Here is a 58,876-nt window from a genome sequence, read left to right on the forward strand (position 1 = left end):
ATTGAAGGATATACAAGCTTGAGGATTGTAAGTTCCAGAAAGGTAAGGACAGCAATTTGCAGATCTGGCAATTCTTTTGGGATTGGAACACGATACCGGTTCTGACCCATTCCTGTTATAAAATTTTTTTTAAAAATCCTGTTTGGGTGACTCAGTTCTCCGAAATCGACTGCTGTGGCCTTGTCTAGCATTCTAATACAACCGTAAACAAATGACTCACAAGCTCATTGGTTTGAATCTTTATTCATCTTTGTTCCAACGACTACATCCTTCGTAAGAATATCCTTCCGTGTAAAGATCCCAGTGCTACTATCTCACAGTGGAAAATGCTGACTTGACCCTCCGTGGCATCCATTAACAGGAAACTGTACAAGAACATCCAAAAGTCAGTCAACCTACGACCTCTAACCCCTCCTGATACAAAACTAAACTTTTGTGTTTTTCGCTACAATCGCAAAAACAAGATTGAAAACAGAAGGAAACCGATACATTGAGTACATCATTTCCAAATCAACACTTAGCAGGATATACGGTTGTCTTTGTTACAAGATATGAGGCCGACGTACAAGTCCAAGTGAGTTGTACAGTACAACGCAGAGTTAAGACCGTTTTCTTGAGGTTTGTCATTCAAAGCTGTATACGAGGTGCTCCGAGAATACACAAGAGTTTCAGAACTTCTGCCAGGCATGCATGATTTTATATTCGCCATGCACGAGTTTTCAGTGTCTTCAGAAAAAAAAGCCCTAAAATGGCAACCCAACGACGAGAAAAAAAAAGTCCATGAGGAGGAAAAAAAAGAAAAAAGTTTCCGATACAGAAGAGTTTGGCACACACAACAACTCACAATGCAATAAAAATAGATCCGGGTGTATCAACCCGTCCAGGTGGGGGCGCTCACACAAAAAAATAACACTTTCAATAATTCATTGCTAAAAAAAAAACCAAAAACCAAAAAAACACTGGCCTCAAGTTGCAGCAAAAACATCTGAAAATCATGAATGTTACGTATCCCACTTGTGCGGCAAAATATTTACAAACTGCCAATCAAACTGAAGAGCAGGATTGCTCAACGGCGTTGATTCAGAAGTGAATGAGTGTGTGCTTTATAGATTAGATTTATGTCTGTTTCCTTCCCTGAATTCTGCATTTCGACAGCGTTGCCCCCCCAACCCCACTCAACCCCCCCCCCCCATCCTCCTCCAGCTGAACTTGGGTTTTGGTTTTTATGGCGAAGGCCCGGGAATGCGGCCGTTTGTTACTGGGTTGGCGTATATGTCGCAAAGGATTCAGAGGCGAGGAGGGGCGAGGGGGGGGGGTCCACCCGAGGGTCTCCCTTTTTACCATCTCCCGCCGGGGTGTGCGCCACTCCGTGGAGAGGAGGGTGTGGAAGAGCTGCTCGCTGCCACGTGAGACAAAGTGCTTATATACAGTGTCTTTGGATTGGTAAATATCGCCATTTGGGAAGAAATAGTCTTTTCAAGAGGGGGGGGGGGGTTAGGAGGGGTGGGATGTCCGCCTTGGCGCTCTAAGCCTCCGCCGGGGTCTTCTCTGTTCCATTCTTCTGCGCCTCGTCCTCGCCATTCTCATCCTCGATCACAACTGTGGACGAGGAGAGAGTTAATGAGGAGACTCCATGTGGTGGCTTTTTTTTGGGGGGGTGGAGAGGTAGTTGGAGAAGGGGATCCGGGGTTTGGGGGGGGGGGGGTATTTCCAGCTGACAAGTGAGGAGCGTTTGTGCTGCAGATGTGCAGGGAGCATGCTGGAGAGTTGGAATGTAGCATGTATAGATGATCAGATCATCATGTGTGCGTGTGTGTGCGTGCGTGTGCAGAAACACACGCAGCCTCCTCTTCTTCATCATCATCATCATGATAAACATCTAAACTACTCAAATGTTGTGTTGAAACACTCTAAATAAAGGAGGGGTAGGGGTTATTGCGCATGCAATGATGAGGAGGTAGAAGATGAAATCTCACCCCGTTTGCTTCTGCCTATCTGGCCCAGCTTCGGCGGACGTTTGTTCTGCGAGCCATTGAAGAAGTTGTTGGTGTCTTGAAGACGACAGGTGAAGGAAAGGTGTCCCTCGTCGCCCTCGTAGTGACTCATGGTGTCCTCGCTGAAAGGCAGAACCTCCGACATCTCCACGCGCGTCGAAAAAAAAAAGATCTGGACGGTGGAGCCTGAAGCCAAGATGGTTCTCGTTGGAACAAAATAAAAAAATGAAACAAAAGGAACAAATAAACAACAACAACGGCGGCGGCGAGGCTGCTGTCGGTGACAGGGACGCAGACCTTTTTGTGTGTGTGTGTGTGTTTACCCCCAAGACACGTGTCCCCCGGAGGATCTCAGACCTCCAGAAGCTTCGGCAACATTATGTTAGAATCCAGCAGTTGTTGTGAAAATGGAGGCTCGCGTCCTGCCTCTGCTCTGAAGACACGCGCGGCAACAACAAAAAAAATTTGAGGAATGAATGCAAATGCAGGCGCGATGCAAAACACGGATCCCACGGAGAACTGCGAGGAGCTGCACGGGGTTTTCTGGTGCAGCCCAGAGAAGAGTCGAGTCGTGATGTTCCGAAGCTCAACACTCTGGCTCCTGCAACCTAGTCACACTGACACACAACTCGTTTTATTTAAAATATGAAATCTAGTTTATTTGACGTGCGAACCGCCAAATATTACTGATGAACCCGTTTTAATCATTTTAAAATGCATATATTTTAGGTTTATATTTCCTAATATAGTAACAGATCTTCACCAGATGGGGGCAGTCATCGCTCATAATGGGATTTTTGACTTGTGGCCCTTTGGCTTCACCTGCACCTAAATCTGATGAAGGATTAAAAAGGTGAAAACAATAAAGTTAGTCTCGGGTTTTATTTTATCAGTGATGTAAACCTTCTTCAGAGAAGGGGACCAGATAAAAATGAAATAATAGGAATGAAATAATAAGATATTCATCTAATAGAACACAATGAATAAAAATAAAGTACCAAGAAAATGGTATTTATAAATTACTCATAATTAATATAAAACAAAATAAATACATTTTAATTAAACAACATTCTATATTACCCTATTTGTGTGTTTTTCCCCTGCTTTTTTAAATGTATTTTTATTTTTGTTAACACGTCAAACCCAATAAATCAATGTTAATGTAAAATGGTAAAAGTAAGGTCCAGGGAAAAAGTGTGAAACAATTTTTTTGTCCTCTTAAAGGTGAAAATGTTCTGTTGAAACGTTTTATTCCACTGAATTGTCTTGTTTTACGTTCACTATTTATTTCTTAGTTAGAATTTAAAAAAGATCTTAAGAAATACCATGTTTATAAGGTCTTCACATCACATTTTTTATCTTTTTTATTTTTTATTTTCTGCTCATCTAATTCTAATTAAAATTTAAATAAATGACTTTTCTTCCTTTTTTATATTTGCAAATGTCCACATGAATATATTTATATCCATATATTTATTCATTCAATTAAGGTTCGTTTTAAGATCATATTTATAGACATGTAGTCTAACATTAATTATTGGTTATACTAATTATTGTCATTTTATTTTATATTTGAAAAGAAAAAAAACGCTTTTATAATTTATTATTTTATGAAATAAATATATTGAAATTGTTCCTACATTAGTAGCATTGCTATGTTTTAATACATGCAAATCCTAGTAAATAATTTAAAATTGTACATTATTTTAGCATATATACGTGAGGTGTGAGGTTTCAGGATCACAATAAGGTGTGGAAAACGTGCTATTCAAGTCAGATTTGTCTTATATCGGCTGGTTTAGTGTTTTTTTCTCTCGACTTAAAGCATCTAAAGACACGTCAGCTGCCGCCATAAGGAATAAACGCTGTGAGATTGTGTCCCAACAAAGGCGTTAAAGATGGTGAAAGAGGATCCGGGGCCCTCGCACTCTGATGTGGCCTACACTTTCAGAGTCCAGGTCTAGTTGTGACACACACCCACTCCCCCAGGACGCACGGAGGACCCAGCTGTGTCACAATATCACCGTTCTACATTTTCTCATAACTCACTGGCTGCAAAGTGCCTTGGTCAAGTCAAGGTCTATCATAAAGATTGTTGTTGTAACTGCACCTGATGAATGACTTTTTCACTTTCATTGAACCATTTTATTGAATTTTAATGATAATTCAAGGAATCACTGAGTTATATCATGAACCTATGTGATCTAGGAACTTTTTTTATTATGTTCTATAGTTCTTTGACTGCTTATATTTCAGACAATTGGTAGATAAATAACAATTAAGCATCCATTCTCTGTAAGTTTGGACACAAACTCTGAATTGAATTGCTTGATGGGGTGAATACACTTTAAGTACATCAACTCAACCTGATAAACCATCAACATTATCAAGGTCAGGGGTGATCAATATGTCGTCAATACGGAAAATATCTCCCATCACTGCAGCCATCTTTGCTCATTTACTCATAGCTACTGTATATACTAAAAAAATACATACTTTTTTACATTAAAAGAGGATTTAAAATACACGTTTTCTATAACTGATCAGAATAAATAATATTTAGACCTTCTTGGTTCAGATTTCCTTGCTAAGATAAAAGCACTCTCTGTACCTTACATGGAAAACCAAACATCGTCCCTTAGACTCTTAAGGACTGTCCAAAACAATCACACGGTGTCCACTCGTCTGGATGGTGACTTTGTGACGACAGTAATTTAATATAATGCAACCTTTTGGTGTCAAAAACCCTGAATTCTGAGGGTGGGGGATTCCCAACTGGCCTTATTTAACAAAGGCAATTACTGGACAATAGCTTCAGGTACACAATGGGAAGAGAAGACGCCAGTTCCTCTAAATCATAAGTTCCTTCTAAAGCCTTATGCTTACATGTTCTTGTTATCCAACAGGGTCTTCCCAACCGTCAACATAGAGTCGCTGAAGGCGATGGAAAACGATGTCGCTCTGAATAGAGTCATGAATTGTTTTGTCCAAAAACATTTCAATGAACTCAACACGGACATGACAGTGTTGCCAATTTGCTCTGAAGCTACCACTTTTGGGTAATGGTGGGTATCGTCAAGAATCTGACGATATGATACGTTTCACAATACATACGATACCATATTCAAATACATTAGTATATATTTGTAGTATTGTCGAGTACTTGACTCGAGTAGAATTTACAGACCACATGACTCTTGAGGAAGTCGTAACTGCTTACATTTGTTTTGAAACAAAAATATGTCCAAACATCTGCTTTAAAAGCTGCTAAAGTTAACTGTATCCTCTCATCCTCAGTCCTCGCAGAGATCTCTGTTCCTTTGCTTGCGGAGGACATAATGACTGCTGCCATCTAGCAGCCGGAAGTTTAATTGCAACACAAAAATGCAACAAATGCTGGTAAGGTTAATTATTTAAAAATAAATACATTTTATGTATTTAATACACTAATTAAAATATAAACCATAAGGAACTACGATAAATATACAATAACATTTGAAAGACAAAAAAAAACCTGATGAATAATGAAAATAAATAAAAATATCATGATAAACATGAAGTCATCGTTTTCCAAAAGTTTCCGTTCAGCCTAATGGATGGAGACGAGGAGCCAATGCTTTCAAACCTCCAGATAATGTTGCACTTTCAATGAACCCACAACCTTGTACGAGTAAAAAAAAAAACGCTCGAGAAAACTTGCCAACGAATCCTCGGGCCTCAGCCCGGCACACTGGACTCTCCGACGCCCACTTCTGTTCCGGACATTCGGTCGCTACAGTTGAACTTTGTCGAGAAAAAACCTCTCTGTGGACTAAACCGAGCAATAAAGTTCACCTTCAGTGAGCACACACACAAAAACACACGCGAGCTGGAAACCCTCCTAACAAGCCAGTGGGCCCTCGGCTGTTGCCATGGTAACCGTGGGTTCCGTGTGCTGCAGGTTCATCTATACTGTATCAGTATGCTCGGTGTCATCATCCCAGCCTGTGCTGAAATTTCTCAATGGACCTCCGCGAGAGTCTGTGTAGACGTTTCCCGTCTGACGAGGAAAACAGTGATTGTACTCCAGCTCCTCCAGACGGAATCATCAATCACGGCGGGATCTGTGTCTGCCATGATAATCATGACTCATTATCATCAGCCGCCTTCTGGCAAGTCAGCATCATCCCCAGCATGGGAGGGCAAACTCGCCCGACCTCCTCGTGTCCCACATTCACAGGCGGCTGAATAATTGATGCTGCTCACAGCGGCGGAGGAGAGCGAGCCAGTGCGTGACCTCCGACCGTCCGGTGTCTCCCGGATCCACTCGGCCGACCCTGCAGGCCACCTTCATTAAAACCTTATTAATATGGTCCAACCTGAGCTGGGAAATCAGCAACTTTTTTTTACACGGGAAATACTTCAAAAGCATTAGTTTGACTTATTAAAAACTATATTTTAATGAGAACTGTTTGTCATTAACCCTGTCTGTCTGTCCCTCTGTCAGTCAATCATTCCATCTCTCTGTCCGTCTTTCTGTCTGTCTGTTTTTTCCTCAGTCCATCACTCTGTCGGTCTGTCCATCATGCCATCTGTCCGTGACTTCATTATTTTGTCTGACTGTCTGTCTGTCTATCTGTCGGTCTGTCAATCATTCCATTTGTCTGTCCATCTTTCTGTCTGTCTGTCTTTCTATCAGTCCATCATTCTGTTTGGTCTGTCTGTCTGTCTGTCTGTCTGTCTTTTCCTCAGTCCATCATTTCCGTCTGTCAGTTTTTCATCACTCTTTCAGTCCATTATTCTGTCTGTCTAGCTCTCTGTCTGTCTGTCTTCCTTTCCCTAAGTCCATCATTCGGTCTGGTCCGCTCAGTCAGTATGTCCGTCTGTCCGTCTGTCCGTCTGTCCGTCTGTCCGTCTGTCCGTCTGTCCGTCTGTCCGTCTGTCCGTCTGTCCGTCTGTCCGTCTGTCCGTCTGTCCGTCTGTCCGTCTGTCCATCTGTCCGTCCGTATGTATATCGTTCCCTTCCTCTCTCAGTTCCTCATTTTGTAACTCTCTGTCTGTCACTTTTGCTGTCTTTCTGTACATCTGTCTATCTGTCTGTTCGTTCAATCGTCTGTTTTTCTGTCTTTCTGTCCGTCTGCCATATCCGTCCCTCTTTCTAATGTAAAGGCATGATAACACTTTTCAACATTTTCATCCTTTCTTTTCCTTCTGTGCGTCTGAAACTTGACTTCCCCTCACAACAGTTTGGAACTGGCCCCATTAAACGTACCAGACCTTCTGGTTTACTGTCTTACATGACCCAGGTATGTCAGGGACACATGACAAACACATTGACGTCTGCCATGAGACTCGGGACCTTATAGCTCTTCTCCCCCGTGTGGTGAGGGTGACACCTCCGGGGGTGAGACAGTATGGCAACTATAGCTGAAGAAGAAAGACTTTGGTCTGAGGCAGGAAAGAATGGAAAACAAACGACACAATGAGAGGATACACATGGGAGAAGAGGTGAATGTGAGAGGAACACAAGAGCTTCAGTTTAAAAATCATAAAAGTTGATGGTTTAAGTGACGACTGACTTTAACCTGCTCGAATATCTTAGTATTACATTTAAACGTTTCCTACTTGGTCCCATCATGCCTTTGATGTTTACATTTTTTAATAATTTACATTAAATGTATTATTGTTATGTACTTTTATTTTTATTTTGAGCTGATTCAAGCTGCTATTTGAAGACTTGCCGGGCAGATGTGAACATGAGTTTGTATCTTGACATCACAGCGGTCATTGTTCAGCCACTGGACCGTCACTGGGTTCCCAAACGATCACATCTCTGGCTTGTTGGGTTTCATCTCTTGGCCTCACTTTGTCTGCACTTCAGGACAAAAGGCCGAACCCTGGAACAAAAGGCCTGAGAAAGTAAGGCTTCTGTCCATCGTTGAAAGACAGAACGTGACACTTGGATGCATCGGCGACAATAGCGGAGACAATGAAAAGAGCCCGTCACAATATAAAATGGGACACAGTGTTCTCCAGGTGGACCATATAGCAAACTTGCATGAGAGACTGGACTGTTTACACACTTGACAAATTAAAACGGTGAGTCGCTCTAACTTGGAAATGTTTATGCCTTTAAATATCAAGAAGGATTATGATTGAACTCCATGTTGCTATTCTTTAAAGAGGAGCGACACGAAAGTGTCGACCTATCGTGTATGAATTACATGGCGATGTACTTTCCTTCCCTGTTCGCTAGCATATAGTCATGTATAGCTATGACTATTATTTTCATATTTTCTTAATGTCTTGTAATGTATGATTTATTTTTCTAAATGTTATTTGCATTAGGAGGGATGTTAGGTGATGTTATTTTAAAAGTATTTTTTTGGTGAGCGATATTGATCCTGTATTTTGAGTTTGGATTAAGAGCAGTTGGTTATTGTCCATCTATCCAGCAGGAGGGGGGCCAGTACCTTTTCGACGAGGAACACTTTTGCTTAACCCTTGTGTTATCTCAGGGTCAAGGTGACCCAGAGGTCCGAAAACAAATGTGTTTGTGGTATCCCTTGTGTTGTCTCTGAGTCAAGGCTGGCTTCAATAAATACATATACAATGGTGGTGGTCGTTCACCTTGACCCAGCGACAACACAAGGGATACCACAAACACATTTGTTTTTTTTTTACCTCCAGGTCACCTTGACCCTAAGATAACACAACGGTTAAGTAGAAAGATTAAAGTTACCAAGTTTTAAATAGTCAAGTGTGATTATGTTTTGACTTTATAGACATCAAACACAACACACGATTTTTTGTGGGTGCATTACAAAATGAAATAATGAAATAATATGAATGAAATAAATGTAAATAAAAAAACAATACATCTGCTGGACATGTAAACTGTGTTAGAACTTTGGATCGAATCTGTAAACTTTTTAAATATTGTTTCATAATTGTGCATTTTATTTGAATATACATCACGAAGGAACCGTGGAATGAACACTTAAATATACATTTATAACTGAGACAAATACTATTTAGAAATAATAAACCATTTTAAAAAGATGTCAGAAAGATTTTTGCTAGTTTAACTCTGACCTCATTGAATTCATTTAACACACTAAAAAAATAATGGCTCACCTTTGCCTGTAAATCAATGACGATTTCAAAGTGAACAAAAGTATTCTTGGATCGAAAGCCACAGTAAAAAAATAGATACATGTTGAGTTCGGAAATATAATTTTCTCTCAAACCTGATTCATTATAAACAGTTTTTTCTTCTTTTTGTTTGTAGTAACATCCTATCTTTTTCGCCCCTCGACAGGAGTTAAGATGAATTTAGCCCCTTCTTCTCATCTGCTGTCTGTGTTTGTAATATATTTAATAAATCCTGCAGGTAAGATCCTGACATTTTATTTTTCTGGAATTGTGCAGGAAGTGTTTTAATCCGTTTTTTCTGTGGCAGCTGGGGACTCTGACATAAGAATTATTGGTGGTAATGAAGTTCAACGCTACTCGTACAAGTTCCAGGCTTCACTTCAGTACCGCAGGCAGCACTTCTGTGCGGCGACCCTCGTCCACACTCAGTGGGTGGTGTCTGCTGCCCACTGCTGGAGACCGTAAGTACTGCACGCATCACCTCAAACAATGTTTTTAGTTTAGGTACACGTGATGACATTTTTTGGCGTTTGAAATAAATGTTGGACAGTGTTAATTTTCTTGAATTTTAATGTCTTGAGAAAAAATTATAATATAAAATATTTCTCAAGAAACTGTTTTTAGGCTTGAGAATGTTTTGTGAATAAAGCAAGTATTAATAAAAATAATTAACAACAATATAACTTTCATGATTAAAAAAACATGTCAAAATTTTTGCCGGCCAGTGACTTGATATTCTGTGGCCCATCATTTTCTTTGTCTAACTTACATTCTGTCTGATGTTTAAGAAATAAAGATCATTATCTAAATTTCTTATCAATTGTATAACTTTAAAATGTTTTAAAAGTACATTTTGAATCATTAAATTAACTACAAATAAAACAAGTTGGCACTTACTGGTGTTGGTTATTACAAAGACACAGTTTCTTTCATGAATCATTGGAGGCCGATCAATAATCCAATCCTCGTTGATTGGTTGAAGGGCACAATTTATTGAAGTGGTCCTCGGAGAGCACAACTTCTTGAAGGTTGAGGGTCCCGAGCAGCGCTACAGCGTCATCGGCATCATCAGACACGGTCACTACAAGTACTGGACGTTCGACAACGACATCATGATGCTGAAGGTACTTTGATGTTTCTTTGTCCGTGGCTTCCATAGAACACACAACACACACAAAAGCTCACAACATTAACTCTTACTTAACAAGTTACCAAACAAGTTACTAAACACAACCTCTTAAATTTGCAGGTGTGAGTCACGGATTTGTTTTGCACCTCAATCACTGCTAAAATAGGTCGTGTTTAGTAACTTGAACTTGTACACAAAGTATAGTCAGCACTTGTTTTTTGTTAGCCTTCTGGATTATGAGTATGAATATGTAGTTACGTCAATGCAACTTAATAGTACGAGTACATATCTCATGTTATGCGTATGTGGGACTTATGCACCCGTTCTGACTTCGTACATCTGAAGCATCCAAGTGTTGAACATCTGAACTTCGCCGACAAGTTGAGGCATTTTGACTAATCAGAGAAGAAGAAAACACTCAACGACCTCCACTAGAGTACTGCCGTATATTCACAGAGCTATCTTTCAATAAAAACAATACAAAATAAATTGTACAAAATTAGTTTTTTTCTTCTCCTTTTCACTAGTTTACAAGTTTATTTTTTGAGTGAACTTTATTGAAACGAGCATCTTGACGTGTCATGCTAATGCTACTCCACAGAAAACAAAACAACCTTCAGACAGTGATAGACAATATAACCTACAAATATATATATATACTGTATATACATATATATATATATATACTGTATATACAGTATATATATTTATATATATATATATTTTTTCTGTTGGGCCTGGTAACTAAAGCATCTAATTAAGATATATTTCTGCCTCTCAAGTAATTTTGAAATTCCACTAACTTTAGACCCACTTAGAAGTTAATTCAAAAGAGTCACCAAATCGCAGTAAACACAAGTTTAATGTACTAAAGTACAAACTTGAATAATGAATGTCTGAATTAAACATTTAAAATATTGAAACTTTCAATGTATGGATTGAATTGTATTAAGAAATTATTTGTGTAATTATAATTGCCAAATAATTGTTAAATCAGAATGATTTTAGTCAATTTATCAAAAATTAATTTAGTACTTAAAAGAACAACAACCCTTCAATAAAAAACATTTGAAAAACATTTCAACATTTGTTAGATTCAACCATTGTGATATATGTTCGGTGTCACATTCACACTCTCAGGGGATCTGAAATAGAAAAGTGTTGCTCTAACTGTCAGGGATTTTCTCCCGGACGATCGGACTGAGAACAGAGACAAGTGTTAGGATAACAAACAGAGTCAGAATCCAGATTTAGCGTCAGCAACAAGGAGTGGAGGCGCTTCTCACGGCTCGTCCCAAATGATACACCTTTCTCCTTGCTGGCTTTTTATTCCACTGCTCAGAAGATAACAAACTTCAGACACAAACAGTTTGTTCTTTTTGCTGACCAGCTCGCATATCTTGCGGTCACTGTATCTTTATGAACAAACTAATTTCTTGAGAAACGAGAACTCTAACTGGGCACATTCTAAGACTTTAGACAACATCAATTCTTGAACACTAACGCACATGTCGACACTTCTAAATGTGTTCCCTGTCACAGCTGCACAAGCCGGTGTCCATCAATTCCGAGGTGGATGTCGCGCGTCTGCCAGACGGTGGCGCTCCACCGCTGAGCGACCTGACCATGTGCAGCGTGAGCGGCTGGGGTGTGACCAGCCTGTACAGCTCCAGCGTCTCGCCCGTCCTAAGGGAGGTCAACGTGCAGGTCTTCAGCGAGTGCTGGCGCTACTATTACTTCAGGATCACCAGGAACATGGTGTGCGCCGGCTCTCGCTTTGGAGGGAAAGATTCCTGTCAGGTGAGTGTTGGATACTGAGGTACTGGAGTAGGAAAGACGGGGATCTCACGCTTGGAAGCTGTGACGCGGGTAGCTACCAAGGCACTGAAGTTGTGTCGCCAATTCGAATCTCATTGGTTAACACAATCCTTCGGCTGACGTTGATTTCAATGGGCCGCCCCTGAAACGACTGAAGGCCTCGGGTAAGACATGACCGGCTGCTCAAATGTGATTGGATGAAAGCTTTCACATGAACGTACAATACTGGAAGCAGTGCGCAAGCAAGAGTAAATAAATTAAATGAAGAGAAAAGACTATGAGAAATAATTGAATACATATTTATGAAAAATAAACAATAATAAAAAATAAAAAAAATATTATTTCTTTTATTTTTTTTAATAAATCAATGTATTTTCTGATTATGTTAAGGCCAGCAAAGCCCTGACAGCTGCCACTGATTCCTCCATTTAACTTTCAGCCAATCATAGTGGACTTATCGTGCCAACATTTTAATATTGAATTTAAAAGGCTATGAATTAAAAACGATTTAATGTAGAATATAATTTTTTTATTTTCTGGAATAAGAATACCAAACTCTATGTCAAATTAAATTATATATAAATGAAATCAACTCTTCAATATGAATTCAAATACCAAAAAAAAGTAATGTAATGCTTAAAAAAACATTTAAACATTAAATTTAATTATTTCTTAAAAGAATGCTGTTAAAAAGCATTAAACATTTTAGACTTTAGACTTTCTTTATTGTCATTGCACATCATGTTAAATTCAGCTCATTCACTCACTTTATTCAGTCACATTATTCCTATAAAATATTTAAAAAAAACTGTTAACCTTCAACTCTGGTGTTTTATTCTGTTCCCATAATTAAATTTACAACTTTATTTACACTATACGGGCATGTCTCAGATGTCATTGGATCAGCCAGATAGAAAACAATTCTATCTCAGAATCATGCCTCCGCTTTTCGTGTGAGTCCTCTGGTGGATTTGCATTAGTTCTATATCTCCCAGGAAGAAAAAATAAAAAGGCTGCTAAAATACAAAAAAAAGAAAAAGAAAAAGTGCTCTAGTTTAAGGTGCAAAAGGAAATAGATTTTTCCCTGATAACCCGTTCCTTTAATTAACTTTAAAAGAAACATGTTTTTGTTTTCCTCCTCAGGGTGACTCGGGCGGGCCGCTGGTGTGCGGTGGACAGTTTGAGGGTATCGTGTCCTGGGGCATCGGCTGTGCGCACCCATACTTCCCTGGCGTGTACACCAAAGTCAGGAACTACCTGGACTGGATTAAACTGGTCATCAAGAGTCGATAACACGACCTCGACCCTTACTCCCCTGAGAGGAGTGTGTTTGAGGACTTTTCTTGTCGAAAAGGAAGGCTTGTTGATGACGACACAACAAACGTTGCTCGAGTTTTGTAAATATTTACTAAATATATATATTTAATAAGAAACTGAATTTCTCTGTCATTTCTCATTAGGTTAGAAAAACGATAATATTTTCTTTGCAAATCGCTTTTCTTTTTGTTGGTTTTCACAACCTGGTCGAGTTTAATCATCATTAAACGTTGACCTTTTCTATGGAAGTATTGATTGTGACATTTTAATATATTTTATTGAATCTTGTAGTTTTTTTTAAAGCATTTAAGTATTTATTTTTAATAATTTCGTTGGCATATTTCTATTTTATTTTTTATTATATATTCTTTGTTAAAAAAATTCTAAATCCCTAAGGTCACTTAAAGAAGTAAATTCTGTGTATAGTGTCAGGCATACTTGGTATTCTGATTGGTAAGTTGGAGAGTTGGATATAGAATCTCTTGTATTTATTGTCTGTTGCCATTATTGTGTCGTTATATGAAATTTCTATATTTAATTTAAAAAGCTGTGAATTAAAAATAATAGATTTTGTTGGAGTTATTGGAATAAGAATATCAAACTATTTATGTACAAAAGTTTCTGAAATTATTTGATTAAATTAAATAAATTAATAGGAAAAAATGAAACCTGTCAATATACACAATATTGAATGCAATTGTTAAAAAAAAAACACAGTCTTTCCATTTATAAATGTTTTTAATTTTGTTATTTAACTTTTTAAGGTTGATTCACTGAAGGGAGCAGCCCGAAAGGAAAAAGAAGAAGAAGAAGAAATATTAAATGCTTAAAATTCAACAATTAAATATTCTGATGGCACTGATATAACTTCCAGACTCTTCTGATAAGGTCACGATCTTCACACGTTTGAAAATATGTTTGGATGTTGTCCACATAACTTGGAACTGCGCTCAGGCCAAAGGTCAAGCAAACAGATTGTGCGGTAATAAGACAGAAGCAGTTAAAAGTTTTACCATAAAACAATACAACACAGGATTTTTATAAGTGACATAACATCATAGTGGGATTGTATAATTAAATTAAATTAAATTAAATTAAATTATCCAGGACACCGGATGTTCTGGTTGGCTTGATATCACTTGGTAAACGTATCATTAACTATAATTTTAACTTCTATTTAATAGGAGAATTACTTACTTACTTACCAAAGGTGCATTTAAGCATCTTGTTAGCATGTGTATTAGGAAGAAGTAACAAACAGTTAAAGGAGGGGCAGGTGCTTCTCAAAGCAGCGTGAACAAGTTCCACAAGTTTCTAAAAAGTCCATGAGAAGCGTGGGTGCTGTTAACTCCGCCCCTTGTCAAAGGACAACATGGTTGAGAGTGAATGATTGGCCGTCACAACAACTCTCCCTCCACACTCACACATCAAGGCGACCAGGAAGAGCGGCTCTAGTCTAGAAGCCGATCAGTTCAACGGTGACGGGATGGAGCCAGAATTGTCTCAGGAAATGGTGAGGAAGCTGATCGAAGAGGCCAAGCGGGTGAAAAAACAAGCCTACAGTCGCTACAGCAACTTCAGAGTCGGAGCTGCTCTGCTGACCTCGGATGACTGTGTGTTCACAGGTCAGTAGCATTTATCGGTCACTGCAGTGAAGACACAGAAAAAAGGTAGACACGGAAATATGGGGCAGAATTTCTCAAGTTATTTGACTAAGTGACAGTACCAAAGTTTATTTTTCCAAAGTGTGCAAAAGGTAGATTGATTCACATGAACCAGCAGCAGCACTTAAACTTGCGTCACACCGTCAAAATAGAAAAACAAACAAATCCTGATGATGGCTTTGGGTCAGTGGTCCAATGGTCATCTGGCGCTGCAGAGGGTGGGGGTGGACTTGTGGAATTTAAGAAGAATTTACATTTCTACTCACCCCTGAAGTCGACTTAAGGATATATCCAGATTAATCTGTGTCTTTTTGGACTTGTAGGCAAAAGATGTATATTCATCCTAATGTAGCACTGACACTTCTCGTCCTAAAGGACACCCTTAATGACATCTAAATACTTTCATACTGGTCATCAAAAATACAAAGATTGCTCGGCAGTAAAACAATGAGTTTTCACCAAATTTGCACTCGGACTCTCACATGTTCTCCCGCAGGCTGCAACGTGGAAAACGCATGCTTTAACCTCGGCACGTGTGCGGAGAGGAATGCCATCACTAAAGCCGTCTCCGAGGGCCACAGACACTTCAAGGCCATCGCCATCTCCAGGTGAGATTCCACTGCTCTCGATGATGGTGTCGGCATCTGTAGAGGCTCGAGTCTGGTCTCCTCATGAGTTGCATGTGGAAGTATGTCAGTGCCAGGGGAAATAGTCAAAGGTTTAATTTAATACTTCAAAACTTGAACGTCACAAGATTGTGTGCGAGTCAAATGATTTGCTGAAAATTCAAGTAGTTGCGTACCGTTTTGTATTGTCCGGAGGCACAATAAAATAAAATTGAATTAATATAATAATATTAATTCAATTTTATTTTCATTTAAAAGGCTGAGAATAAAAAAAAATTGAATTTGGAACGTTCATTTTTTAAAATATTGGAATTAGAAAATATAACTCCATGTGTAAAAAAAACACTATATATATTTTTATTTATATTCAAATATTAAAAGTAAAAAATGGAATGCCTGAAATACAACGACATTTCAATAATAAAAAATATGTTTGAAATGTTAAAAATCTACTACTACTACAACTAATACTTGCAAAGTTTGAACGCAACATTGTACCTTGTTTTTCACGATGAAGGAACTGAAATCTTTTCTGCGATCATCTCTGCAGTGACATGAAGGACCAGTTCATTGTTCCGTGCGGCGGCTGCAGACAGTTCATGAGTGAGGTAGTAAAAAAGTATTTTGTCCGTTTTTATGGTTATTATTCAATCATAAACTAAGTTGCTCTAACCAAAAACAAATGTGTTTGATTACTTTTTAATTGAAACAGTTTTTTTTAAATCAAAGGAATATTTTCGTGTTATTGTGCTACAATATGCATACAATATCTTTTCTTTGGTCAGTTCGGATTGAGTTGGGAGATTTTCATGTCCAAACCTGACGGATCGTTCAAAAGGATGTCAATGAAGGAGTTGCTGCCGCTTTCCTTCGGTCCGAACGATCTGAACAGGAGCAAAGAGACCGACCACTGAGCCTGGTCGCTCCACGTGCTGATGTTCCAGGTACATCTCAAGACACAATGATTGAACAAGCCACAACAATAACTTCATTCTTTGAATACATTAAAGCCTTCTTTGGTATGTGAAAGAAAAAATCAGCTGGATCCAGAAAAAACAGCCATAATTACAACTGATATAAAGCTGTCAACACAAATAATCTCGTGGTAATTTAAAAACACTTTCAAGTAAAGCTAAAGAAAAATCCTGAAATCCTTTTGCTCACCGACACGCAATTTTACCACATGATAATACTGACGGAACACAGCCGTAACACATTGAAAGTACAATTGTACAGAAACATTGCTCTTGTATTGATATTCTTATATATATACAAGTGGAAACCAAGCTTAGCTAAATGCTAATGTTAGCTACGCGCTAATGTTAGCTACACGCTAAACTTTAGGAGGGTTTCCATAACAGCAAATTGTAAATAGAGCAAAAACTTTGTGTGGAAAAGTTTGAACAATTATTTTTAACAATTTTTAAAACTAACAAATTCTGTAATGATCTACACAAACTAAAGGTGCAATATACGTACATACATATCACTTACATATTGAGAAAAATCGCAACAGAATCGCAACAGAATTTGTAGCTAATGTTGCTAGATGCTAATGCTATTTAGTTTTTTTTCAACGAGCCATTTTCTCCATTTGAAACCTGCTGAAGATCTTTCGTTTTTGTCTACATTTCTTTTTGTAATAGAACAGTGCAGTTAAACATGCTTTTGTTGAATGTAATGATCGTTTGCTTCCAAATGTATATGCTGTAATAAATAAATAAAAACACTTGGCAGACTTAATCAGACACTTTAATAAATAAACATTTTCAAAGGAGCTTTTTTCTGGAAACATTAACTCATTTGTTTTTACAGTGTCACAGTTCCAGGTAAAAAGGCAAACGAGAGCTAGAAAAAAGTCAGTGCATGTTCATCATTAATACGCTTAATATTTGAAATCTCTCTGAAGTCCATGCATTTATCATCCAGGATCCTGAATAAACTTTTATCTTCAACCTAAAAAAGCTGCTGTAATGTGATGTCTTTCTTAAAACGTGCTTTAATTATGTAATTTGTGTTAAGAACTGTTATAATATTAGAGATGTGTATCTTACTAGATTCTATTTTACTATGTAAGCAGCAGTACCGGAACAAACTTGTGGACAGAGGTTTACGGTTTCAATCTCCCTTCGGGCAGCAAATCATTCTCATAAGCAAACATGTCAATTATTGAGCAGCAGGGAAAAGGCAAATGATTCATAGAGTTCTGGAGGCTCTTGAGTTCAGCTCTCTCTGTTAGCATCCAGCGAGGGCCAGAAGGGGACCTGGAGTCTGGGCAGCGACCCCTCCGCCAGCCTCTCCATCCACACCCCCAGCTTGTCCAGCTTGTGGTGGACTTCTATGCTGGTGGTCCGACCCGACCCTCTCTTGGTCCCGTCCTCTCTGGAGTGGGAGCGGGACCGCGAATGAGAACTGGACCTGGATCTAGAACGTGAGCTCCGCCTGCACTCGGAGGAGAAGGAGGCCTCGCCGGGATCTTCTCCGGTGAAGACCGGTCTGAAGACGGAAAAGTACTTCTTGTTGCCATTGAGGGCCAAAACGTAACCGGTGTGGTCAGAGGACTCCTCGTCTTCGGCGGAGTGATCGTTGGAGTGGCAGGAGGCGGAGCGCAGGAGTGCAGGCATCCAGCCGGGATGCTTGTCGGCGTTGAGGAAGGAGAAGTGGAGGGTCTGCGTCCTGTCACGCCACAGAGAAGGAAACTTTACTGACTCGCGATGATTTGAACGACGCATCGGATCAACTAACAAAACAGGAATTTACTTACGAACATATTGATTCAGATAAACATAAATCAACTGTTGCAAACACTCAGTTTCTAAAACTCCTCAGAGTGTTTGGATAAGAACCACAGGAGGATCATAATAACTTCATTTACCTAATCCTGCCAACACAACCTCATCTTTCAAATCAACATACACATGTTGCCAGAAGAGCAACAAACACATATTGACAAAAAGATCAACATTTAATGACATGGATGAAACACAATCTTTTCATGTGTAAAAAAAAGAATGCTTAAACTTTGTATGCTTCATATCAGGAGTATGGAATTATATCAGTGCCAGAATACTGAGTGTTTTTACATTTCTGATGTTGAAACTTGAAATGTTGAAATGTTGATTTGGGTTTTTCGGCCTCATTTTAATTTTAATAACTGAATTTAGTTATTTGTATATTAAAAAGTTGAACTTGTCTCTTTTTTTGGATAGTTGAATTTAAAAATGTAATCCTAATGTAATCTTACATTTTTAATTCATAGCCTCTTCAATTTAAAAATGTTGATATAATAGTGCAACCTTTTTGTATTTATTTAAAAGGCTATACATTAAAAAATATAGAATTTAAAAAAGTATTCGTATTAAAATATGACACAGTTTTAAAATAATATATATAAACAAATGTAATAAAATAAAATAAAATTATATTCAATCTACCCTTCTTTATAGAAATTATTAAATTAAATGATACAAAAAAAAAAGTTTAATGCTTAACAAACATCTCAAATTTGAAATGTTTGATTTAACTATTCAATATTCCGATATACTTTTATAGCAGATACATTTGAAATATTTATTTCAGTTAACTTTATAAATTGCCTTAAATTCTTAATTGAAAGCAGGAAAAAAAATGAGCATTAGTTTATCTCTACCAGATTTAGTGGCTCAGTCTCTGATTGATATACTTTCAAAGAAGACAAAGATCCTTTACAAAAATAAAAAAATAATAACTTGCCCAGAGAAAGAAAACACCTCTTTCGCAAACTTCCTGAGCAGCGCGTTCTTGGAGGAATTGGTCAACACCAGCACCACGTTGATGTGTCCAGGTCTTAACTTGACCAGGTTACTGATGTAGGTGATGTCGGTCAGCTCCGTCACCTCAACAAAGTCCTTCCTGGGTGGACGACTTGAGGGGGATGTTCAGAGAAAAACAATCATCACAAGACCTCTGTAAATGTTGAACCATTAAGACTGTCCTGCTTATTTGCGTAAATAAATGTATGCAGCTGCTTGTGCTGCGAACACAACATACGGCTAAAAGATCGTTTAACAATTTTGATCAGTTAAAAGTGCTTTTGAATTGTATTGAAAAATTCTCAAGGTATTGTGGTAAGAACTCTTTCTTGCCAGGATAGTGATTAAAATGGTTTGGTTTTAGTTTACAGTTATTTGAAAATTGTTTGATTATAGATGACAATGGTTTGATAACGGTTTAAAATTATTTGATTATAGATAAAAAGAGTTTGATAACAGTTTAAAATTATTTGCTTATAGATGAAAAGGGTTTGATAACAGTTTAAAATTATTTGATTATAGATGAAAATAAGTTTGATTATAGCTTAAATTTTTTTGATTATAGATTACATTTTTTTTATTACATTTGAAAATTGTTTGATTTTAGTTGAAAAGGGTTTGATTATAGTTGAAAATGGTTTGATTATAGTTTAAAATGTTTTAATTACAGATGAAAATGATAATCTACTCTTGTATACAAAACAACTGAAGCTAAAGGACAAGAAGAGATTAAAATAAATGAGACACAAAAAGAAATCCCAGAAACATGAGGACATTTACCTCGAGGTCCCGGCTCTGCTTGAAGACTCCTCCTCAGTCTGCGGCTGCTCCTTGGATGTGGAGCGCTGAGGTTTGCTCTCTGCAGGCTCACTGGAGGCACAAGCAGAGACTGTGTTGTCAGTCAGGCAGTAAAAAACTGATGAATGCATGAAGGTTTTTTTTCCCTCACCTGAATGCTTGGATTATGACCGTGCCGAAGAGTATGAAGAGCGCCGAGAAAATCAACGACAGGATGGGCATCATCTCTCGTCTAAATGAGAAGAGAAAACTGAAAGTCACTTTATAATTCTAAAAGTTCTAATAAAAACTGCATTTATCTATTTAGTGTTGAATATTAAATATTTCCACATTAGCACCATTCTTAATTTAAGAGTCACTTATTTGATTGTATTTATTTTCTAAGAAAAACATTCCTGTATTATTGAAATATACATGTTTGTATTACTCATTAATATAGAACATTGTTACACTTTAATTGTTGTTTTTTTTTGTTTAATATTTAACGTCGTTCAAACCCATAAACCCATGCAGTTTAATTCTCTACAGTTCTGCCGATGTCTGGATGTGATGTCCGGAGGTGTCTGTGAGATCTTACCCGCTGGAGTTAAGAAGGTCCTCGTACGACTGGAGAACGTAATCGTACACAGCGTTCATCCAGCGGATGATGAAGATCTGATCACAGAAATACAAGTCAGAGAGTTTCACACACAAACACACACACACACGTCACAGTGAGGAATCTACCGGAGCCATTTCATTGTTGAGTTCAGGCAGCGTGGCGTCCGAGCTGAGGTAGGAAGGATCCTTCTGAAGGAGCTCCAGTTGCTCGTGGAGACGGTAACCCTCTTCCTCGCTGCCGTTCCAGCCGCCGGACACGGAGTGGAAGAGAACCTTTCCAGCCTGACTGCGTCTCTCAAGAATGACGACCTATGCAGTTTTGAGTTTGTAAGCCCAAGTGAATATTGTTTCGTCTGAGAGGGAGCCACTGACCTGTGGCGAGAGAATGGCCTGGTTCTGGAGAAGAGCTTGACAGAGCGGCTGTTGTAGATGCTGGTAGACGTACGCAAACCGAAGCACGTCCTTGAGGTTAGCTCTGGCAAAGTCAAGGAAGGCTCGATTCCCCGGCAGGAAGCTCTGATCCTCGCTGGTGATGAGCAGCACACAGTACCTGCGGAACAACGTTGATATTTCACGTCAGTGTTTTGCCGATGACGTGACTATCTGGACGACGGATCTCGTACTTTCTCCGTCGGTGGAACTGCTTGACGGGACAGAGCTCGTCGAACAGCTGCTGGTTCACCAGCCGCGGCACATGCAGGAACTTGTTGTTGGAGACAAACTCATCCATGATCTGTCGCTTCATCCCTCTGGCCTGAGAGAGGGTTTATTTAAGGACCTGTTCACACTGGTGCTGGTGGAAGTCTTCCGGGAGGAACTCACCTGGATGATATCGACAGGGTTGACCGTGTCTTCTTTGAACAGCAGCATTGTGGGTGCGTAAGTGTTTATGTTGAACTGCCGGAGAAGTCGCGTGTTGCGAGTCGCTCCCTGGTCGACGTATCCGAAGCGGACATAATCTCGGAAGGAAAAGGCTGTCAGCTGAGAAAACAAAAGACTTGTTACTATTACTTCCTAGTACAGTTGTGTGGCGTCGTTTGGCATCGTGTGGTGTCGTGTGGTGTCGTGTGGTGTCGTGTGGTGTCGTGTGGTGTGGTGTCGTGTGGAGTCGTGTGGTGTCGTGTGGTGTCGTGTGGTGTCGTGTGGAGTCGTGTGGAGTCGTGTGGTGTGGTGTGGTGTGGTGAGGTGTGGTGTGGTGTGGTATCGTGTGGAGTCGTGTGGTGTGGTGTGGTGTGGTGTGGTGTGGTGTGGTGTGGTGTGGTGTGGTGTGGTGTGGTGTGGTGTGGTATCGTGTGGAGTCGTGTGGAGTCGTGTGGAGTCGTGTGGAGTCGTGTGGAGTCGTGTGGTGTGGTGTGGTATCGTGTGGAGTCGTGTGGAGTCGTGTGGTGTCGTGTGGTGTCGTGTGGTGTGGTGTCGTGTGCAGGTGTATGCAGGTGTGTGGTGGTGTGTGGAGGTGTGTGGCGTGGCATCGTGTTGTGTCGTGTCGTGTGACGGGGTGTGCCGGTGTGTGCAGGTGTGTGCAGGTGTATGCAGGTGTGTGCAGGTCTGTGCAGGTCTGTGCAGGTGTGTTGCGTGGTGTGGCGTGGTGTGGCGTGGTGTGGCGTGGTGTGGCGTGGTGTGGCGTGGTGTGGCGTGGTGTGGCGTGGTGTGGCGTGGTGTGGCGTGGTGTGGTGTCGTGTGACAGGGTGTGCAGGTGTGTGGTGTCATGTGGTGTCATGTGGTGTCGTGTGGTGTGGTGTGGGGGTGTGTGCAGGTGTGTGCAGGTGTGTGGCATTGTGTGGCGTCGTGTGGCGTCGTGTGACGGGGTGTGACGGGGTGTTAGGAGGTGTGTGGGGGTCTGTGGGGGTAGTGTGAAGGTGTGTGGAGGTGTGTGTCTGCCAGGTACCTTGTACATCAGCGGCACAGAAGGCACTTGATCGAACAACAGGACGCTTGGTTTATTTTCACGTTGCCAACCCTCCAGAAAGTCCAGATAATTGTCATCAGAGATCTGAAACCAAACAACATCTTCTAAGATCAAAATACTTTTTTTTTTTTTACAAGATTTAAGGTTCCAGGGGTATAGGGTAGTAAACATGGTTAAAGCTGGAGAAGTTCAAGAATCTTGTGGTTTTGTTGAAGAGTGAGAGAAAGATGGAGAGAGACGGACAGAAGGATTGATGGTGAATTAAGAACAAAGCAAAAAGACAAAGATCTTAATTTATATTATTCCCCATGAACATTGAATTAATTATTAACTTTTATTCTGTTGACAAGAGTACATTTAGAACTTTATTGACACTACACGGACACAGAAAAGCATGTTTGTGAAGATAGAAAAGTTACCATTTGGCCACTTTCTTTGTCATAAGGTCGGCCCATTGAGTCACTAAACTATTTCATTGGATCAGCCGGGTGTCAATCAAAACAGCTGATTGTTTGGAAGATGACTGAATTAAATGAATGAAATGTTGTGAAGAAGCGAAGTGAGACCGTCAAATATGGAATACCAGTTATGAAGTAATGTTATAAATTAAGAGTGATTTAACTTCTTTAAATGTCATTTTATTTTGTAAATTTGTCGGACGTTACTTTGTCACTCATTTCCTGCCTAAAAAACACCACTTAGAACTTTGGCTACACTACATTTAAAATGACTTATAATTGTACAATATTCCAACCCAATTAAATAATTTAAAATGATTATAAATATCTTTTGATTTTAAAAAGTATCTCATCATAACACTATGTTTCAGCTGTGGTTTTGTTAAATAACTTCAGACTACAAGCAATAGTTTACTGACCTTTTCCACCCGTTTCTGAGGCAGAAGGTCTTCAATAAACTGTCGCAGGTGCTCTCGGACCACGGCCTGGTGGAAGAAAGTCACTCTACCGTTGACCAGACCAATGATGGAGGGGGCTCTGTGAACGCCCAACTGGTTAGACAGACGACGCTCCAAACCCAAGTCCACAATGCCGATCCCAACACCTGCGTTTCAAAAGAAAATCTTGATTGATCGTTCACGTTTCACTTTAGAAATGTATACATAGGAATAAGATCAGCAGCTAAATGGATAAACTTTATATACACTTGGATAATTAGACCTGACCCCGTTGTTAAAAATCAACGCTATAACTGGACTTTAGATACAAGATGGATGATGAGCAGGGATGTACCGAGAGGCTCCAGCTCCTGCACCGTCTCCTTCCAAACAGGTTCGATGTGGACGCAGGCAAAGCACCACTCAGAGGTGACTTTGATGAGGTACGGCCTCCTGTGGCTCTCAGGAAGAACGTCGCTGTTAAACTGAGCATGGTGGAGAAGGTACTTGCTGTCCGCAAAGTCTCTAGTCCTGAAAGAGGGAGCAGGAAGTTGTGGTTATGACAAAATTTACTTTTGAATCGTTGATCATGCTTTTAGGAAAAAAAGGTTGGAACAAAAACAACAATTAAATAGGGTTTAAAATCCAACCTTTTATTTTTTTTACATTTATTTTTGTAATTGATTGGTTTCAAATCCATCTTGTCGTTTACATCAGTTCAAGTGAATGAATTTTTGAAAATACATTTATTCAATCTTACACTTAAAATCAAACGCATTTTTGCTTCGCACACATTTTAGAGGAAGAATCGTAGTTTAAAAAAAAAATCTACAATTAAAACTATTCAGTGTAATCAAACAAATTTTAACTTTATTAAAAAATTATTGAAAAGAAACCGAGAGAAGAATAGTTATATTTATTTCTTTCCCTTGCACATAGTATTCCATTTCACTAAACAAAATATGTACTTAAAATGGAATATTTGTGTGTGTTATTGCAATGGTAAACATTATGGTGCCCTCATGAGAAAAGAGTAACAGCTTACTAACCATTTTATTTGTGCTTAACTATATCACTTCTATTCAGTTAACTTTCAGATATTACATTTTTAATTTTAAAAATTTACTTGATTTTGGAATATTTAGTGTTACAATTCAATTAATCAAACACAGGATCATATTTTTACTTACACTTACATTTTAATACAATTGATATCAATTAAATATATATATTTTTTGTTATTCTAATTAACCTGAACAAATAAACCATGTAAAATCCTTAGGTAACAATCTTTTTATGTTTTCTTTTGTTAATTCAGTATTTTTGTTCACCTTTCCCCCATATTTACATCATTTTTGTGTTGTTTTTTTTGCTTGGTACCTGAAAACCATCACAGTTTATAAAGCACTCCCCTTGAGAAATTTGCCTTAATTGATTCTTTTTCATTCTCCAAGTCTCAAAATAGAGGGACGTGATCCGCTAGTGCCCTCAGTTAATAACAGAACACAAAATAACAATCAGTATTAACAAAAACAAGTCGTTTTATCGCTGAATTTCTCATGTAGTACCTGGAAAAGTGGAAGAAAGACTCATCGAAGTAGAAGTTGTTGTGGAAGTTGCGGAACCCTTGATGCTGTGACTGTCCGAACGGCTGGTTATCTTCTGTCTGACCGTAGCGGTCAAAGTTTGCTCTTCTTTCTTCATTGGACAGGATCTGAAGAGGAGGAAACAGGTGAGATGTTTGTGCAAACAAAACAAAAATATGATGGTGAAAGTGAAAAATTGACAGAGACAATGACCCAGAATGTCTTTTCTGAAATTCACCCACTTCATATGACTTGGAGATCCTGATGAAGGTGTCTTCAGCGTTAGGGTTTTTGTTTTTGTCTGGATGCCTAAAGAAGGATGAGAACACAGCAGTGGTGAGTGTGTCCATCATACATGTGTCACACTTCACTCACCATTCTTTGGCCAGGCTCTTGTACGCCTTCTTGATCTCAGCCTGACTGGCTCTCCGACTGACCCCGAGGATCTTGTAGGGGTCAGTCTCCGTCGCCGTCTTCACCAGATGCTCGCTACAAATGACCATAAAGATGGCGAGGAGCACCGGACAGACCCGGAGCAGCCGGTTGTTGCCATTTACCGTCATTTCTACCAGAGCCCTGGAATATGTCAAGTTGCCGCTGAAAAACGACGATTAACGACGATTTAATACTCGATCACTGGTTCGAAGTGAGAGAAAACATGACTGTACCTGCTAACGGTTGAGAGGGATCAAGAAAGAGACATAACGACATTAAAGACGACAGTTTACAAGCTAACGCTGGACACCGACAGTTGACAGGATGACGCCCGTGATGAATGTTCCGGGCAAAACATTCAAAATAAAATAACCTCCTTTAAAAATAATAAGAACAATAATAACAACATATACAGTTAATGTAATACATAAAATTGTATAATTCTGACATTGTATTTTTTTAACGGGTTTCAATTTTCCTTGAGTATGTTGATTTAATTTGACCAAACCATGTCACAATAATGTAGCTAAGTAATAATGAAAACATATTTAAGAATCCGGTAGATCAAACTTAAATCATAAACTTATTTTGCCCAGAGATCATTTTCAGTGTGGAATCTGACGCTGATCTGAGTAGCATTATTCTGAAGCCAGTGTTTTACGTTGGGTTTCCGGTTGTACGTTTTCAGAGCTTGACACTAAGGCTGTTTTTATTTTCAAGTATTAAACATTGGATTACTTTTAAAATTAATTAAAAGGAAATAATTGATACAGAAACGCATGATTCGTGCATTTATTTGGTTGCAAATGTACTATATATGGACGGGGAAATATGTGTCGGTATTTCCGCTTCCGGTGAGTCGCAGCTTCTATTGCTGGAGTCTGCAACATGGACACTTGGAGCTGAAACGACTCTTTCATATCATATTCTCGACATATGCTGATCTGTTGCGTGTGTTTGTCGTCGTACTCGGCAGCATGAGTTGCCTGTGGGTGTTTGATGTTTGGAGTCTACGAAGTACGAGACTTGTTTCATCTGCATAGCTGACGTTGTGTTGTTGTCAGACACGCGCCTTCATCCAGGTAAATACAAACATGATCATCTGTTCCTAATGTCATCCTGAATATTGTTTGTTTTCAGGTTTGCTTTACTGTAAAGCGCGTTGCATCAACACATATTATCATTATATTCTGTAATGTTTAACAAGTAAGATTGTATTGATATATATTTATTATAGATATAAGTATTTCGATATGTATTGGTCCCGATGTGGTGTGGGTTATGATCCAATCGCAATATTATTTTATTAGTTCGTCTTAGACTTTTAACAGAAGAAAACTAAACGAATAATTATATGACGTACAGTTTTTTAAAGTAAATATCAATTGAGTCAAATTTAATCCAATATTTTCTTAATTGAAACATTGAAGTTATATTGAAAGGTTGTATTTAATATACAGTGCATGTATAAATAATTCAGTATAAAAAGTGTATTTTTTCTATGTCATGTTTAATTCCATTAATTAAAGAATACATTTTCTAAATTTACCTTTATACCAACGTGGCTACGGTTGGAATTAGAACGAAAAACTCTGGATATATCTATGTATAAGAAGTTCATGGTGAATTTTAAAGGCTATGAGACGAAAAATATTGAATTCATAAAATCTATTTTTTAACAATAGAAATCTAAATGACGTGTAAAAAACTAAAAAACATTCATTTTAACAATGTTCTGATTATCAAAATAAACCTATAGAACATTTTAATAAAAAAAAAAGTTAAATTGAATTATTCAATAAAAAACGAATTCAACCTTTCAATATAGACATAATTTAATTCAATTATTAAAAAATAAAAATGAAATACTTAAAAAACATTCCAATTAATAAATGAATGGTTACAACATTTGAAATGTTCTTTCAACAATTCAATATTCTTAAATATATATAATGCTTTCTTAATTAATGTGGTGCATGACATGATTAAAAATGATTCGCTTCTTTTAAGGTTGGTTTTGATTACATTTTTTTGCTTGCGAAAACAGATCTGGTTATTTGTACAATGCATATAAAATTATTTTGTGTGTTTTATTCCTCTGCATCAGTGTCATGAATCTGCTCCGGCTCCTCTGCCGCCACAAGACGGCGCTGGTCATCGGCATCGTCTGTGTTTTCGCAGTGGTTTTGGTCTTCTTGGCCAGATGCGCCCCTGAGACCCTGAAACAGATCCATCCGGACCCTCCAGGATTGGCCCCTCGCGTGGATTCCCTTCAGCGCCACCCGGACCAGCATAAACCTGGAACCACCACCAAAGACCTGTCGGCGTTCCTGGTCGTCCTGATCACCACGGGACCCAAGTACACTGAGCGCAGAAGCATCATTCGCAGCACGTGGCTCGCCAAACGGGACTCCGACGTTCTGGCCAAGTTTGTTGTGGGAACTCAAGGACTCGCTAGCGAGGATCTTCAGAACTTGAATACGGAACAAGGACGGCACAAGGATCTCATCCTCCTCCCCGACTTGAAAGACTCGTACGACAACCTCACTCTTAAGCTGATCCATATGTACTCCTGGCTGGACGAGAACGTCCATTTCAAGTACGTCCTGAAAGCAGACGATGACACGTTCGCTCGTCTGGACCTCATTAAAGACGAGCTCAAGGGCAAGGAGTCGCATCGACTGTACTGGGGCTTCTTCTCTGGCAGAGGTCGTGTCAAAACAGCCGGGAAGTGGCGGGAAGGCTCCTGGGAGCTCTGTGACTACTACCTGCCGTACGCGCTGGGCGGCGGCTACATCCTGTCTGCGGACCTGGTGCGGTACGTGCGTCTGAACGCCGGGTACTTGAAGACGTGGCAGAGCGAGGACGTGTCGCTGGGTGCCTGGCTGGCCCCGGTGGACGTCCGTCGCACTCACGACCCGAGGTTTGACACGGAGTATAAATCGCGGGGGTGCAATAATAAATACCTGGTGACGCATAAGCAAAGCTTGGAGGACATGTTGGAGAAACACCAGACGCTGCAGAGAGATGGGCGGCTGTGCAAGGAGGAGGTGAAGCTGCGACTCTCCTACGTGTACGACTGGAGTGTTCCTCCTTCACAGTGCTGCCAGAGGAAGGACGGCGTTCCTTAGTTTCTCAAGACTGAGAGTAAATTATGAACCATTTAGGAATTCAGAGGAGATTAAATTATGTGTTATATATATATATATTTTGTTTTAACTTGCAACATCTTTATCAAAGAATTCTGAGTCTATGAAAGCATTAAAGCAGCACTACGTAACATTTTAAAAATATATTTAATTCTTTAATCATTACTTCTTTTTTGGGTTACCAACCCATGTGACCTCCAAACTGCTTTACAGCAGTAGGTTGGGAATGGCGTTTATAATAATGCAGTATTTGTAATCATGGCGTAAGTACTAAGGTTTTTTTAAGTTTCCAGTAGGAGGAAAGGAGAAACCAACACAACAAGAGTTTTTTTTCTTGCGTTGTAACATGTGTTCTGGAAGAATCTGGTTCAAATCGCATCACAATACAGGTGTATTAATACAATTGATCGATAGATAGATAAAACTTTAATGATCCCTCTGGAGGTCTCTTTCGGGAAATTGTTTTTCCAGCCAGCACACAGCAACACAGACAGTAGATTAATAAAAAACAAGAACATAGTGCAATAAAAGGAAAATGCAAGATGACACAATTTAAGTCTAAAGATAAACATAAACAAGAAAAGGATACAAAGATTACCATGGAATATCATCTTTTCACTCCTGCCCCCAAACTCAGAATTAAACAATCTCTATTAGTGTTGCATCATGGGAGGAGCATTTGTGCTCCATCTGCTTCTCTGCTCACTGATGACAGTGTTCAGAGGACGACTGTCATCATCCATGATGGACAGTAGTTTGTCGAGTGATCTCCTCTCTGCAACCAGTCCACAAAGTCACATGTCAGACTCCTGTACTCGTCCACGCTGTTGTCCATGATGCATCCAACAATGGCAGTGTCGTCAGCATACTTCTGGACGAGACTCAGCTCGGAGTTGTATGAATTGTATATGGTGAAGAGGACAATACATTTTGATACTGTAGTAACAAAGATATATTTGTAGTATTGTAAAGTACTTGACTCTGGTGTTGCAGAATTTACAAACCACATGACTTTCATCTGTTTTGAAACCAAAATATGTCCAAACATAATCTCAGTCAACTGTATCCTCTCGTCCTCAGTCATTGCCGGGATCTCCTTGAGCTGTGGAGGACGTAATGACAGCTGCCATCTGGTGGCTGGGGAGATGTGTGTGTATGTATGTATGTATATATATATATATATATATACATACACATACACACTTTCATTTGACCACAAAAAAACATGCTAAAATAAAATGTGATTTGGAAGAAAAAACAAATCGATACTGTATCATGGAAAAAGAAATACAGTGATATCATCATGTTCAATCTTACGTAATGACGCTTTAATGCAGTAGAAAATGACATCCAGTGTTTTGCAGTTGAAATGACACACCTGACCTCTGGTCTATAAATGTTTCTGTTTCACTTACCGGTCATAGCTTTTTAGAGGGCTGAACAAAGTTGATTTGTTCTGATTGGGTTTCGATCAAGAAATTGATATTGACTCTATGATTCCTTTAGAATCAGAGCTAAATGATTGCTTTCGAGTCATTACAATTTGGATACATGTTTGATTCCTGTTTGAGGATTAAACCAGACTACCTAAGGGTTCAAACAAGAAGCACATTAACATCTTTGTAGCAGTTACACATGGGAGTGATGAGCTTTATAGCTCTGCTGCTAAACAATTATTTCACCTGATGTAAAATATCCGATGTTCGTTGTGTTTTATTGTTGTTTAGTTTGTCATCAAGATGATCTTAGAACAACTCCAGCTGTTTCAAACATGATGCAGACCTGGAGCTTTAAGTCACAACATGACATGTACAGGACAGTAAATCACTGTTGGATCCATTTTAGAAAAAAGTGTTAAATTAGCTTTTCTTTGTAATTGTGGTACATGACCTGATCCAAGATGTGCTGCTTAAGAAGAAATGTCTTAATAGGATGAGGCTTGTCCAGATTATAGTTTGTTATCTGTTACCAAACCCAAAAGTTCACCAAATCCACGTGGATGCAGCTCAAGTTCTAAATGAGAAATGCTTCCTACAGTACGTGTGCAATATAACGGTGTTGAGGTTCTGGCATTGTTGAACATGACATTATTCAATGTTTCATCATTTATTGTGAGACTATAGTCCAGAGACATCATGTGGGAAAACAGGGTACATTTGAGAGACAATCGGCTCTCGAGGGTCACACAGATTCTTGCAGGACATTCAAGTGCAGCTGTTTGTAAACGTCAGGGATACTGCGGAGGTCTGTTGGTGCTGAGAGAAGCAAATAAACTGCTGAAACTGTCATGTCACAGCTCACAAAACCAGTTTTTCTTTATTATAGCAATTTAATTGTGTTGTTTTAATGTTTGAAAAACATATATATAAAGTTAAATTGCTTGTTTTTCCCCTTTAAGTATCTTGTGATGTCGCAACTCTAACCTGCTTTGGCGGTATACTATCTAAAATATAAATGTAAATATGTTCGCAGATCCTTTTTAAGTCGCCTCGAGCTGGTTTTATTAAACGCAGCTTATGTTTTTGTTCACAGAATTATTTTTTTAAAGCTCAACTCCCACAGAACTGGTACTTAAACGCATGGCTACAGAGACGTTTGTAATGATGTTGATTGGCATTAAATGTAAGAGACTATGTGCATTGCAATTTATTCTCTTCCCATTTGTTACTGTTTGTTCATTTTAATAGAGTAATAAAATGTGTTATTTTTTCATGTCTAATTAAACCTGTCTGATATTCTGCTTTTGTGCGACTCAGACACCGTATGTCAGGTTGAAGGACATCACGTCTGACACTGTGGTGTGCTGTACAGGAGCAGCTCATGGGACAGTGCTGGTCCCTCTCCTCTTCTATGGAATGGTATGGATGAGGAGGATTTTAGGGAGTGGGAGGGAGTGTGGACATGGAAGAAATCGGAGAGATATTGGGGGGGGGGGCGAGCAAGTAGACTGCTTAAAAAGTCATCAGTCAATTTAATATAATTGATTTTCCCTTTTTAATCTTCAATCTAGTGAATTATTGAGGTATTCTGAAGGTCTCTGCCTTCGCTAAACTGTAAGCACAGAGGTTTCGATTTATAACAGTAGTTAAGTTAATATATAAATTTGTTTCGTCACTATGTTTATATCGTCTACATCTTCTTTCGATGTCCAAGGCAAGCTCTGAACACAGACAAATTATTTTCTCGCCCCCCCCCAATATCTCTCCGATTTCTTCCATGTCCACACTCCCTCCCACTCCCTAAAATCCTCCTCATCCATACCATTCCATAGAAGAGGAGAGGGATCAGCACAGTCCCATGAGCTGCTCCTGTACTGCACACCACAGTGTCAGACGTGATGTCCTTCAGCCTGACATACGGTGGTCGATTAGTGAGAGAGTCCGAGATCCAGGAGACCAGGCCAGGGTCCACATGCCTCTTTGTCAGTTTGTCCTACAGCAGTGGGGGCTGGATGGGATCCTGACGCAGCGGGGGAAAGATGGCATCTTCTACACTAACAACGGGCCAGTAGGCAAACTGAAGGGGGTCTTGTACGTGCTGAACTTGTGGCCTGAGATGTTTGAGGACCAGCCGCTCCAGTGTCTTCATCAGCTGTGAGGTCGGTGCCACCGGTCTGTAATCGTTCAGCTTGCTGGATCTTTTTCGGGACTGGAACAATACAAGCGTTGGTACTTTCCCCAGCTGTAGACTGAGGCTGAAGACATGCTGGAGCGGTTCAGCTAGTTCAGCAGCGCAGGACCAGCAGCCTTCCCTTGAGGAATCTTCTAAAGTACATCGTGTACCTGGCGTGAGGTGATCTTGGGAAGCAGTTGTGTGGAGCTTAGGGAGGAAGAGGAAGGTGAGGCAGGTTCTGAAGCGGGCTGCAGTGAGGGTTAAGTGACCTGCTCAAACCTGTTGAGAAAGTTGTTGAGTCAGAGAGTAAGTAAGTAAGTCATTTTTATTTGTATAGCGCTTTTCCAGACCAGGGTCACAAAGCTCTTAAACAATCAAAAAAATATTCAATAAAGTATATGCTTTAAAGGTCAAGATAAAACTGATAACACAACAGGAGTTCCAGAAAATCTTAAGGGAAAAGTTTCTTAAAGGAGTCAGAGAGGACTTGATCTTGTGTCCAGTGATGGTTTTAACACCATCTCAGACCCCTCTTGATGGTTCCCCACTCAGCTTCTCCTCCTGTAGGTGTCCTTTGCCTCCCTCAAGCATTGCTTCACCTCCTGCTGTGCTGACCCAGAATCAGAATCAGAAAACCTTTATTAGTCCCGCGAGGGGAAATTCGGTTTAACAACAGCAAGAGAAATAAAAACACCTCATGTCATATGTGTCCCTGCTCCTGAAAGCCACCTGGTGACAGTCTGTCTCTACACCACAGGAGAGTACTGTGACCGAAGGTGGACCAGGTTATGATCAGACCTTCCAAGTGGAGGAAGAGGTTTGGCTCTGTACGCATCTACTGCTTTCCCAAGTAAAACACGACCAAACAAGTAAGTCAGTAAGTAAGTAAAGGTTATTTATAAAGTTCCCTTCTAGAGCACAAACCACTTATTATAATATGTATAATTCAATGTATATGAGTGTGAATACTATGAATATTATTTATTGTAATATAAAGCAGGGGTCACCAACTTGGTGGCCCTAGGACAGCAAAGGTGTAGCGTGTGGGCCTGTTTAAATGAACATTTTTCATAATACAATCATCTTAAGTTTTTCATTTTATTATTCCTGTCTTGTAACATCGTTGGTAATGTATGTGACTAATGCATTAGAACAATGTAATTTATCATCCTAATATATCAAGAACAAATGTGTAACAAATTGACGGCACTCACACAGGGCTCATAGCTCACAGTTTCTAAGAAGGTTGTTGCCCTCTTAAATAAATAATATCAAATATATTTTGGATGAAAAATGATTCAGTTCTTTCAAATGAATCCATTATTTACAATATTGTCCATGTTGTTGTTTTGCAATGATGCCTGACATTTTCTCAGCATAGTAGATTTTTATTTCAGCTAATCAAGGATAATTGATTAAAAATGATATATTCTATGGACAATGAAACTAGCATTGAAATGTTTTTACAGTTGTATGCGTTGTGCAATTCTCCTTTTACTCCACTGGGTGTCAGTATTACTCGAGGGACAACAACAAACTAATTATGTAAAGACGTAGAAGAAGAGCCTCAATCCGGAAGTGTCACAGAAAGAAAATGTATTTCATCTCCACTTTTTAATCTGTGATGAATTGAAGTCACAAAGATAAGAATTTTAGCAACGTCGTCAGGGATCCAACCGCGAATATGACAAATGGTAAGTTATGGAAACGAGGCGGGAAGTTTGGCGAGTGACTCGAATCGTAAGCTAACGTCAGTTTAGCTGTAGACGTGGCCCTTCACTGAACTACTAGAAAAACCTTCGTGCTCTTCGTAACTACAATGTATCAACAATTCAACACTTGTTATTGAACTAGATGCTCAGATAAACACGGTATGAACGTGTCACTGCTTTACTTTCGCTGACATCTGTGCAGCTAACTAGCGTCGTATAGCTAACGCTAAGGAATTTCAATCATTTTAAAGCAGGACTATATTGTTTGCCAAGTTAAAGTTGGAATCCGTCTCCTGATTTATTAAAACCCCCTTTTTTCTATCTATCTCTGTATATATGAATTTTATTAGGGAACACCTCTTAGATTTCCCTTATGGACTTGTTTGTCTAATGTTTATTTATTCCATGTTATAGTTCCAATAGTAATTCTGATTTAAAACTTCTTTGTTATGTTCACTATACAGTCTAAACTAAATAATCACTTCTGAAGTGGCTTAAATGAATCTGTTCTAATTTTCTCTGCATATGCTCAGATTCCAAATATAGAGCATTTTAAAAAGAATGAGGAAGTATATAGGTGCCATTGGAATATTGAATCGTTAAATTTAATACTTAAAATATTGAAAGGTTGATTTGTTCTATTTTAATAAAAAATACTTTAATTGCGTTTTAAATTCAATACAAAAAAATTATATGTGAGCGTGTGTGTAGTTATACACGTCAACGTCCATAGATTTTTTTTTTTTTTTTAAACGTGTGACCTTAGCAACAGGTTTGAAGGCGATTTGCAGTTTTATTTTTGTTAAACTTCCTGTCAAGATGTTTCAAACAAGATCATCTCTGTTAATAAAGTATTTGTGTTAATATATGTAAATATAAACATTTACAACGGAGCTCATCTGAACTTCTTTACAACAGTGTAATCCATGTCAAAAAATATTTAAAAATAACTATTATAAACTGTTAATACAGTCTCAATTGAAGTTTTTAATCAACTTTTTTTTCTGATCCCAAAGAGGAAACTCATTGGGATTTGTTTAGAAGAAAGTTCCTTTGTTTACAGACCAAGGGTTATAAAGAGAGTCAATCTCATCAGATACAAGTTTTTTTCTAAAAACATGACATTACTTTCGAACCCACGACTCCAAAAAGACGAACGTATCGACACATTATCAGACTGTGTCAAACAGACGCGGTGGACATGAACATCGTTCCTGCTTAAATCCTTTGACATCAGAATGTACTGATTGATCGTGAGATGTAGTGTAGGTTTTTAAACTCCACATGTTAAAACAAAGTTAATACTTCTTACTACTTAATTTTTTAATATTGAATTTAAAGGGCTTCGATTTTTTTCATTTTTTTTAATTTTTAATTTAAAGGGCTACGAATTAAAAATATTGAATCATTGAAATTAAAATATAACAAATTTAACCTTTAAATATTTAAAATATCAAATTCAATCATTTAATATTCTGATGGCACTGATATACTGCCATATGTAATAAACAATATTCCATGACTGCAATGAGAAGAGTATCATTTAATTCAATCTTCAAACAACAAAATGATTTAAAATTAACTGATGATTAGTTATTTCATTAGGACATAAAAAAAATAACATTGCATACTCAATTTTATTTAATAGGGGAATTAAGTTTTAAAACAAGTATCCAAGTTTCCTTGTAAACATACAGTATATTGCACTGTGATATTTGTGCTCATAATTCTTGTGCTTCCTACAGTTTACTCGTTTGACGGAATCTTGGTATTTGGGCTGCTGTTCGTTTGCACATGTGCGTACCTCAAAAAGGTACCTCGCATTAATGGGTGGCTGTTGTCCGAAAAGAAAGGAGTTTGGGGAGTCTTTTATAAAGGTGGGTATAACTCAAATCCATTTCTAACAGTTGCAATATCAGATGTTTATGAAATAATTTTTTAATATATGGTTCTTCTCCCCCTCAGCTGCAATTATAGGCACACGGCTTCACGTCGCCGTGGCAGCCTCCTGTCTGGTCATGGGTTTCTACCTGCTCTTTCTGAAATGATGGAGGCGAAAAGGATTGTGAAGAAATGGACGTGTGCAGGCATACGATTGACCTAGTGGTCACGTGTGGACCCTTTGCAGACATCTGGATTTTTATCGCCAAGCAAGAACTGTTGACCCATGAGAGGAGTGTGAGATGTCCCCCCTCGTGGTGCTCGGATGTACATCTTCTCTGCCAAAACTGAAGGGCATCATCATGTGTCCGCCCACAGTAACAACTGCAGTGAAGGTTCATTCACTGTCCCTTCTTAGTTACACTGTTGTCCAGTGTAAATATTTATATTAAAGATACAGATTATAGAAGAATAGTAGCATTATCTATGGGTACAGGTTTTCCCGAGTGCATATATTTGAAGAAAATCCCCAATATTAGTTGGAGCAGGTGCTTCTCGCATTTGTTCTTTCATTGTATCCTTTGAAGGTGCAGGGTAAATACATTGATTATAATAGAATGTTTGACTTTACGTGTCCATGTGATACCTGCTTTTTCTTTTTTTTTCACACTTTTGGGACCCGTGCTCTGACTTTATTCTACTTTCTTGGTAAAGCTGAACAAAATTACAATTCAGCATTAAAACAAACTAGGATGCAGCAAAATAAATGTCTACACTCTCCTTGTTTATATATAAAAGTCAACTTTATGATTGGATGAAGACAATTGTCAGGAATACCGTTAGATTCAAGTGAAATCTCAATAAAACGTCTGTGATTTATTTATAAACATGTATTTGATTTTTTTTTTTCATGACCCTGAATTTTTTTTTTTTTTTCTCACTAGTATAAATCAAGAAGCTGGTTTATGCAACATTCCAATAATTATGAATAGTAAATGCTGGATTTCAATCACTAAAAATATTTAGCTCATTTAAGTGCCATCTAAAATTGTTGCCAATGATACAATAACAATTAAATCTATGTACTTGCAACTCTTAAAATGACATTTTGCTGCATTAAATCTGAATAAGAAAGGAGAAAACTCAAGAATGAAGTGCTACAGAGATGCTGACATCTATACATTTTGTGCTGGGAAACTATGTTGAACTTCTATTAAAGTCTTTGTAATTTCAAAATGACTTGGAGTTTAACTTAATTTACTATTTCACTTTGAAATTAAGACTTATAAAGAAAGTGTATCCAGCATTGATAGCAGTGACAAAGTGCAACTATATAGAACAAGGATCAAAGGAAACAACGTAAAGAAAAGGAAACAGAATAAAATAACTTCATACTTTCACTCCGCTCCTGCCCCCAAATTCAGAATTGTACAATCTAATAGCACGAGAAATCCTGAGTCTATTAGTGTTGCATCTGGGGTGGAGCATTCGTGCCCCATCTAACTGATACTAACAAGAATAGATTTGTAGTATTGCCCGAGTACTTGACTCTGGCCAAAATCATAACCGCTTTCCTTTGTGTTGAAACCAAAATATGTCCAAACATCAACTTTAAAATCTGTTGTTTCCTCTCGTCATTGTTGAGACGACGCGATGACTGCTGCCATCTAGTGACCAAAACTTATGTTTGCAACACAAAAATTAACAAATGGCTTGAATATTGATGTTAATTGTAGATTAAAAAACTGAATTTTTTCATTTTGTACACACTTTATTAAAATAAGAACCATACCGAAACTATCATAACTGAAAAGGGATATGAAAGGGAAAAAATGAAAATGATACAGAGCTGTTGAATATCTTTACAGTATTGTAAAAAAAAAAACATAGTAGTGAAAACTACAACATTACTATTCAAGAGTTGCTTGGTTGTAAAGCTAACAAATATTGTCATCAAATGAAAAACACGTATCAAATAATAATGAAACGTTTGGCAATTACCATCATCAGTTTGTAAGTAAGTAAGTAATTTTTATTTATATAGCGCTTTTCCAGACCAGGGTCACAAAGCCACAACTGTAGGAGCTGATAATAATTATTAGTGTTTGTTTATACTGTTGTGGACGGACGCGGTCCGATGACGTCAGTAGGCGAATAAAAGTTGGTTCTACGTCATTGGTGCTCCGCCCTCTAACGGCTTCGCTATTGGTTTACCCCGAGGCACCGCCTCGTCTCTGAGAAAGCTTAATGAACTCGCCACCCAGCAGGGGGCAGTCCACTTCCTATAAAGGCGGGAAGCACCCGCCGCACTTCCTCCCTTTTCAACTCAGCTAGAAAGCTCCTGGATCAGCATGGCGGACGTGAGCATGAACGTTGATGTAGATGGATCTTTGTGCCTGACGTGTGACACCCCCCTGGGGAGGGGGGACACGCATGCTCTCTGTTTCGTTTGCCTAGGCCCGGATCACACGTTTGCGGATTGTGCGGCCTGCCGTATGCTTCCCGAGGAGGTCCGAAGGAGACGGGAAGCATAAGAGGCGCACGCCGCGTCCTCCAGTCAGGTCGTGGGCCGACTACGATGAGGAGGACGACCGGCGGTGTTATGAGGTGGATCCGAGCACCCTGTTTGGTTCCGAGCCGGGGGATGTCGAAGCGGTCGGGGGAACCGGGCCGGTTCCACGCTACCTGCTTGACGTCCTGCCGCGCATATTCACTGCCGCGGCGAACCGCATGGAGGTCGAGCTCCCCCCCGCACTCCACTCGCGCCACCCCCGTTTACATGCGGAGTGAAGGTCGGGCGGAATGAGGCGCGCAGGCCTACGGTTCCGGGGGTTGTCTGTCCTAAACTGGACGAAATCTGGGGCTACGCGCTGCGGGGGTCTGCCTCTCCCATGGCTTCAGGGCCTCCCGTAGGATCCTACGGACCCTATTGCCGTGTGGACGGGGTGGACTGGCGGCGCGGTGTCCCGGAGCCCTCGGATACGGTACGTGCTGCCCTCGACCAGGGAGCTCGGCTCTGGCCAGGCCGCCCTGTAGCTCTGCCTAGAGCTGAAGACAGGTTGACGGCAATGTTGTTCAACAGAACCTATACGGGGGGGACGCAGGTGGTCTCCCTCGCGAACAACATGGCTCTCCTGTGCGGTGCGCTCGACAGGCTCGTCGTGGACCGAGACGACCTTGGACCCTCGGAGTTGGAGGAAGTCAAGGACTCGGTGGCTGCACTCCTCCGGATGTCGCAGGCATACGCGATCCTGGGAGGGGGACTCCGCGACGCTGGACAGCTGGGCCACCGGCACCTGTGGCTAGAATTGGCCACAGCGCTGCCGGAGAGAGACCGGAGGCTCCTCCTGGACGGAACCATAACGGAGGATTCTCTGTTTGGTCCGGAGCTCCGGAACATCGTGGCTCTGGTTCCCAGAGCTGGGGCGCATGGCGGTCGGGGCCCCGTGGGCCATCCCTTGGGCCCCCGCTGCCCTGTGTCAGGCAGGGGGGACTCTGACAGCGCCCCCGGTGCTGGGCCGGCCTCTCAAGGTGTGGCTCCTGCACGGGACGAGCTGAGCGGGACTTTGGACCCGGGCGTTCTCCACACGCTGGAGAACGCCCGGGCCCCGTCAACACGCAGGCTTTATGCCTCAAAGTGGGGGATTTTCTCCCGCTGGTGTTCAGACAGGTCTTGAACCCCAGCTCCTGTTTGGTCTCCGCTATCCTGTCTTTTCTGCAACATTTGCTGGATAGCGGACGGACTGTGGCGACACTGAGAGTGTTCGCAACAGCCATAGCGACGAGGCATGTCGGGTTTGAGGGTGCTTCGGCTCGCGCCCACCCTCTGGTGGCGCGTTTCTTGCGGGGTGCCTGCAGGCTTCGACCTCCTGCAAGGCCTTCCAGCCCTCAGTGGGATCTCCAGTTGGTACTGGACTCTCTCACAGGCCCGACCTATGAGCCTCTTGACCAAGTCCCACTGGATATCTTGTCTTTCAAGGTATCGCTCCTTCTGGCACTAACAACCACGAAGAGAGCGAGTGAGCTTTGTGCTCTCTCCATTAGCCTTGAGTGTCTTTCCTTTGGCGTCGAGGAGTCTTCGGTGTCTTTGCGTCCTAACCCAGCGTTCCGCCCAAAGATTCTGAGTTCCTTGTTCCGGGCGTCGACCATCACGCTGCGGGCCTTTCACCCGCCGCCCCGCTCGGACCCTGGTCAGGAACGTCTTCACCTGTTGTGTCCAGTGAGGGCGTTGGCCTGTTACTTGCGGTGGGTAGCCGTGTTTAGGCGTTCTGATGCCCTTTTGTCTGCCACGGTAGATGCCGACGGGGAGAGGCGATCTCCTCCCAGAGGTTTTCTCATTGGGTGAGATCTGCCATTATCCGGGCCTACCAAGCAGCGGGTGGATCCGCTCCTAGCGGTCTGAGGGCACATTCCACCCGTGTTGTGGCAGCCTCAGTGGCTCTTTTGCGGGGTGTGGCAGCAGAGGATATCTGCTCAGCTGCCTCTTGGGCGTCCACGTCTACCTTTGCTAAAGCCTATCTCCCCGACGTGACGGCGGGATCAGTAGCTCATACAGTTTTGAGCACTGCTCTGCCCCCATCGAGGCCCACGGCTCCAGTAGACTTGGATCCTGGGCCGGTAGGGCCCTAGCGATGCTGCTCCAGGAGCGGCGTCCAGCTGGGGGTACACATATCCCGTCAGGCTTCGCCGTTAGGTTAAACCAATAGCGAAGCCGTTAGAGGGCGGAGCACCAATGACGTAGAACCCCTGAGTTATCTATCATAACCTCAGGTTCTACGAGTTGGTGCGAAGCCCTCTAACCTCGTCGCCCAGCGGCCGCCCTTCTCGCTGAGTTTTCAGTTGGAGGAAGTGCGGCGGGTGCTTCCCGCCTTTATAGGAAGTGGACTGCCCCCTGCTGGGTGGCGAGTTCATTAAGCTTTCTTAGAGACGAGGCGGTGCCTCGGGGTAAACCAATAGCCAAGCCGTTAGAGGGCTTCGCACCAACTCGTAGAACCTGAGGTTATGATAGATAACTCAGGGGTTCTTGCTTCCAGCACATGTCCGTACAAAATCAATAACTCACAATATAAACAATTATTGTAGCTTTAAATTCCTCCGGATATGTTTTTTGAAAAAAGTGTTGGTTTTACTAAATAAACTAAACTCACGGTTGATATATTTATTGTTTTAATTCGACAACAAATCATAGCAAAAATGATTCCGCGCATCATAGTATAATTGTCGTGTCGTGACGTCACTCGGCCTGCCCGCCCTGAAGCCACGCCCCTTCCAGAGCCCCACAGTTTCCAAGACGGTCTCTGAACCTCCAGCAGATCCTGGTCCTGCCTGACGTGTCTGCGAGAGGTGCTCGAGGGTCAGTGACGTGCACGCGCAGGATAGGCGAACACTCGTGGCTGCGGGAGCGGAAGTTCGAGTTCGCTTGTGTAGGTGATGAACCAGGCAGGAGATCACAAGTTGTTGACCCGCCGCGGATCCGCAGGAATGTCGCAGCAGGAGAGACCCGCTTTCTACAGGCAGGAACTGAACAAGACCGTGTGGGAGGTCCCGGACCGGTACAAGAACTTGTCTCCCGTCGGTTCCGGTGCATATGGATCTGTGTGGTAAGCATGGCAGAATAGGGAAGCAGCATTTTTGCACAATTTATTAAAAAAAAAAGGAACGATGTGTTCTGCACAAACGGGCCCGGTTCTGCCCATCAGATGCGAGCTGGTTCGGTTCGTTCCGACCGTCATGAAAATAAAAACTACTCCTGTACGCTTTTGTTTACGTTTTCAGGCTCGCTGCGATTTGATGCCGCTAGCTTCGGGTGCACTCGGGTTTTCTCGGCGGCGGAGGATTATTCTTGTTATTGAGCAGATTTCTGCCTCCTAGTTTGGTTTTATATCGAACTAGCGTGTCTGTGAGCGAACATTACAACTCTGACGGGACGTGCCAGAGATCTAACGAACAAAAAAAAACGTTTAAAGGGGTTCATTGGTGTGTTGAGAGCAGCGTCTCTTTGTGTTCTTTAAAACACTTGTTTCGAGGTCAGTGTCGAGTAAAAAAAGCTTCCAGCAGGTTTGCTGTCAAACGTTGCACTTTGTCCGTCCCTACCTTGCATGCATTATGCATGTTGTGCAGTTGGGTGCAGCCTGCAGAGTGCCAGAAGGTCACGTGGGTTTTCAGAAAAGAATAGAAGGCAATGGTGGGACGATGACTCTGGAATGATGTCACTCTTTTTCTCTGCTGGTGGTTCATCCGTGAGTCACAGTCCCGAGGTGAGGAGCTGGACCTCGTCTGAGGTCAATGTTGTTTTCATCGCTGAAATGACTTGTGGAAGCAGCGCTAGAGTAACTTTTCAATTGCTTTTTGTTCGTCTACGTTTCCTGTCGTGATGGTTCACTTAACCTGGAGATTACATTAATCTCCATAATGACTGAAATATTGAGATGACATTTCAAAGTGTCCAGGAAGAGAGAGAAGAACGGAAACTGACCCACAAAAAGTGAAGTAAAAGCAGATTGTGGCAGCAGTGCTGGAGCTTTCACGAAATGTGTTCTAGTACTGGGAGAAGCCAGAATCTTATCAGGGGCCACATTTTATACAGTGGCTGGTGTGAGGGGCCATCAAGCAAAAGTGAAGAGTTTAAAATACAAATTATAAAACCCATCTTCATATGCTAAAATTATAATTCTATGTCATTTTTTGTATAAAGTTATGTCATATAGAATCACTTTACTCAAAGATTTTTAAGGAGCAATAAATACAAAAAATGTCCAAAGCTGAGAACAAAAGTCAGAAAAACATAAACCCAATCGTCCTATTTAGAGATGACTAATGAATCATATAAATAAATACACAATAAAATAGATGTTGCTACATGATCTCTTGACCTAATCAGGACTACATAAATATATTGGAGGAAACTCAAAAATGGCTTTACTCGTAAAAACATTTACAATCCTACATATTGCTGCTTTTTCCAATCTCCTAAACTATATTATATATACTATAAATAACAGAAAAACTCTGTTTTAAATACCATTTTACTTCACCTATAATTATTGCAAAGCAATAAACATGGTGTGGTATTGGAACTAGAACCTGCAAAATATTTCTACATATCTTTTTTTAATTTAAGTTGTACGTTTAATTTTTTTAAAGACACGTTATCTTTATTTAGAGACACGTTATCTTTATTTATTCATTGTTATCGACATATCACATTTGAGGAGAACGGAAGACGTCCTTAATTCATGTTTTATGAAGTTGTGCGCCAAATAATTGACTTTGCAAGTGTGTAATAATCACTAACATGCTTATTTTTAAAATAATTTTGAGCCTTCACATTGAGCTTGTGTTACTGACATTTCAATCCTAAATCCTCCCAAACAAACTCTTGAATATAAAGACTCTGCTGCGAGTTGCCAACATTATTTTTTTCCTCACATGAGATCTTTGAGTTCTGATGAGATGGTGATGGATCTTTAATATAAAGACAAACAATATTTCCCAGACGATACCTTCTTCCATCCAGACAGTCTGTGTTGCAACACTATGATGCAGCGACTTGTTCACGTCATGCACAACTCGGAGGCTTAAACTTAAGACCTGTAATTGAACCATCAGGTCGTGGAGAATCCTCGATGAACTGGTCGGAGCCAGTAATTTGACTTGAGTTATTGTTGTCCTGGTTACATGGAAGTGCTTTGCCAAGCAACACATAAGTGAACCAGGCTGTTATGAAACTAACTATAAACAAGTTTTTATTGCAGAGAAGTGATACACGGGTTAATATATAGATCGACTTTATGGATTCGAGTCATTAATATATTGGTTATAGAACTTCAGTCAAACCATAAAAATAAAAATTCACTTTGAGTTGTTGAATAATGATGAAAAATAAACACTTTATAGTAACAATTTATACAGAGATTCTCGATATATATCATAAATATTTGTAAATATATCCAAATATCTTTATATAAATATACGTTTTTATTTGTTTTTTTTATTGGTTTGAGTTATTAAAGTATTGGTAAAGGTATATTAACAATAAATATACGTTTTTATATAGTAATGGAGAATGACAAACAAAAGGCAAAGTACAGCAGAGCTGCAACATTTTTTTTTTCCTAATTAATTTGTTTATTTATTCAATTTCTTTACCTTATCCTTTACAGTTTTAGTAAAGCTTTAGAACAATAGTACATCGTAATTATTTTTAAGCATAACTCACTTTGAAATGTAGAATTACCAACTACAATCAAACAATTTCATTGTATTTTTTAAAAAAAATCAAAAATATATTCTTGTGCGTGAAAAGGAGCAGTGAGCAAAGTTTCTATTAACATAATATTACTTTAATAATAACTAAACAAAATAAGGATTATGTAGCATCATATATGTTTTATGATCATTTATGGGTTTTATGTGAACATTATCTTGATCATAGAAATATATATAGTATGTCATGTGATCATTTTGTCATCATTTTTTCATCGGCAAAAAATAGAACAAACCAGAAACTTAAGGTGCAAACTAATAACACAATGTTCTTTATACAGTTAAAATTACAGGCTTTATGGTCTTTAAACTGATTGGTGTCAAACTGCGTCACGACACAGGTTTCCTGTCATAAACCTGGGAAATCACCGATGTCATTATTGCAGCAGCAGGGACTGAGCGGATAAGAATTTTGTGATTGCAATTTAACTTGACTTCACTTCCTTATAATAGGTTGTTGTAATGCTATTATTTATGTTTAATATGAATACAATTTGTTCTGTTTCTAAAGCATAAATACACCTGGTACATGTTTTTTAAACCTCAGTCAAATGATTGTTTTTGGACTCTGACCACAGAGGTTTGGTGCATTTAATAACCAGGCAAACTAGCTATGCGTTTGTTAAAGGTAGCTCATAGTGGTCGTTTCATATGTTTTGTGGATAAAACTTAAGTTTATATATAGTACTGGCGAATGACAAACAAAAGGCAAAGTACAGCAGAGCTGCACTTTGTAAAACTTAACACTTGATGGAATTTAAATCTGTTCATGAGTAAAAGTCTGTGTAATCCGTTCACTGTTGTCTTGAAACAGAGAAAGTGTAAAAAGCATTTTTTCTTTTCAAGCCATCGACTAGAAGTAAACTATTTTCTGCATATTGTTCATCATTGAAGACAAAAGTTACCGGTTATCGGATTACACTAATAACTTTCACATCTTCGTTTATCTATGGTTCATTTCTGTTGTTAATCTTTACAAAGCGAGATATGGAGTCAGTTGAGTGGTTTTAATCTGTTTATAAACTGGTGTCGTGTTGTGGTCTCCTGTCGACAATCAGTGCAGCTTTCATATCCTCTTTCCCTCGCGTCTAGGGGTTTTATGAGCCTTATTGCTCCGCCACGCGTTACACACTAATTGAATATTGTATTTTAGGAGCCAACCTGTTTGTCAATTTGTTTTTATTGAAATTGTGAAATCATAACAGCGAGTTATCTAAAGACACCTTACAGTTTAAATAATATATAGGAGTATATTTTGCTGTGACCAAAAGGAGAGATGAAGGCAATTGGGGACTAGAGTCTATTGGCAAGAATCTAGCTACTATATTTATAAAAGAATAAGTGGCCAAAATATACGATATATTATGATACTGTATTAACAAGGATATATTTGTAGTATTGTACGAGTTTAACTGCTTTCAGTTGTTTTGAATCCAAATGTTGTCCAAACATCATCTTTAAAAGCTGTTGGAGTTCACTGTATCCTCTCGTCCTCAGTCACCATCATGATCTTGTCAGATTTCATTTTTCCTTTAGCTGTGGAGGACTTAATGACTGCTGCCATCTAGCCAGCCAGAAGTTTAAAAGCAATACAAAAATGAACAAATGCTGTGTATATTTGTGTCTTAATTGTTTTTCACTAATCAAACATCAAATTATTTTATTAACACACTTTCTTTTACCGCTTTATCCCTTATGGGGGTTGTGGGGAGACTGGAGCCTATCCCGGTTCCATTGGGCGAGAGGCAGGGGGACACCCTGGACAGGATGCGAGTCTGTGGCAGGGCACGCAAGGACAGACAACCATTCACACACACACACACACTCGTATGTAAAGTGTAAATTAAAAAAAATCTGATTATTTTATTTTATAGGTACTTTATTATCTATTTGCATGTTGATTGTAAATTTAAATCAGATTAATTTATTTTAAATTATACATTAACACGTAACTCATATTATTTAGTAGCAAAAAAAGTAAAAGGTGGAACAACGAGGCTTCAGTTATACAAGAAGATGTGGACTTTACTTGAGTTTTCCCTCTCTTGAGAAGGCTGGAACAGAGTGCTCAGGATGTTATCTGCTACTTACAGTAAAGAGCGTAGAACATATCTCAATGTTGCAGACATGGATATTAGACGCATTGTGTCCTTGCGTTGCAGATTTAATTTCATGGCCGTCGTCTTTAGCACTGGAATGTTTTTGGAAAAGATGGAGGCGTAATCAACGGTGACTGAAGTCTCGTGAGGACGGCCTTGGGGTTACACGCGCCACACTGTAGATTTGATATCTTTGCTGTCCAGTCACACGGAGAAGATTCCAGCCGGCACCTTGTCAATGTCTCGGTGGTGTTGGTACGAAAGGAGGTCATTATGGTGTCGGGTCAGGAATGTTAGTTTTACTCTTGAAAATGGAAACAATGTGTGTTCTTGTTTGGTTTGTTTGTATCCTCTGAATCAAAGAGTTGTATTTTCTGAAAAGATACAAGTTGGCTGCACTTTATTTTTAAATGGTTGTCATAAGTTTTCTTAAGAAAAAGATACTTCAGATGGGAGATATCTGCTGAAACTTGAGTGGAATCTAGGAAAGGATGTTGCCAAAGGCCTCGCACGTTGTTGCTGTGACGATTGAAACCCTTGTGACCTAGGAGATGGAAACAACAGTAACTCATATTATTTTGAAGATTGTTGCATACAAACAGACCAACCATAGTTACTTTAAAGAAAGCTACATTAGCTGTGTATCTAAGCTAGCTATGTTTTTAGTTGATTTTAAGTTTAAACAATACGTTATTGAAAAGGATTTTCAATTAAATCAGTCTTTTGTCGTTTTCCAAAGAAGGTGAAATAATAAAAAGGATACAATAATAAGTCTGCAAAATATATTCCTTTTGACTAAATAAGTATGAAGGCAATGGCTATATTTGTGGTATTGTCCGAGTACTTGATTCCCGTGTTGCAGTATTTACAGACTACATGACTCTTGACGAAGTCGTAACTGCTTTCATTTGTTTTGAAACCAAAATATGTCCAAACATCAGCATTAAAAGCTGCTGGAGTCAACTGTATCCTCTCGTCCTCAGTCACCACCTCGCAGGGTAGCATTATTCCTCTAGCTGTGGAGGACGTAATGTAGACTGCCATCTAGCGGCAGAAAGCTTGATTGCAACACAAAACTGACGCCCTTATCATTTCCATGTTAACTGTTTATTTTTAACATAGTTCTTTTATGTTTTTTATTCCATAAAAGTGTGTATAAAATGAAATTAAGCGATTTTATATGTTCCTAAGCTACAAAAAAATGGATAGAGTGCCATTGATTCATCCAGATGCTGGGGCGACCATGTTATATCACATAAAATGTTCTGCGTTGACCTACTTTTGTCTGTAAACAGTTGACTTGACAGACGGTTTAAACGTCTAGTTTGGCATGTTGTCAAAAGTGCTTGACCTTTAAATTGTTGAACACCTGGTACTCAAGAGGAAAACATTAAAGAAAGTCTGGCTTAGGCATATAAAACTATCAGTTCTCAACATTAGGACGATGGATAAGCATCTGTCCGTGTATGACAATATATTGCTTTTTTTCTCATTATTTTGAAAAGTTGCCGATGTAAACAAAAATGAATCCATTATTTGTTTATCTAATGTAGCGTGAAGCTGAATTAGACGATGAATGACTTGGATGGAAAGTGAACCCACGCATGTTCGCCCACGTACATGCTCGTGCAAATAAAAAAAAAGTTCCATAATTTGATTTTAAAGGAAGCGTAAATTTGTTTGTTTTAATCTCATCTTCCCCTCTTTACCAGTTTCTATACAGTTGAACATTTTTAAACAACCACACACTTCAACACTTTTATGTTTTAAATATATCACTTAAGTACGATCATTATTTCACTACAATAAACTGTTTTATAATGTAGTCAGACAATTTTCAACTGTATTTAAATGAGATCATTTAGAGATTGAAAAAAGAAAATTAACAAGAGTGGTTCTTATTTCTGCCCCTTATTCATGCTTTTCTATTTCACTGAACAGAATATTAACTTCACACTCTGAAGTGTGGTATAATGAATTTATAAAGTAACACCTTAAATTAATTTGAACTCTGCACACGTGGAGACGATTTCCTTCAACCTGTCCAGGCGTGTTCTGCATTCTGCTGATGAATCCAGCCGAGCGTCGTCGGTGTTTGCTTGTCCGCCTACACACACCTGTGATGCCAACTGATGTCGTACCATCGTTCTATTCACTTATCTCAAATCATAAACATCCTCTGTCTTTCAGCTCCTCGTACGACGTGAAAACCAACCTGAAAGTAGCCGTTAAGAAGCTGTCCAGACCCTTCCAGTCCATCATCCACGCAAAGAGAACCTACAGAGAGCTGCGGCTGCTCAAACACATGAAGCACGAGAACGTGAGTCCCGACATCTAACCTCCATCTCCAGAGTCTGTCGGATGTGAAGCTATTGGTTTTTTTTAACCACCTCAATAGATAAAACTACACAATAACTTAAAAGAAAAAAAGAAAATTAAAATATGACTTTTGAGATCCAGGTTTAAAATCGATTAAAAGGGAAAATAAAAACAAGTAGTTTTTTATGCACATTTGTAAAATGAAAGTGGCTGAGGAAGGTCACAACAATTTCAAATAATACATTTTAATGACCACCTTTAGCTACAAACGATTAGCATATAATCCCAAAAAATGATGCTAGCTAGTGCTAGGAGGCTACAGTCGAGTTTCTAATATTTAAATCTCACTTTTTAACCGATTTAATTGCTAATTCTATATATTGCTTTTGTTGTTATTGTTGTTACCAAGACCATGTATAATAATAATAATAATAATTCATTTTATTTAATAGCGCCTTTCAGGAGACTCGAATCGCTTCACAATAACATCACATAATACAATAAAAACAAAACAATAAAAATCACATAATACAATAAAAACACACAATAAAATAAAAACACACAATTAAATAAAAACAAACTACAATAAAAACACATAATACAATTAAAACACAATACAATAAAATTACATAAAACAATAAAAACACATAATACAATAAAATCACATAATACAATAAAAACACATAATACAATAAGAACACATAATACAATAACATCACATAATACAATAAAAACACACAATAAAATAAAAACACACAATAAAATAAAAACAAACTACAATAAAAACACATAATACAATAAAATCACATAATACAATAAAATCACATAATACAATAACATCACATAATACAATAAAAACACACAATAAAATAAAAACAAACTACAATAAAAACACATAATACAATAAAAACACATAATACAATAAAATCACATAAAACAATAAAAACACATAATACAATAAAATCACATAATACAATAAAAACACATAGTACAATAAAAACACATAGTACAATAAAATCACAGTACAATAAAAACGCATAATACAATAAAATCACATAAAACAATAAAAACACATAATACAATAAAATCACATAATACAATAAAATCACATAAAACAATAAAACACATAATGCAATAACAACACATAATACAATGAAATCAAAACAATAGAATCACATAATACAATAAAAACACACAATGCAATAAAAACACACAATAAAATAAAAACACACAATACAATAAAAACACACAATACAAAAAAAATGCATAATACAATAAAAACACATAATACAATAAAAACACATAGTACAATAAAATCACATAGTACAATAAAAACGCATAATACAATAAAAACACATAATACAATAAAAGACAGAGTAAGAATATGGGTTTATTGGATAATTTTGCAATATTGTTACACTAAGTGTCCTCAAAGCCTCCATTTGAAGTTCTCTTCACACATGAAAAACTTTGGAAATGTATTTGACCAGTGACTGAAGCCAGTAAACCTTCTGCACCTTCACCACTTCTGTGCCTTCTCAGCCACCGTAAGAAATGCAGTCTGCTGCTGGAGAGTGTCAGCATCGCTGCTGATGCTCAACACATATAAAAGGCCTCTAACTGAACAGATCTCCTGTTGTGTAACCAGAGAGATGTTGCAGCGTGCAGGGGTGTGTGTGGACGTGTGGGCGTCTGGAAACGGCTACTGTTTGGACTTCATGAATTAGATGAGACGACAGGAGGGAACAGGAGGCCGGCTTGTGTGGAGCTCTCGGATCCATCGTGATCATTAATGGGCAGGATGTACGAGTGCGATCATCAGTTTGCAGGAATGCGAAGTGATTTCCAGATGATGACTCACGCACGCATCAGAAACGAGAGCCGGTAGTGGGAATACGAGATGTTTCATGCTGATGTTACTCTCATGATGGTCTTTGAAGCAGCTGTTTCACACTCTTCCTGCTGCTCGTGAAGATATGCTTCAGCAGGAGACATGTTGATTTGAGCTCTAAACTGGTCATTTTCGGTCCCTTCTAAACAATTCTTTGACAGCCAAACATGAAAATCACCTTTTCTTTTAACTGACAACTTGACAATGACTGAAGAAATGCTGTTTATACAACAAAAGAGAGGAAGCTGTCAATATACGACTGGGTTTGACAGGTTTATTCTGAATAAAAATGCATTTTTTTATTGAAGCTAATCCTGCCATTTTACTTCCTCATTTTAAATTCTGCCAATTTTTATTCCTGTTTAATTCAATACAAATTTAAATACATTTAGTGACAGTTTCTGTTTTTCGCAGTCGCCATGTTTCATCCTCGGAGGAAACATTGCACCAGTGATGTTTTTGCAATAAAGCCACTTCTGATGCCAACCTTTTGAATTTCCAATGTAAGGGATCCTGTCTCTACTCCCACTGTTGCCAGGAGACTCCCTAGGTTTTGAGTTTGCAAAAGCTGGTGTGACCCAATCGGCCGTTCGTCTGGGTTTATGCCAACCAATCTGGTGCGTGTCTGGGCCCAGAGTGGGCGGGATTACGTTGTAATGCTGGATGTTCTTTTTTTTACATTTTTTTTAATACCTATTCAAAAACAACTAAAGCCCCCCATGGGATTGGGGGATGGGATGCCCTCTGTTATTCTGCAAGCTCGACAGTTTCTCTTAATTAAAACTAAATCTTACTCACTTTAATTTGGTCTTTAGATGCATTAAAAGGTTTATATATGTCTATATAAAAATCTTCTTTTAAGTAAAATGAAATTGTGTAGATTTTCATTTGATAATTTATTACGATTATATTGTAACTGAAAATATGTCATTTTCGATGCATTTTTACCTTTAGTATGTATTGTCACTGAAAATAAACTGAAAAAATATATAAAATGTTTTTTTTTAAATTTAATTTAATATACATTATTTACAATCACATTTTTTTAAATTGCTTTGACATAATTCCAAATATAAAATGTCCATCGACATTAAGGGGTTAAAGACGTGTCGTTCATGCCTCAAAGTAAGGCTGTTTAAAGTGTTATGTTTGTTCTTCTGCCTGCAGGTCATTGGTCTGTTAGACGTGTTCACGCCAGCGATGCGCTTAGAGGAGTTCAGTGAAGTGTGAGTGTCACTTTTTTTTTTTCCATCCTTTTTTGTTTGTTTGTCTTCATCGTTTATCTCAATTGTGTGTCATGTGCACACTCACGCGGTCAATAAGCACCTGAAGCATCGACTATAGAAGGTCATTCTAGCGGGTCCAGCATGGGTGATGCACATCACTGTGTGTGTCCATAGCAACGACCATCTGGCCATCTGGGGCCGGTGCGCCTGGAACCCAAAACGTTGTTGAACTGACTTTGTTCGGCTACTTTTAATTTATATTCTTTTATCTCAAACAATGAATGTTGACATTTATATTCTCAACTAAATAACAAACCACATGTTCAGAGAACAACCTTTTTTTTCAACACTCTCTCTTATTGGTCACTCTTAACAAAAACATCAGTTTAAATGCACGCCTCTGAATTTATTCTATATAAAGTCGGATTATTTGTGGTTAACATTACTTTTTTTGGATGAATCTGACGTCTTAAATCAAAAACAATATGATTTATTTAGTCAAAAACGGTGTAATAGTGTAACACGTCAACATCAAATAAATCACGATAAATCATTATTAAAAAGAAAAAGTAAAAATAATTTGTCGAGCAAAAGTATTTAGAATTGATGTTTTCTGATCCAGTCGTGCATCTGTGCAGATGGTAGTTTAAGATATAGTGATTGATCAGATCTAGTCGAGCTTCTGCCTCACTAGCGCCACCTAAGGTTTTTTTTTTATTATTCTATTTTGTATTTGATTTATTACTAATCAAACAATTTTCAAAGGTAATCAAACCATTTTCATCTGATCAGACATTTTAGAGATTTTAGATATGTATATTTTTCTCATACTTCATTTAATATAATATTTGATACTTTGATCATGTATGTATTTCATGTGAACATATATACATTTTATTCCAGCATTTCATGTGTAATGTGAACATTATGCATGTCATCTGGATCAGCTTATTTCTAAATTTTATTTTCTGGAAGATTATTTGAATTTAAGTGTCAAATACTTTGAAGATATTTGAAGATCTTGTCACTGGTTTGGTTTTCATTTCAGTAGGTGCTTTTACATCCTTTACTGGTTAAGTGTTCTGATGTATTCTACACAAAAAAATGACTTGCTGTTGTTTGTGTCAAATGAAACAAATCCATAAGAAAACTTTTATAAACTTAAATAATGAGTTGATCTCATAACTGCTCCATCAGATTTAAAACAATAATAAACTAAATAAATGCTACTATGTCTTCTTAAACACGCAGCTACCTGGTGACCCATCTAATGGGGGCGGATCTCAACAACATTGTCAAGTGTCAGAAGTTGACGGACGACCACGTCCAGTTTCTCATCTACCAAATACTGAGAGGGTTGAAGGTAAGAGTAGCCAAATGCCATTTACACGTTTATAATAATTTGCTCAAATTTCAATTTCAATTTTAAGCGTTTTAAATGATATTTATTAACAAAAATACATACCTACTGTTTTTTTCTGTTTTCTGTGCTAGTACATCCATTCTGCTGACATCATTCACAGAGTAAGACTTTGCTATTGTTGAATTATTTAATAATTGATAAAGATGTCGGTGCCATTTATCGTCTTCTAAACGTGTTTTTCTTTTCACAGGATTTGAAGCCCAGTAATCTGGCGGTGAATGAAGACTGTGAACTCAAGGTCGGTGATGATAAAAAATGTACATTTTTGTTCCAGCTACATGTTTTAATCTTTCTTTTCTGTGCGACTCAGATTCTAGACTTTGGACTGGCGCGACACACGGATGATGAGATGACGGGGTATGTGGCCACGCGGTGGTACAGAGCCCCCGAGATAATGCTCAACTGGATGCACTACAACATGACAGGTACACGAAAAACACACAAAATGGTTTGTGATTGATTTGTTGATAGTTTTAAGTTTTATTGGAGGGAGAACAAAAGATCCATCACAGGTTGTTGTTATTTAAGCAAACTAAACATTACATTCGTGGTTGATTCAGTAAAAATGTTCCTGCTCCTGACGCTTTAGAAGATACATTTTCGTCTGACTTTTTTCTGCTAATAACATTCGTCTATTTTGAACTGAAAAGGTGTAGAAATTGTTCTGGTTATTGCTTTTCAAAGGCTCGGAAAAAGGGGAGAAAAAAAATTGCATTTTTGTTGTTGCTGTAGACTTTCACTGAAGGCCATACAGTTCAACTTCAGTAATGGAAAAGGAAAATAGGAATGTTATTATGGTGTTGGGGAAACACAATATAAACTGATCAGAGTTTTAAAATAAAAAGGCTAGCTAGCAACTGTTAGCATGTGTTAGCAGCTGTTAGCTAGCATCATAACTGATTGAATGTTTTATAACAAGGAGAGACCATTGTAAACGTCCAAAAATTTAAAAAAAATAATGATTAAAAGTTAGGATAAAATGACTCTGGAGGGCAAAAAGTAGACATTTTTGAAGCCCTATGACACATTATTGTTGACATTTGTTAAATTGTGTATATACGTGGTGAATAATGTAATATAATAATATTTTTTAACTTTCTAGTGGATATCTGGTCTGTGGGCTGCATCATGGCTGAACTACTGACTGGACGGACCCTCTTTCCCGGCACTGACCGTATCCTTGAAGACTATATGTATATATATATATATATATATATATGTACTATTATAGATACACAAGTCCAGACTCTTACTGCTGCTTTTAATTTTCTCCATCTTTGCCATTTTTTCTCTGAATACAGCAACTCTTCCTTCCTGTTTTTGCTCAGTATTGATGCATGTCTAAACCGATCATGTACAGCTTTAATATTAAAAAAAGGAAAAGTAAAAAAAAAAAATTAAAAAAAAAGGGTAATCCGGTTTCTAATTGGGAACCGGTTCTCAGAACCAGATCAGTCGGCATTACTTTGAGTTCTCAAGTTTAGAATGAAATCAGAGCCATTTAAAACAATAACCTTTATTAAAATGTTATCAACCATTAACATTATGATATTTACGTCATCATTACACAGACATTGAAAGTTGACTGTATATGCATTTTATCTAAATTAAAAAATAAAATCATCTATCTAAATGGAAACAAAGATGAAAAATGGAAACCAAAAACAAGCAGACCTGTGTGGAGATCATTTAAAATTAATCATTTTTATTTATTGGACATTGTTGGTTATATATGTTCTGTTTTTTAACCTTTTTTCCAACAGTTCATCCTTTAATGTCACTCATTTAGCAAGTTTCTCCATAACCAACACATTTTTTAGATGACAGAAGTCGTTGAGTAATGTCCGGAGCATCAGGTTGTACAGTAGCTCGTTGTAGCATGTGCAGATGTTCAAGCTCAACCTCACTGCTGTGAAAAATAATTATTGAGAGTCAATTAATGTTTTCTGTTTGATCCCCGAGAAACTCCAGAGGGCACAAACATGCTGCCATCTGTGCTCCAAATTCAGAACTGAAAATGTTTGTATCTGCCTTTCAAATCAGACGAAAAACAAATAAAAAGAATATGGATCTAGAAACAAACAGAGCATCTGAAAACATTAGTATCGAGGCCACTTAATATGTTTTAAACATAGAAATGAGAGGATTTTTGTCTTCTCTAGTTAAGACCCAGTTGTAACTGATACATTTTCAAGCCACCTCTTCTTTGTCATCACCGTAATATGTTCTCTCTTTGCTATAAACGCCATCCTTTAAAAAAAAAAAAAAGTAAAAGAAACTCCCTCTACTATTCTTTCCTTCCCGAGTTTTCTTTGACTCTTGTGCGACAGACATAAACCAGCTTCAGCAGATAATGCGCCTGACTGGAACTCCCCCGGCGTCCCTGATAAGCAGGATGCCCAGTCATGAGGTGAGCTCCTGCCCTCGTCCTTCAACCACCATCCAGAGAAACACGAGCTGCAGATGAAGCACATTTCAGTTTTCAGTTACAGGTTTAAAGGTCAATTGAACAAGAGTACTTCCTGTTGCTTTCCAAGATGTCTAGTATACAACCTTATTGCACCAATTATATATTTATATATAGTGACGTGTAAAGTACAAGTATACAACTACTAATAAAAAAATGTTAGAATATTTTTATTGAACTAAAAATGATTAAAAAGATTACGATATACGATGTATGCACAAGACTGTAAAGTAGTTATGCTTACTCTTTGTTTTGTTTTTTTTTACACATACCTGCATATGTTTTTCTTAACCAGAAGAAAATAATATTTGTGACTCTCGTTAAAGTAGGGGTAGATGTTTTTCAAAGCATAACTGATGTCAAAAAAACAAGAAAAAAAGATGCTTAAATGTTTGTTTGTTTTTTTCAACCAACTGATTCAGAAAATTAATAAAGGTTGGAATAAATGTTATTCTTAACCAGAAGAAAAATATATGTAGTGACTTTCCTTGAAGTAGGGGTAGATGTTCTTCAAAACATAACAGATATTAAAAAAAAAACAAGAAATAAAGATGCTTAAATGTTTTGTTTTGTTTATTCAACTAACTGATTCAGAAAATTAATAAAGGTTGGAATACATGTAATTCTTAAAGGAATAATGTGTTAAGTTGTAATGAAGATTTAACCCAGTAAAAAGTTTGCATTGAAAATGATTCTTAAAAATTAAAATGTATTGTATTTAAAAAGGAAAGAAAAACACATTTTGCAAGCTGACAATTGATTTGAAAATATGTTTTATTGTTTGTGTTATTATGCTAAACATGATAATAATATTAAATCTTCGTTGTTTTTGCCAACAGGCTAGGAATTACATCAACTCACTTCCTCAAATGCCAAAGCGAAACTTCGCAGATGTGTTCGTCGGGGCCAACCCTCTTGGTGAGTCCAGTTCTGCTGCTTTCTTGCTCACTGAGTCCATCTAGTGGCCTAATGGCGTCACGTACTTTGTGTCTCAGCGGTGGACCTGCTGGAGAAGATGCTGGTGCTGGACACGGATAAACGGATAACGGCGTCCGAGGCTCTGGCTCACCAGTACTTTGCCCAGTACCACGACCCAGATGACGAGCCGGAGGCTGAGCCGTACGATCAGAGCTTTGAGAGCCGAGAACTGGAGATCGAGGAATGGAAGAGTAAGTTTGCTTGTCTGCTGTTAGTGTAAATGAAGTAGAAATGGGAAAATCCAATTGAAACTTTGATGTTAAACTATCATCTTTAACACATGATTGATTGTATATAGTTCTGTTTCTATTGACATTTTTTCTAGAAAGTATCCAAAATAAATCATAAATATATGAAGATTTTTAAAGGAACTTTTCAAACCAAAAAAATTTATGTCATGAAAACATCATCCTCGTGACCTGTGGTTTTAAATACTTGTATCTGGCAGGGTTGACCTACGAGGAGGTCCTGAGCTTCGTGGTGCCGTCCTACGACATAGACGAGATGGAATCCTGAGGGTTTATTTTGTAAGAGAAACACTTCATTAAAATCACCGCCCCTCCCCCTCCTCACTCTCCTGCCAGTCAAGTGCCTGCCACGACCATCTCTGGGGAAAGTTGCTGTTTCAGGGATTTAACGTCACCTTGTGTCTGTCATATTCTCTGGTATCCAAACAAAGCTGAAAGATACTTCTTTTATATTACAGTGTATGTTTTTATTCACCATGTCCATTTTGAGTGCAGTGAAACAATATTTTATAGATAACAAACGTTAACATTGCATGACGGCCTGTATGAGGAATTAAAGAATGACGTCACCATCAGAATGACAAGGTAAAATGTACTTAGAATCACTGTTTTATACACACACTATCAACCAAGAGTATTTTGATGTCATTATGTTTAAGAATCTAACAGCCCTGCTTATGATATTCAAGTATTATTATCTCATTTTCAGGCCAGATTTGTAAGATATTCTAATGTTGAAACTGGGTGAGGTTGATTTCGAGATGTTCTTGTGCAGTACTTGATGTTCAGCGTCATTATTTGGATAGTCTGTGCTCCTGCTTCCTCCCTTCCTCTTCAAGAATGTCACTTTTGCTACACGACTGACTCGGCTTGTAACTTCCATAAAGTTGGTTTGTAAAAAAAAAAAAAAAAAACACTTCTTGAATGTTTGCATCACATCTATTTATAACTTTTCTCACTCTATTTATATTTCCATGTGAAAGAAAATATGCGACAGAATGTACGCCTCTTGTATTTATGGAGAGCTGAGACTCTTGCTGGACTTTTTGGAGCCGACCAGACTTTCTACTCTCATTGACTTCATCTCTTCGGTTTGCAGTCGTTTATCTCGTGAACAAAGTTTCACTCAAGCTTCTACAGGAGATCGATCATGTAATCTGGTGTTTCTTATTTGCCAATAAACTCCTCATGTATTAGTCTAGACGTTTTAATTGTGTCTAATAACATCAGTTGACACTAGACATGAGTTCACTCCAGACCTTTTTCTTTTCTCTTTTGAAATATGTTTGTCATGATGCCAGTATCGTGCGTTAAATGTGTTTTTCTTTCTTTTTGTTCAATTATGGATTGTGACTTGTGTTTATTTTACAAGAACATGTTGGGTCGAGGGGATACGTAGATGTGCATTAAGCCACTTTTGTGCTGGAGGGTATTTGTTTTGGGTGTTTATAATTTTTCTTTGCTTGACTTGTTTTGTTTTTATATATCCCCCCCCCTTTCCAATGTGACATAAAGTCACATTCAAAAAAACAATCGTAAGAAAATAAAGGCAATTATTTTTCAAATCTCAAATTGTTCTCTTTCAATTTTCTAAAAAAGCTGTTTAATGAATGGTCTAATGTCGAAGGCAATGATTTTTCAGTCACTCAACGTAAAAAAAATGAGGTTAATTTACAAATATATTCCGCACATATTTATTTTTGACAGAGAAATGTAGCTTTCTGTAGCAGGTTCTATGTTCTTCCTGTAGTAAGTGGAATTAAAAAAAAGGAATTGAGATTGATCACTTGAAATCTAAGTAAGTAAATATTTATATTTATTTTTGTATTTGCTTTTCCAGACCAGGGTCACAAAGCGCTTAAACAATCAAAACAATACTCAATAAAAATATATGCTAAAAGGTCAAGACAACA

At 38.7% G+C, this 58,876-nt stretch overlaps 7 protein-coding genes across 11 annotated transcripts; 5 read left to right on the plus strand and 2 right to left on the minus strand.

Annotated features, from left to right (window-relative positions):
* Positions 1-227: 227 nt before the first annotated feature.
* Positions 228-2,562, minus strand: camk2n1a (calcium/calmodulin dependent protein kinase II inhibitor 1a). Its single transcript, XM_087801630.1, has 3 exons — positions 2,318-2,562; positions 1,977-2,180; positions 228-1,599 (listed from the first exon to the last, which is right to left on the minus strand). Exons 2-3 carry the CDS (start codon positions 2,137-2,139, stop codon positions 1,526-1,528), a joined length of 237 nt encoding a protein of 78 aa, XP_087657756.1. The 5' UTR covers positions 2,140-2,180; positions 2,318-2,562; the 3' UTR covers positions 228-1,525.
* On the plus strand, positions 2,488-13,368 carry LOC148071326 (trypsin-3-like). Its single transcript, XM_087801794.1, has 5 exons — positions 2,488-2,557; positions 9,436-9,589; positions 10,111-10,252; positions 11,800-12,057; positions 13,219-13,368. Exons 1-5 carry the CDS (start codon positions 2,488-2,490, stop codon positions 13,366-13,368), a joined length of 774 nt encoding a protein of 257 aa, XP_087657920.1.
* Positions 13,369-14,808: 1,440 nt separating this feature from the next.
* On the plus strand, positions 14,809-17,587 carry LOC148071327 (cytidine deaminase-like). 3 transcript variants are annotated; one of them, XM_087801628.1, is made up of 5 exons: positions 14,809-15,017; positions 15,553-15,664; positions 16,233-16,290; positions 16,468-16,626; positions 17,498-17,587. In XM_087801628.1, the coding sequence occupies exons 1-4, from the start codon at positions 14,879-14,881 to the stop codon at positions 16,594-16,596; spliced, it is 438 nt and encodes a 145-aa protein (XP_087657754.1). In that variant the 5' UTR covers positions 14,809-14,878; the 3' UTR covers positions 16,597-16,626; positions 17,498-17,587. The 3 variants fall into 3 exon arrangements, with proteins under 3 accessions (XP_087657754.1, XP_087657753.1, XP_087657752.1); XM_087801627.1 differs by lacking the exon at positions 17,498-17,587 and adding an exon at positions 16,693-17,425; XM_087801626.1 differs by lacking the exon at positions 17,498-17,587 and having other exon boundaries at positions 14,812-15,017; positions 16,468-17,425.
* LOC148071328 (dnaJ homolog subfamily C member 16-like) lies at positions 17,417-26,027 on the minus strand. The gene is made up of 16 exons (XM_087801601.1): positions 25,927-26,027; positions 25,634-25,855; positions 25,501-25,567; positions 25,241-25,386; positions 24,028-24,203; positions 23,655-23,839; positions 22,757-22,861; positions 21,694-21,852; positions 21,495-21,625; positions 21,244-21,421; positions 20,998-21,180; positions 20,849-20,925; positions 20,423-20,503; positions 20,254-20,343; positions 19,415-19,585; positions 17,417-18,358 (listed from the first exon to the last, which is right to left on the minus strand). Exons 2-16 carry the CDS (start codon positions 25,819-25,821, stop codon positions 17,905-17,907), a joined length of 2,391 nt encoding a protein of 796 aa, XP_087657727.1. The 5' UTR covers positions 25,822-25,855; positions 25,927-26,027; the 3' UTR covers positions 17,417-17,904.
* Positions 26,028-26,594: 567 nt separating this feature from the next.
* Positions 26,595-31,475, plus strand: b3galt6 (beta-1,3-galactosyltransferase 6). Its single transcript, XM_087801617.1, has 2 exons — positions 26,595-26,775; positions 27,801-31,475. Exon 2 carries the CDS (start codon positions 27,805-27,807, stop codon positions 28,822-28,824), a length of 1,020 nt encoding a protein of 339 aa, XP_087657743.1. The 5' UTR covers positions 26,595-26,775; positions 27,801-27,804; the 3' UTR covers positions 28,825-31,475.
* Positions 31,476-34,007: 2,532 nt separating this feature from the next.
* On the plus strand, positions 34,008-36,934 carry tmem167b (transmembrane protein 167B). Its single transcript, XM_087801631.1, has 3 exons — positions 34,008-34,148; positions 35,912-36,043; positions 36,132-36,934. The coding sequence occupies exons 1-3, from the start codon at positions 34,139-34,141 to the stop codon at positions 36,212-36,214; spliced, it is 225 nt and encodes a 74-aa protein (XP_087657757.1). The 5' UTR covers positions 34,008-34,138; the 3' UTR covers positions 36,215-36,934.
* Positions 36,935-41,335: 4,401 nt separating this feature from the next.
* mapk14b (mitogen-activated protein kinase 14b) lies at positions 41,336-58,535 on the plus strand. 3 transcript variants are annotated; one of them, XM_087801609.1, is made up of 12 exons: positions 41,336-41,470; positions 41,527-41,647; positions 48,602-48,731; positions 51,789-51,847; positions 53,099-53,210; positions 53,342-53,371; positions 53,461-53,695; positions 54,373-54,444; positions 55,601-55,680; positions 56,577-56,655; positions 56,733-56,906; positions 57,164-58,535. In XM_087801609.1, exons 2-12 carry the CDS (start codon positions 41,529-41,531, stop codon positions 57,229-57,231), a joined length of 1,158 nt encoding a protein of 385 aa, XP_087657735.1. In that variant the 5' UTR covers positions 41,336-41,470; positions 41,527-41,528; the 3' UTR covers positions 57,232-58,535. The 3 variants fall into 3 exon arrangements, with proteins under 3 accessions (XP_087657735.1, XP_087657734.1, XP_087657736.1); XM_087801610.1 differs by having other exon boundaries at positions 41,342-41,647; positions 53,461-53,508; positions 53,581-53,695; XM_087801608.1 differs by having other exon boundaries at positions 41,339-41,647.
* Positions 58,536-58,876: the final 341 nt, after the last annotated feature.

Source organism: Callionymus lyra, chromosome 10 (assembly GCF_982586985.1).
Source record: "Callionymus lyra chromosome 10, fCalLyr1.hap1.1, whole genome shotgun sequence".
NCBI lineage: Eukaryota > Metazoa > Chordata > Actinopteri > Syngnathiformes > Callionymidae > Callionymus > Callionymus lyra.

Bases quoted from the DNA above. Each gene is read 5' to 3' on its own strand.
- camk2n1a (XM_087801630.1), bottom strand. From the start codon at position 2,139: ATGTCGGAGGTTCTGCCTTTCAGCGAGGACACCATGAGTCACTACGAG. The intron at 1,600-1,976 runs GTGAGATTTCAT...CCTCGTCCACAG, and splicing joins GATAGGCAGAAGCAAACGGG to TTGTGATCGAGGATGAGAAT.
- LOC148071326 (XM_087801794.1), top strand. From the start codon at position 2,488: ATGCAAAACACGGATCCCACGGAGAACTGCGAGGAGCTGCACGGGGTT. The intron at 9,590-10,110 runs GTAAGTACTGCA...GATTGGTTGAAG, and splicing joins GCTGCCCACTGCTGGAGACC to GGCACAATTTATTGAAGTGG. The intron at 10,253-11,799 runs GTACTTTGATGT...TCCCTGTCACAG, and splicing joins ACGACATCATGATGCTGAAG to CTGCACAAGCCGGTGTCCAT.
- mapk14b (XM_087801608.1), top strand. From the start codon at position 41,478: ATGAACCAGGCAGGAGATCACAAGTTGTTGACCCGCCGCGGATCCGCA. The intron at 53,372-53,460 runs GTAAGACTTTGC...TTCTTTTCACAG, and splicing joins CTGCTGACATCATTCACAGA to GATTTGAAGCCCAGTAATCT. The intron at 56,656-56,732 runs GTGAGTCCAGTT...TTTGTGTCTCAG, and splicing joins CGTCGGGGCCAACCCTCTTG to CGGTGGACCTGCTGGAGAAG.
- LOC148071328 (XM_087801601.1), bottom strand. From the start codon at position 25,821: ATGACGGTAAATGGCAACAACCGGCTGCTCCGGGTCTGTCCGGTGCTC. The intron at 21,626-21,693 runs GTGAGTTCCTCC...ACCCTCTCTCAG, and splicing joins ACCCTGTCGATATCATCCAG to GCCAGAGGGATGAAGCGACA. The intron at 21,422-21,494 runs GTACGAGATCCG...GTTGTTCCGCAG, and splicing joins CAGTTCCACCGACGGAGAAA to GTACTGTGTGCTGCTCATCA.
- LOC148071327 (XM_087801628.1), top strand. From the start codon at position 14,879: ATGGAGCCAGAATTGTCTCAGGAAATGGTGAGGAAGCTGATCGAAGAG. The intron at 15,018-15,552 runs GTCAGTAGCATT...GTTCTCCCGCAG, and splicing joins GGATGACTGTGTGTTCACAG to GCTGCAACGTGGAAAACGCA. The intron at 15,665-16,232 runs GTGAGATTCCAC...TCATCTCTGCAG, and splicing joins AAGGCCATCGCCATCTCCAG to TGACATGAAGGACCAGTTCA.
- b3galt6 (XM_087801617.1), top strand. From the start codon at position 27,805: ATGAATCTGCTCCGGCTCCTCTGCCGCCACAAGACGGCGCTGGTCATC.
- tmem167b (XM_087801631.1), top strand. The intron at 36,044-36,131 runs GTGGGTATAACT...TCTCCCCCTCAG, and splicing joins TTGGGGAGTCTTTTATAAAG to CTGCAATTATAGGCACACGG.